Raw genomic sequence first — 72,089 nt, 5'->3', positions numbered from 1 at the left:
CTCATCACTTTACCGGCCAGGAGTTGAGTTGCTATGTGCACCCCCTTATCCTTGATGTTGGAGATGGCGTAGCCCCTCTTCTTTTTCTCTAGCTTATACTTTGCCTTCATGGCTTCTGCGAGAGCCAAATCACTCCCTTTTCTGCTATAGTCGCAGGATCCTTTCCCTTATAGGGGAGCCAAGAAATACAGTGGATGAGGTCTACCATGATGGGAAGAGGCTCCTCTAGCCATATATACCCATCATGCACCAGGCAGAGCAACTGCCTGATGACGAAAATGGTGATGGGCGCACAGTGGAAATGTGGTATCCATAACAAATGCAGCAACCCGGCCTTTTCCACACCGTGCAACCATTTTCGTGGCTCTAATGTGATCACTGCCCCCTCAATATTTTGTTTCATTAAATTACTGGTCTCGAGGTGTGGGAACTTCTCGCTATCAGCGAGGTCCCAGTCTTCAAATTTCAGGGTTGGCACCTAGCCTAGGTGCATGCCCTCAAATACAATGTCATTGGGGAGGAGCGGGGTCTGGAGTGAACTCTTTGTTTCATCCAAGTCCTTCGGTACTTTGGTTTTTCCTTTCCACAGAGGGACATACGCAGGTAGTTTCATTGCAGAGCATATAGGTTGGGTATTCTCCTCCATATCTTCTTCTACTTCTGCTGCAGCGATCAGGATCTACAAGTCTTCTTCCTCCTCATCTATTTCTATTGTTACTGCTTTCCCCTTCTCTTCCATGGAGATTTTGTTGTGCCACGGATTCCTCGGGGACATGTGTACTGGGCCCATTACTTGTTTATCCTTCTTGGGCCTTGGTGTTCGCGATGATTTGGGGATTTCTGGTACCACCCCGGTGCCTTCTGGAACATCCTCCACTATTGGGGTTTGCATAGCCTCGTCAGCAATGTCTTCCTTAATTCCCAACCCATCCTTAGTGGCCGTCATTATATCTAGGTTGTATTCTGTCACTCGCGAACGTAGGGGCTCGATTATCGCTTGACTCTCAATGGGCTGTGCTCTGCTCAAGCGCTCAAATCTTAAATGACCAAGTATTGTTCGCTGGCCAGCCTTTTTAGTTTTATAGCGTCTTTTGAATTCAAATTGATTGTTCCCCCCAATTTCGAGCCATTAATGCTTTCTTGGCGGTAGATTTTCCCAAATCTTGCCCATAACTCGTGTCTTAAATGCTCACTGCCCACTCCATTTGGCCTCAAATCGCACATCCCATCATGAACAGTGACCTCAACGGTCACTTTCCGGCCAACCCGTGTGGCAGCGCAACCCTCCGTGTGCGGTCGCAAACTGTGTGACGTTCTGATTCAGTGTGCATCTCCAATATTGCGCAGCTCCCAGATGGATTCCTTTATAGTCTCGCGCTCCCTTTCAACTTCCTGGAATGCTAAGACTACTCTTCCTACAGCTAGTCAGGTGGGTGTACCACTCGTGTGGTGCTCTATCTCGTCCTCCTGCATGATTCGCGAAGAATCCCTTTCTGCTAGTGTGGTGATCGACCTTGCACACTCTACTATTCGCACGGTACTACCTTGGTCACTACGTTTAGTGATATGCAGTTCAAGCCAAGGCAGTAGACTAACTAGTTCACGGCAATAGTTCTCCAGCTTGCCTTTATGAGCATACGCACCTTGCCTTACCACCCTAGTTTTTTCAATGAGAATTGCTCCCGTTATTTCATCTTCCAGCTGCTTGACCTTTGCGTCAATTGAAGCGCTCTTCTCCCTCAGCCATACCCGGTCTTTTTCAAGTTCGTAAAGTTTAAGGCTTCCCTGTCGGATTTCTTCTTTGAGTCTTATGCGTTCAATTTCTCGTGGCTATGTGATGCCTTCATTCCGGGCTTCGCGGACCATTGTGTCTACAGGTACTGTTATGCACGGATTCAGCTTTGCATGCTCCGTAGTGACTATAGCCCCTGTTTCATGTTTCAGCTTCGGAACTGCTTTCGCGACCAAGGTTGTGCACATGATCCTATAGGCCATCGAACTGCTGGTACGCGCAGGTCCCAGTCAGTGCGTTTCACATGGTGGACCATGTTCAACATGTCGCACACCTTGTCAAAGACTTCCCTGTGTATAATCTTCGGTGCATTTGGTCTTATCATACTTCGTCGATCGTGCCCTTGTCTTGCCCACTCCTGCTTGTTGTCCCTGTTTCCTATCGCGAGGACAGTGTGCGTTTGTGTAGGTGGCGTACCATACACCTGTACCCATTTTGAGAGGTGGGCGCATAGGTTGTTTCATCCATCATACCTAGCTTGCATCTGTGGCTAAGACTTTCCAAACTGTATAACCATCATCCTTCTGCAGTCGCACCAGTTCTCAAAGCTTCTTTGATGCGTACCCCACCATCTTGCGGGCATAGCACGCAGTGCCCATCTCAGAGCATCGAACCGCTGCTGTTTTGGAACTTCGCTTTCAAACTTTTCAAGAATTCATCTACCTCAGTCAACCTGTCATACATAGGCAAATCCCTGACCTCTGTTGTCATGCAGCACAGTGATCATACCATCATGTTGCAATTGAGCGTGGTTACCTCATGTAACTGGTTCTGCCATCGCTCTATTTCCTCATCCAAATCTGATGTGCAGGAACTTTCGTGTTCCCACGAAATCCTACCATCCGCTGTGGGATTCACCCAATCCTGTTCTTGCGTAGTTATCTTATAGATATAGGCCATATCATCATCACTATCATCTTCGGGCACTGAATCTGTGTATCGCGCTCCTTCTGTAGGGTCTAAAGGCACCACTACACACAATGACTTTTTCTCGAATATCATTTTCCGCTTCTTTATATTTATCACTATGTTCATATCAGTGGACCAATCTATTCCTAGTAGTGTGGGATAGGGATTTCTATCCTCGACAATCTCTATCACTTCAAAATCTGCAAGCACACTCGCACCTTCGATGTCTACTGTTATTCCCTGCAATCTTCCCATCAATAGGGTCTTCTGTTGGTTCGCCATTCGCAATTGAATAGGGGACCATTGCAACACGGGCCTACCCATGTGTTTCCATGTTTGTTTTGGCAATACGTTCGCATCCGATCCTAAATTCAAAATCACTTGATCCATTTCATGTTCTCTGATTTTCGCAGTCAATCTCATTTGTCTTCCTATTTTCAATGCATTCTTTCCCAGTTTCCGGACGACGTGCAGTTCTCCTGACCCCACGCACCTAGTGATAAGTTCCTACAGTCCTTTTACAGCCTTGCTATCGTGTAACAGTTTCATGCACGTCTCTAGAAAGGCAATGAGGATCAAAGTATCCATCCCTGGTTCTAGTTGATCCTTACTACCTAAAGTGGAGGCCTCCGCGAAGCTCTTCTTAGGTTCCATGAATGTCTCCTTCACGCATTCTAAATCAAATTCAGGTTCCTTTGTAGGAGTCTTGCGAACCGACACACTGTCTTCTAGCTGCTTACCTTTGTCATCTTCAGTTCTAATACCACTTCGAAGCACTATGTTTACATTCGGGTCCTCTTTGCGTGGCTTAGACCTCATCATTTGTAGGTTCTGAGTCAGGGGAGGCTGGAGTACTCCTTTATCGCGCAACCTCGCTATCAATGTAGGGCAATCCTCTGTTTCATGATCAAATTGGGTACAATATAGACATGATGCTCTCGTCTGATTTGTACAATCGTGGGCATAATGCCCTAGCCCTCCGCAATTGTAACAAATCAGCTATCCGTGACCCCTTCCTGGTCCCATTGCAACTCGACCTCGTCCATGCCCCTAAAATCCACTGCGCACCATTCCTGTATTTTGATTGAGGGCTCGTGTTTTGGTATGAACTCTGTAAGTAGGAGTTTGATCCATCATCAATTCATAACTTCTACAGGTGCATTCATCATGGCCTACTAACCTGCAGAAATTACAGAACAACTGTTGGGACATCTGTTTATACTTTTGTAATAGGTGACAATTATCTTTAGCATGCTTCCCTCATATCTGACAAATCGCACACCATAATGCAGGCACCACGCTTGGTCCTACTTGTGCCTCTGGTCGCAATGGCATTGGCCCTCCTCTCGCTAGGTAGTTCGCGAAGACTGGACAATGGTCCTTATCGTGCCCCTGGCCCTTGCATTTTATGCACCATACTTCTTCGTGCCCCTCTAGCTGAGTTGTCCTATCTTGTTTCAAGCTCTGCATCTCCAGACACAAGTTCTGCAACTGCGCGTGGATCTATTGAACCCCCAGGTTAGGATCCTGTATTAGAGTTTCGTGCAATCTCATCGCCATCTCCAAGGCTTCGGCCTGAGTGGTTAGCTTCTATTGTGATAACGCGTTCCTTAGATGCAGTGTTAGTGATGCTACAAACCATGTGCGGTGTTGTGCGTCCGTCAAGGTCATATTGGCTTCATGGATCTTACCCTTCAGTCTCTGATCCAGTTCCCAGGGCGTCTCGCCCAGAAGCATCACGATTTCCTTAAACCCAATAATCAACTATGTTTCTGATTTTGGCCTGCTAAATTCCTTGTTTAGCGCAGCTTGGATATTCGCGATCCCTGCATTTGGATTTTCATTGGAATGCTTGATGTACCATGTTAATGTGCGATCCTGCAAGGCGCTAACCAGCGTTGCCTTCTTGATATTATCATCCATGACTCCTTGCGCTTCCCATATAGCCTTTACTATGAACCAAAATTGGTCCGGATCTTCATTTCCTACTCCTCTAAATACTGACAACATTATTGCGCTCACCATATTAAATTGTTGTGGTGGCGGAGGTGGTGTGGGTGAAGATGGGGGTGAGGATGGTGAAACTGGTGGCAGTGTAGGTGGGGGTGGTATGCGCGGAATTCGTTGTCTTATCAAACTGATTGCGCTCCTTGGTGAAACTTTCAAGAGCTCCTCCTTGTTCTCCCGCGTAGGTGAAATCAAGGGACTAGTCTCTAATTCTTCGTTACCTTCATTTCTGTAGATCTTCCCACTTCGCGTAGCCCCAAACATTAATTTATTCGCATAACCTGCTTTTCACATAGTAGCATTTTAATCCAAGTGTTTAAAGATTTAATCTACTTACCTTGTGGTCCTTTGAGGAAATATCGTTCTGCCTCGCTATAGCTAACTGAAGTATCTACCACGAATTCAGTGATAAATCCTCCTATGATTCGATCAAGCCAATGGTCCATAGCGCGTGCGATCTTATCTTCTGATGCCTGTAATCTGCGTACCAATTATAGAGTCAACACAATTGGTTTGTTGAGCTTACACCTTCCCTCACTGTCTTCTAGCTTCGCGATCCACTCATACAATTCAGAGGGGAAGGACGCAAAGAAAATTTTGTGGATTTCCATATATAAGTAGCGCTCTAACCGCTATTCCTTTGATACTCACGGATTCCTATTTTCCTGTGCTGCGAACTCGTGAATTCTTCTGTCCAACCACACTTCAATTTCCTTCTTTGTCGGATTCCAATGACACAACATCAGCCATCCCTTGTGCAGATCCCGGTCCCGGCAGCGGAACCATTTGTTGGCTTGATGGGGCCTGACCCAGGTTTGGAGATGATTTAGCCAAACAAATCCCAGTACTACTAGCCCTTTCGGCAACAGCCTGCGGAGCACGAACTGAGGTCTCACCTGAAGTAGTAGGGAGGGTGCTAGAACTAGGCTTCTACACCTTGGGGATGTCTGATGGTATCAAGTGGTCCGTTGTTCAACCCTACGTGCATGTTGCTGCGCGCGCTTACCCATATCCCACAGTCTGAGAAGCTGCCTTCGCGTAGTCTGATTCAGTGTTATCACCCAAGTCCTTCCTCGCAGCCCGATATTAGCTGATTAACTGAACTTATTTATACCCTTTTAATTATACTTAACAATGTTCACAATTCATACAAGTGCGCGTAATAAATAAACAATATAATTGCAAGTAATGTCAAACATATAATAACTCAGAACAGATACACAAGATTTAGATAAAACTTCTCTTTATTATTTTCTTTCTTCTATTACAAAATCAACCTTACCCTGCGCACTCAGCTACAGGGGTCTGGGCACTCAGCTGTGGACTCTACTAGGCCTTTGTGCACTCAGCTGCAGAGCCTCTTCCTACTACTACTACCAAAGACACTTAGACTCTCCCTACTATTGTATTCTATCCCTTCATTCCTTCTCTCCTCTTACAACTTAGAACCTCGCTCTATTTATACAATCCCATGGTTCGCGGACCATGGGTAGGCTAACACTACCTTCAAAACTTAGGGCGGATAGCCCTATGACTCTAACATACAATTCACGCTCTGCGCCCGCAATTTGCCGAGTTTTTACAACAATATTACTCAAAACTTGGGCTTTGAGCCCCAAAACATGTTGTGGGGGGATTCCATGCTCAACACACCCAATGTGAATTAATCTTGAAAAGAACTAAACATTTCATTCCAATACTAAACATATACAACTCAAGCACCATTTCATATGCTCAGTGTTGGAATATGGACAATTGAATCTGGAAAAGATACACATTAGCCAAAATCCTGCAGATATGTTAACAAAAGTTTTAACAAGGGATAAATTGAGATTCTAATCAGTTTCAATTAGTCTTAGAGTATGATTATGAATATGAGAAACAACCAAGTCCAATTGGAGTCATTTTCCAATAAGTGAAGCAACCATGGAGTTTCTATAATCAGTTTCCAAGTGGGAGATTGTTGCGTGTGGAGCTCGATTATCTTCCTGATTATTCAGAGGTTTTTTGTTTTATTTCACCCGCATTGGATCCCTGTTCCTAATGGGGTTACAACGGTGCATGTTTAATGACCATTAGGTGGGAGGATGGCGATGACTTTTTTGAGCCCCACCCCACGCCCCCCAAGCAGGGGTTCAGGGGCAGTGCCCCCAAAGCTAAAAAAGTATGAAAATTTTCTTTGTAAAATATTGTAATTTCGTAGTCCATATGGGTGGTTCATTAGGCGGATGATTTGATGATAAAATTTATATTAATTTATGGTTTTTTTCCCTAGAAGGTAACCCTTGGTCTATATGAGGGAATTGTATTTCAGTTGTATATTCTTATTCTGAGCGAGAAAGAGAGAGGAGACTGAAGTGGACATTACAACAGATCTACTGTAGGTTGTATCTCTTCATTTTATTAGATAATATAAAAGGAAGGACTTTTTTTTTATCCGTGGACATAGCCCAAATTGGGTGAACCACGTATATTTGTGTCTCTCTGGTTTTATGTGTTTCTATATTTGTGTTTCCACAATATTTTGTGCATTTCATTGCTCCGTAAATTAAATTTTGTCAGCTTTTATTGGGATCACACAATGTGTTGTTGGGTATGGATTGATTTTATCTCCTCAAGACTAAAGTGGGTTATTATGAGAAGGCTATTTAATGCTTAGATGCTAATTAAGAAAAAAGAGTCTTACATGGTAAGAAGAAGGAAACATCAGTTAGGATGGTTACATCTATGCAGGAAAAATGTAGTTGCAGAAAAGGATGTGTATTATTTGCAGTGCATATTTCCAATGACAATGGTATGGAAGTTGATGATGTGGATGTCTTGAAGAAGTAATTGGTTTTTCAATAGTTCTAGGATGTATTCCGAATAGATATTTCATTTTTTTACCTCACAGGGAAGTGGACTTTTTTATTGAGTTGGTACTAGGGGCAACACCAACATCAAAGGCACCATACAAGATGAGCACACTAGAGTTAGTGGAATTAAAGTTGCAGTTAAAGGAAATGCTTGACAAGGGATACATTAGGCAAAATGTGTTGCCTTGGGATGCACCAATGTTTTTTGTGAAGAAGAATGATGGTACACTCAGGTTATGCATTGATTACAGACAATTGAACAAGGTAACCATCAATAATAAGTGTTTGTTACCAAGGATGGATGACTTATTTGACAATTTGAAGGGAACAACGATGTTCTCAAAGATTGATCTAAGTTCAAGATATCATTAGGTATGCATCAAAGAAGAGGACATATATAATACTGCTTTCCAGGCTAGGTATGGGCATTATGAGTTTGTTGTAGTTCCTTTTGGTTTGACTAATGCTACAACTACTTTCATGTGCTTGATGAATAGTGTATTGTGACTTTATCTGGATGTTATTATATTCATTGATGATATATTTGTTGGAAATGTGCTCACTACTGAGAGGGGGTGGGGGGGTGAATTAATGGTGACAAGGTCTATATGAATACTTTAAAAAAAAATCAATTTACTCATTCACAATAACACATTACGTTGTTAGTAGATTAGCTCACATAACGAATTAACCATTTGAGTAGATAGTAAATCTATATACCATTATCATCACATAAAATCCATAAAAAAATCAAAACAATAACATGAAAAATGGACACAAGGATCTCTGGTGGAAAACCCCCTCCGGACCAAAAACCATCATTTGTTGTTGTTGTTGCGCTGCTTCAAATTTTATTAATCAAACAAATAATTTTACATCATCATATTTGGATATGTCCAGCAAGGATTTTTCTCATACTAAATCGACCTTGTGAACACCCATCCACTGGAAACCTCAAACCCCAACAAGCCTTGCCCAACACCCATTGGACTATGAGAATGCTACTTCCTCAACTGAAGGAACTGACCACCATAGGAAAGAAACACCAATCCCTTCTTAACCAAACTATCTCGTTCTATTGATCCTATAGGGCCACAACTCATAATATTTCAAACTAGACCCCTACACAAAACAACAACAATTTTCTCTCTCTAATAAAATATCAATACATCAACACCAACTCAATAAAAAAACCTCAATACATCAACATCATATCAACTCTCAAAATTTTTTCTATAGGATAATGAAATTCAAAACTAAAAAACATTGCTACCTAAACAAAACTATCAACAAATAGGCACACTCATGTAGCCACAATTTCTCACTCCAAATGAGAACAAAATCTCCACAGACACTCTCTCCAAAAAACTATCTTCAATCTCTTCACACAACTCTGAAACATTGTCGATGAATGAATTTTGAAGCACACTACAATACTAAAGCTTTGAACTCTCTAATACACTCACTGGTTTGTGCATTTTCTCCTAATGTAAACTCATACTCTCACGGTGCTAGAGAACCCAATAAATGAGTAACTTTCCTTGCCATATTTTAAATTTTGGAGATGTTTAAGTCAATAAATTCTTCAGATGATGAAGCTCACCCAAAGGATTTTCACACACTTTAGATATGATTTGAGACGGGCATATTGACCAAATCAAACCACTTACTCCACTAGACTTTTGATATTTTCAACTTTGATCATCTTCTAGAGGTTCGTGAACCTTTTTTGACCTTTACATCAAAAATCCTGAAAAAAAAAAAAAAAAAAAAAAAAAAAAAAAAAAAAATAGCTGACAAGCGCAAGGAATGTGGGGAAAATCACCTCCAGGTGGCATACACTCTTTTCCTTCACATGAATAGTGTATGTACTCTAGTTTCCTTCACCAAAACAATGTATACATTCTAAAACTGAGATTTCTAAAGAATTTTGCAGCCCCGCTTCAAGAGGATACTTGGTGCACTGAGACAACCTTTCCCATGACTCTGTAACATCATGACACTCATCAAAAGCCTTCAAAAACATGCTTATGACCTAGTACAAGACATCGAAAAGACCTCTATCAACCTTGTAGCTCAACTTCAGATGAGAGCTTGATACATCATGACACCTCTTCTACATACTTCCTGAGACTATGACAACTTTACATCAGCATGATAACCCTCAATAAGTATACAACAGACTCAATATGATACATAGGGACTCATGAGTACATGACTTACAATAGGTGACATAAATGGCAACACAAACATACCAAAAATATTGATATATTCTAAGAATGGGGAAGAGCATTGGAATCACTTAAAAGCAGTATTGAGATTGCTAAGAGAGCATGAGTTGTATTCCAAGCTTAGTAAATGTAGTTTCTTTCAGACATAGGTACAATACTTGGGGCATGTGGTTTCCAAGGAAGGAATATCAGTGGATGCAAAAATGATGAGAGCTATCATTGAATGGGAAACTCCTAGGAATGTGGATGAGGTCAAATCATTCATGGTATTAGCAAGTGTTGTCTAGGTAAATCCTCTCTGCGGATAGAGACGATCCCTCTAGCCCAATGATTGGGTCTAGAAACCAAAGTGAAAATCTACTAGACACTTCCCTAAGTTGCAATTGAAAAGAGAGACGAAGAAGATGGCCTACCTCGTTCTGATGCTATCTCGATCCCCTTTGTTGAAGACCTTGAATCACTCGCGCCACGGGATCATTCTTGCTTCTCTTAGTGTTTATGAACTTGCACAAGAGATCAAGAAACAACAAGGCATGCAAATAAAAATAGAATATTCAAAAGAAACCTACTTAACTAATTAAGAAATGTTAAGCTAAATGATACATGAGCATACACATTTAGGGAAAATGAACCAACAGTTGTATATTAATAGAAAATAAGGGGAAGCATATAACCAAGCCTTGATGTTAATAGGCTCTCCTTGAATGAACATCCAAGTCCAAGCTAAGATCTCCAAGCACTCCTCCAAGCCAAATGAATAGCATATAGGCACAATCTTAACATAAGGGTGAAAATAGGAAAAGACCAACCATTTGGGAATGGGAGAAGATGAATATATAGGTTGAGAAAGGGAGTTAGGACCTCTCCAAAGATAGGATTAGGCCCTCATATCAAGGAGGAATCTCATAGGGATAAGACCAAGAGGCCAAGTTGGGAGAATTCGACCTCATCGATGCCAAACAACCTCCAGCTCGCCGCTCTGGAAGCTTCTAGATCACGTAGCTTCTCATCCTCTTTGGGAAATTTGCCTTTTTGGGATCATCGTGGGTATACAAGTGAACAGAGCGATGCCATCACGGGTCTAGTATAGTGCAACACGTGATCATCGTTGTTTTCAGCCTCATAAGATGGATGTTCCTCAAATTAGGTTTTTAGAGCTATTTCTCTCAGGGAAAGCTCAAGGCATTTTCCAATCAACGTCTTAGGAAGCATCTGAGCTGCATATATGAATGAGTGCACTTCATAATGGTCATGTTTCAGGCACTTCGGGGTATGTCATAGGGAAGTGCAGGAGGTGTGACAAAATATTGTGTAACATATGCCCCCTAAACCATGAAGGCAGAACGAGGAGTGATAGTTGAGATGCTTTACAATATTTTGCAAGGATGAGGACAATCACTGTTATGAGACATGCAAATAAAGGATGCATATAAATATACATATATGAGATCAGGACATGAATCTATGGTATGGACGCAGCCATCCAGATGATAAGAACTATATGAAAGGATCCATGGTATGGACGCAACCATCTAAATGAGAAGGATCATCATAAATGTAAAGTCCCACAGTATGGTCACAACCATCCGTATAGAAGAAACATGTGTACAATCATGAATAACATATAACTCCATGCATCTTGAGTCATTTCAAATAGGACTCAGGGTCTTGCGCTCCATCACGACCCGATCAAATTACAAATTCTACCATGCGAATAAATGTGTTGAAGTCGAACATGCAAGAAAACCACCTGATTACCAGCCAATTATGTGGACCGTTAATAGGTAAGAGAGAAACCACCAATAATGGCAATGTCTCTCAAGGTACGACAGTACAATTAGTGAATGTGATAATGAATATGAAGTCAAACACTCATGGAATCATCCAATCGAAGGCCAATGTTGAAGACCTGTCATCAAATGCGAAGAACTTTCCATTAAGGCATGCAAGTTCTAAGGTACTGAAAGGGATTTTCTAAGTCATCTTCATGGATAATGAGCTGAAGTCAATAGGAAGTGACCCGTCGAAGGAGGACAATGATGAGTCCCCCATCATCGACATGAAATAAGGAATAAAGTGGAATGAAATGAATAAGATCCAAGATTGTAACAATGGGTCAGACAATGTATAAGTAAATAACTACAGATAGGACTTCTCTTGAACATATCGGCAAAATGACTCTAGAGTGGCAGCATTTAACTCAACATAAGACAAAAGGTCATAATGACGAATTGGAATGATCAAACGAGAGCCAAAATGGATCACCCAAACTCGGGAGGAAAAGTGACTGAGTGAGGATATCCCAAACCCGACACAAAAGTAGAAGAGTTTCATGTTCAAGAGTGACATGCTACCTATACAAAGGATGTTTCATCTTCATTTTGTAGGTTTTAACCCCGTACAGAAATTACCTACATACAAATTCCAAGAACAGAAATAAACAAATGCGAGAGCATAACACATAAAACACATATACACAAATATTTTGCCCTAGATCCCAAAACTGGGACTACCAGATTGATTTTTCATTATGTTCCTTTCAATGTTACAATACATATTTATACATGTCGAAGCGTCCAAAACCATGGACCAAAAACGATCGCATCCAAAACCATGTGCAAAAATCATGCACAAAACCATAGGTAGGTCCGCCTAACCTAATATAGGGTCCAAAAACAAAATTTTCGGGGGCGCTACCCGAGACCCCATAAAAGGGGGCTACCTTCACCCCTCAAACCCCCTGTGACCCCCCCCCCCACTACGCAATCGATGCAACGAAGGGGGGGCCTCCTCCCCCCCTCTAACCCCCTGGTTTACTACGTGGGCTAGTCGTGGAAAGAATATAACACAACCCAACATTCTCCCACTTGTTGTTTTCTTTCCACAGGGGGCCACAAGAGAGCTTAGTCATTTATCAAACCCTGAAATGCCCATTTTTTGTCTACACCAAGAGAACTTCTCAGAGCTCACAGATTTTGTCAATGCATCTGTGGTATTCTTCAAAGTGTCCACCTTTACCAGCAACACCTTTTTGTCTTCTATCATATCCCTCACAAAGTGATACTGAACATCAATGTGCTTTGTCTTTTAATGATATGCAGGGTTCTTTGCCAAGAAAATTGCATTTTGGCTGTCATAATCTATCCTTATAGCTCCCTATACTAACCCCATACTTGAACACAATCTTTGCAACCAAACTGCTTCCTTGCTTGCATGAGTGGCTATCATGTATTCTGCCTCTGTAGTTGATAGTGCCACTACAGATTGTTTCTTACTCATCCAACTGACTGCACCTCCAAATAGGTTAAACACATACCCACTTGTAGATCTTCTCTGATACAGATCTCCAGCCCAGTCTACATCAACAAAGTCACGAATATCCAACACTCTGTCCAATCCTAGTCTTCTTTGGTAGCACAAACCATAATCACTAGTGCCACGCAAATATCTAAAAACCCACTTCACTACTGTCCAGTGCTCCTTCCCTAGTTTTGACATAAACCTGCTCAATACTCCCACTACATGTGCAATGTCTGGTCTAGTACAGACCATTGCATACATCAGGCTACCAACTGCACTTGCATATGGAACATGGGACATGTCCTCTTCCTCTTCTTGTGTCTTGGGACACTGTTCAACAGATAACCTCACACCTATAGGAATATGAACCTTCACTGGTTTACTATTCTGCATATTAAACCTCTGCAGTATTGTCTCGACATACTTCCTCTGGTTTAACCAGAGCTTTCTCTTTGCCCGGTATCTTTTAATTTCCACGCCCAAAATATAGTTTACAGCACCAATATCTTTCATGTCGAATATGGAGGACAATTGGGTCTTCAAATCCTGGATAATTTCTTTGTCATTTCCAACCAACAACATATCATCCACATACAAGACTAGATAAATAACACAGTCACCAATTAATTTAAAATACACACAGTGATTTGCTTTGCTTCTGGTGAAGCCAAGTCCCTATATAAATGTATCAAATTTCTGATACCACATCCTTGGTGACTATTTTAACCCATACAGAGATTTCTTTAACTTGCATACCATTTCTTTCTTACCCTTCACCGCAAAACCTTCAGGTTGCTTCATGTAGATCTCCTCTTCCAGATCCCCATGAAGAAATGTTGTCTTCACATTCATCTGTTCTACCTCAAAATCAAAAGCAACAACAACAGATAAAAGTAATCTAATAGAAGCTACCTTGGCAACAAGAGAAAAAATATCACCAAAATCAATTCTCGGCACTTGGGAATAACCTTTTGCTACCAACCGAGCTTTGTATTTCTCCACCTTTCCTTCTGCATTTGTCTTCTTTTTGAACACCCATTTTCTACCAATGGGTTTCCTTCCAGCTGGCAACTCCACCAGATCCCAAGCCTCATTTTTGTGCAAAGATGCCATTTCATCAACCATGGCCTCTTTCCAGAGTTTTCCATCCTTTGAATCTATTGCTTCCTTCACAGTTCTAGGATCATCATCAGTAACAGATAAAACAAAATTTGAACAGAAAGCAGATGGACTATACCTTTCCGGCTGCCTTCTTTCTCGAACTGATCTTCTCACACCCGGAGTTTGTGGCTCTTCATCTTCTGATTCTTCCTCTGCTGTAGAGTCTGATTCTTCCTCCTTAAGCTCAAACTCTATCTTCTCAAGTTCCTTTGGTTGGAATTCATGTTTGATTACATCTTTCACCTCTATGAACACCACATCTCGGCTATACACAACCTTCCTTGTTACTGGGCTCCAAAGCTTATAACCCTTTAAACCACCCTTATACCCAATAAAGATGCACTTTTCAGATTTACTATCCAACTTGGTTCTTTTCTCCTTTGGAAAATGTACATATGCATCACATCCAAATACTTTCAGATGTGAAAGAGAGGGTTTCTTACCAGTCCATACCTCTTGTGGGGTCTTATCCTCCAATGTTGATGAAGGTGACCTGTTGACCAGGTAACATGTTGTCTCCATCGCCTCTACCCAGAATTCTTGTCCTAACCCGACACCACTGAGCATGCTTCTTGCCCTTTCCATCAACATCTTGTTTATTCCATTTTTCTCAGGTGTATATGGAGTAGTCTTCTGTCATGCTATACCACACTTCTTACAGAATTATTCAAATTCCTTACTACAAAACTCTCCACCGTTATCTATCCTCAACACCTTTATCTTATTCTTTGTCTGGTTTTCCACCAAAGCCTTAAATTATTTAAACCTATCAAAGACTTCAAATTTCTTCGTGAGGAAATATATCCATGTATTCCTTGAGAAGTCATCTATAAATGATACATAGTACACAGACTTACCCAGTGATGGAAACTTCACGGGTCCAAACACATCATTGTGCACAAGCTCTAATATCTGTTTCGCCCTCTTACTACCAGAGGGGAAACTCACTTGATTTTGTTTCCCATATACACAATTTTCAAAGAAATCAAAATCCAGAGATATATTACTCATACATTTACCATGAAGTATTCGAAGGCCCTTCTCTCCAATATGTCCAAGCCTTTGATGCCATAGCATGGTCTTCTCTCCAGAGACCACTAGATTTTCTTCTCCACTTTCAGGAACCAAAGAACTATTGCACCCATCAACAACAGTGCTACCTTGCAGCTGGTAAAGAGTTCCAATCCAAACTCCCCGCATCAATACCAGTGCTCCCTGAACCATCTTACAGGTATCCTTCTTGAACAGTATTTTTACACCTGCATCATCCAGCTTGCTTACAGAAATCAGATTTCTGGCCAATGCAGGAATATGCAGAACACCTGGAAGTGTTCTAACCCTTCCACCTTGCAACTTCAACTTTTCTTTTCCGTGACCAAAGATTCTAGCCTTCCTATCATCCCCCAATAAGACATCACCACCATCATATTTCTCATACTCGCAGAACCACTCTCTATGGGGAGTGAAGTGAAAGGATGCACCTGAGTCAATCAACCATGCCTCATGATCTACATGTGTACTTGAAGAAGCTAAGTACACATCCCCACCTTCATCTGAGGTGGTTTTCACCTTTGCAGAAGGAGCATCATCAAATCCCTTTCCTTTGTCAGGAGTTTTAGATTTACAATTCCTTTTGTAGTGCCCTTGCTTTCCACATTTCCAGCACACCACCATTACAGGTTTTCCTAGAGATTTAGATCTCCCTCTAGATTTATATCTCCCACTCAATGACTTATTTGTGTTTATGTTCTGGGACTGTCCTCGTACAGACAAGGCATCACCATTCTAGCTCTCCATATTTTTCCGTCTCATCTCCTCCGTCAGCAAGGATGAGACTATTTCATCAAACTGCAAGGTAGTTGCATTGCTACCTATTGTAATAACCAGACTATCCCACGAATTTGCTAGAGAACACAACAAACTAATGCACTTATCTTCATCTGAAATTTTAATATCAACAGATAATAACTGACTTACCATAATATTAAATGCATTCAGATGCTCTGTCACTAAGTCTCCATCTTTCATCCTCCGGTTATACAGATTTTTCTGTAGGAATAGTTTATTCACTAGAGACTAAGATTGATACAAAGTCCCTAACTTTTCCCACAAAGCCCTCGCTGTAGCTTCCCCTGAAACATTCAATAATACTAAATCTGAGACACACAACTGTATTGTGCTCTTAGCCTTCCGATCCAACTTCTTCCATTCTTCATCAGACACTCCCATTGGTTTAGTACCCGGATCTACCGCAATCCACTGATCTTTATCCACCAACAGATCCTCCATCTTGATTTTCGACAACTCAAAACTCTCACCATTAAATTTCTCGATCTCTATCTTTCCACTGCTCGCCATCTTCTTTCACCACCAGAATTGATCCCGCAGCTCTCCCACTGAACAGGGTATACCATAGGCCCGAGCAAAACCCCTCAGCAACAAAGGCGTCCCCTTCAAGCCAAAAGAGCTCTGATACCAAATGTAGGTTTTAACCCTGTACAAAAATTACCTGCATACGAATTCTAAGAACATAAGATTAACAAATGCGAGAACATAACACATAAAACACATATACACAAAGATTTTCCCTTGGATCCCAAAACCGAGACTACCAGATTGATTTTTCATTATGTTCCTTTCAATGTTACAATACATATTTATAAATGCCGAAGCGTCCAAAACCATGGACCGAAAACCATCGCGTCCAAAACCATGTGCAAAAATCATGCACAAAACCATAGGTAGGTCCGCCCAACCTAATATAGGGTCCAAAAACAAAATTTTCCGGGGCGCTACCCCGGACCCCATAGAAGGGGGCTACCTACACCCCTCAAACTCCCTGTGACACCCCCCACTACACAATCGATGCAACGAGGGGGGAGGCCTCTGCTCCCCGGTTAAGCTTGTGGGCTAGTCATGGAAAGAATATAACACAACCCAACACATTTGTCCTCTCTATTTCTAGCAACTGCTCCAATTATTTTTATCACAAGCTTGAAGGGGCTAAAATATGCTTGTCATGTAATTTCATTCTTCAAATGAATCCATCCCTGTTATAGACATTTTTGTGCCTTACAACATTGAGCATGAAATGTCCATAATCTAAGGGATCCAAAGTCCCTAAACATGTTGTTCCTACCCCTAGAGGAACAAGGCTAACAAACCACAACAATTCACAAAAGTTCTCCACCTGAAACTGCTCAGAAACAAGTCAATTCAGGATCATTTCAGTGGCTACACTAGCTGTCTGCGCTGAATGTCAAAGCCAACACTGGCTACCTGCGTTGAATGTCAACTGGAACAAAGGGTACCTGCGCTGAACGAGAGTGGACAAGTGGTAGGCTCATTTCTCAAGGTGTCAAGACCCAGGAAGCTTCCAAAATGACACTTGCCTCAGGGAATTCGACTGGTGATGAGTAAGAGGTTCCAAATCTCCAAGTGGAAGCAAGAACCTCCAAGTGGTCTCAAGAACTGATAGAGGGAGAGGACACTAGTCAGATCTCAAGCTGACTCATCCTCTCTCCAAACATCTATATATGGATCTCTCCTCCATGAGATCTAGAGGCTGGAATTTTGTTATTGCAAAGAATTGCTGTTGGTTTGAGACTGGAATCATTGGGTGCTTAATGCTTTGAAGGGGCTGAAGATAGGAATTCCATTTGCTGGGAAGGAGATGCTGGATTGGAGCCCTCTGGGTTGTATCTCTTCCTGAACCTTGTTATTCATCAATAAAGCTATCTTGGTTTCTCCTATATGCTGATGTATTTTGATGTATGAATGTATTAGTGTATTTGGTTTACTTCTAATCCTAAACTAGTTATGAATGTGAACATCTGTCTTTGTGTAGTGTTCTTCTCTTGTCTCAAGTAGCTGTTCTCTTGTCGCAAGTAGTTGTTCTCTTGTGATCTTGCAGGAAGTTGTAGCTGGATAAGCAAGAAGGCAAGTAGCTGTGAACAGCCAAAGAGAAGGGAGATTGGATCGAGGGACAAACGGAAGACACTGGTAAGTCTATTGATCTCTCTTCTTTCACATTTCATAAAGGAAGAAACCAGTATAGCTACACTCGTTTGTTGCTAAGGCACTGTCACACCTTAGGTGGATAGGATTGTCCTGCATAGGCATTTTTCCCCACAACAATCCCAGTAAGTTTTATGAGTCTTAGGAAGGAGAAACTTGGTCTCATCATGGTGACAAGTCTTTCATCGTAAAATTTTAACGAGTCCGACGTAAGAATAACTTAGTGCCTTTTTCACATTTGGAGAGTTTGAAAAGAGACGAAAAAGAAAACCCCATCATGTCCCTTTTCATAATTTGTCCCTTGAACCCGAAAAGGTAGAAAAAAATATTTGAGAAAACCTCTTGATCATATCGACCGAGGTGTACCTTTTTCGTAAATAGTCAATCTCAGCCCGAAAAAGGGGTAAACATATACTGAGGTGACGTCAATTCATTTAATTTAACAAGTTCGAAATGACAAGTACTCAACGATATTTTTAGTTTTTGAGAGTCATAAAAGGGCTTAAAGATGACTCCAGGGGGGTTCCTTTTTCATTTATTTTTAACGAGTCCGAAAAAGAGATAAAACAAAAACTCATGAGAATCAGTCAAAAATAATCGTTGTTCACCGAAAGCACCTATAACTGCACAAAGAAACGCACCCATCATTGATATCGAGAAATAATAATAATAAAACATTTTCAAAATATTGACAAAAGTAACTTCAAAACTTATAAATAACCAAAAGTAACATTATTTTTTACCATTTTACCATATTAAGTTCTGAAAGTGCATTTGTGCCCTAATTTGCTCGATTTTCAAGTGACCATTGCGAGAAATTTAGGGTGCCATTTCGTGAACTGTCTGCAACAGGTAAGCTATTTGTCCTTTCTCTTGCATTTCATCATTTTTTCATGCATTTTTAATAGAACTTTATATGCTAAAAAGGATAAATTTCAAATTTTTGAGCGTCAGCGATCATCACGAGTTTAGTCAACGGACCCGCGATAATTGCTTTTGAGCTCAAATACGGCCCCGATGACATATCTATGTTTGTAAAAACAGGCACAATGGTGTCAAGGCAGAGTTTTTTGAAGAAACATTTCTTGATTTCAATCCATGAAAAAGGTTCTAATTGGTGTTAAATGATGTTTTGTAGGAGATCATGGTTATGGAATGGAAAGAAGGAGGCCATGAGGCCGAAGATCACCAAGTAGCCCAGAATCCATAATGCATCAATTCCTTGAGAGATTATGGGTTGTTGAAGTTCTTTAGGACCACAGGACTGAGGGCTCAGATGGAATTGCTGCCCTATTTGATCAGTCTTTAGGACGTGGATCGAGAGATATTTATCATCAAAGGAAAATAACTGGAAATAGAAGAATCAAACATCTATTTTATCACGAGATTGTCCTGAAGAGGAGAAAGAGTCAAACTCTTTGGATATCGCTCAGGTGGTGAGAGTACTAGTGCTCTGATTAAGAGGCATTGCCCAGGTGCGAAGACGAAGAGGAGTGGGAAGGTGAAGATCACCACAATCACCAACAACCTTCCTTTAAGAACTATTCTATTCACCATAGCTTGCATATTTGGGACTCAAGCATGAGAGTTCAAAATCCTAATTCCAATATCGAGTTGAGTGTCTAACCCCCACCATATTCAACTGGTGTTGAGGCCTCTTGGCCAATATGAAAACACAGCTGACCAAAGGGAAGCAAGGAAACCTGAGACAATTTGGGTTCGGCTCGATACTGGTGACTTTCTTCTTAGAGCGGGTGCCCCTATTCTAGTATCAATGGGTAGAGGTACTGGATCCTGCCCCCCAGGACCTGAGGTTAGTGAGGTGGAGTCAACTCATGCCTCGAGGAGGGATGGGTCAATAGATGCACTACCCTCCACAGTCTTTTACTTGGTTGTAGCACTAATTACTCATGGTGGATGATTATGCATATGCTGGCATAGATTTCTGATGGGATCCAGATATACCTCTGCCATCGGGAGAACAGTGGACTGATGCAGGTAAAGACTTGCTTTTGGATTTATTCAAGTCTTATGATTTTTTTTGTAAAAGTGTAAACTAAGACTCAGCTTATGATAAATGTGTAGATGTGGGACCTGAAAGACTACTTGGCATGTCCCCAATAGCACAATAGGCGGCTCATCAGATGGTGGGTGTTGACTATGAGGAAGGGGCGAACCCCTTAACTGAGATGGAGCACAACCTAGAAGTGATTACTTGGGGAATTCCAGAGTATGCTACTACAGACGAGGTGCCACTGCTCAATATATCTATATATATATATATATATATATATATATATATATATATATATATATATATATATATATATATATATGCATATACGTGTTTTATTTTCTACTTATGCGTCCAAAATATGATCAGTTTTATAAATGACGCAAATGTTTATCAGGAACATAATTTGCTAATGCATATGTCAATGTATTCAAATTGTGTGGAATGTGTTGATATGTGATAAAATAAAAATTTATTTCCAGTAATCGAACACATAGATACATTGGCAATATTTGTGGATTTCTCACTGAATAATGATTGTTTAACTGTAACACAACGAATTGAGAATCTAACTTGAGAACCAAATCTCTAATGCCAAAAGCAACTACTTCTGACAATAGTTCAATGATTGCACTCTATTTGGCAATATTGTTAGTTGTTCGTTCGAGGCAAATACCTTGTAAGTCAATCAACTCGCCATCATGGCATAGAGTACCCACGCTGCAGAAGACAAGTTCTGTGTGCTACGACAAGAACCATTGGCAAAACCGACATAATGACTTGACGACATCTACAAACCGAGTGGAACAAAAGGTAATCAGAAAAACACATGTTTGCAAATTCAAACAAACACACCAAAAATAAAAAAACACACACTAATGAATTCACACACTAATGTACGAAGATTCATTACACGAATTTCACGAGTAAAAAATTCAGATGGGGTCCATTATCGGACTCCGGTAATCAATTAACAAATAATAAAACCGGAGTTTCACCGTTGAAATGACGTGTAAGCATCCAATCAGCGAAATAATAGAGTAAAACTCATAGAAGGCTATGCCCCCATGCCCCCTGGTTGAGTGAGTGTTACGAGTCATAAGATGAACACCCCACTGCAATAATGGGAAAATGGTAGAGACTCAATCAAACAATATTGTGAAAGGAGGCATGAAAAACTTAATCTCATGACGAGGAAAAGGTGCCCCCAGTTCAAATATTTTGATGATTTTAGGTTGGATTGAAATGTCAATGGGTAGGGTTGAAGTAAGGTTTCCCATATTACCCTCAGACAGGACTTCGTGCATCAAGACAGGTGTTTGAAGTGGATGCATTGGGCAATGAGAAACAAATGCTTCAAGACATGAAGGCATCTCACCAAGGTTGGGAAGAAATGAATAACGATGATGGAGACTGTTCCAAGGAGTTTTGCCCAAAGAACCTCAACGATACTCTCGTCGGTGAGGAATGTCTCATTCAAAGGATCCAGGGGATCCCAAGAACCATCCCAAGGAGATGGCACATAAGTATCCAGGTTCATACTGAAAATAGCATGACTTTCTAAAGCGACCATTGAAGCCAAGACACTTTCTTGATAATTTTTCTCTAATGCGCATAAAGTCATAGAATCGCCAAATGAATCAATTTGATCTGCGGTAGGAATAATCCAAGGATCCGTAGAAACTGATATCATATTGATCGAAGTAAAATTTGGAGGTGGGACAGTAAAAGTACCCATTAGAGAAGAGTCTTTGAAAAGACCTTTCACCACACTCTCATAAGGAATCTCGGTATTTCCCACATAAGGGACATTTCCATTCGATGAACCGGAAGAGAAAAAAGATAGTTGGTCAATGGTGACAATTTTTCCTTTGTGAGGAGAATGAAGCCCCCGGAACAAAGAATAAACCACACAAAACATAGCGTGGATTCAACTTCACTCGAGAAGAAGGATGTAGATGAGATTCACATCTACAACTTCCACTTCTAGCTCAATGATCTTTCCTTGCAACGTGATCGGCAACATTGTGAGAATACCGTATGGACGGGAGCCTCTACCATCAAAGGCCTCCAAAGTGTTCGGGGACTAGTTAAGAGAAGGAGAGCCAATGGCCTTCCAACACGAAATAGACATGATGCAGGTGGAAGCACCTTCATCAATAACAATCTGATGAATTGTCTTTCCTTTAATGAGAACCTGTATCAGAAAAGCAATCTAATGAGGAAGACAAGGAACGTGGTTTTCAAGATCAAAGGTAATTAAACTTGAATCGACAAGATAAATAGAACCTATGGTAGACAACAATGATTTCCACTACGTTGGACAAGTTTGGAGAACCTCCAAAGCAGACATCACTAAAGGTGCTTGAGCAAAATCCTTGACAATATTATAATGTTGTGCAGCTCTAGCATTCAGATTATAAGATGATTTCCGAAGTACGCCCTTGGGAGGTAGTTTGATTATGGACTCACTGTTAGAGCGCTCAATACGGACCAGACCATAACTGGATGGAGCAGAAGAATAAGGTATATTAGTAACTTCTTTCTCCACCGTCTACTATTGTGGGGTTTGATAGTCCTTTGTTCAAGTAGCAATCGAAATAGGCGATGAACCTTGCATCGTGAAAACTTGGGAACCAGAGGAGGTAGAGGATTGTGATTGGTCTACCAACTACATTTTCTAATATGGAAAAGGTTCTTTCAAAAAATTCAGAGTCCCTTTCAATAAGAGATTAACTTCAAACCATCGAGGACAATCCTTGGTGTAATGATCTTCCTCACAGATGAGGCAAGGATATTTCCGATTTCTCTTAGAAACATCACCAATAGACGATTTAGGTGGATCATGTTTTGGGGTATCGGTTTTATCTTTACCTTTACCTTTTTTCTTACCTTTGGAGGCCTTATCTGCTTCAGTAAACTGAAAAGAATGTACCTCAAAGGTTTTACCAGGATTTGATGAATTTTTCAAAGGATTATTGGAACCAGTGTTCGAAACAGATTTCTTCTTCGAAGAAGCCTTAGTGGAAGTCTGAGACATTGAACCAATTACACCATCAACAGGTGGTACATCGAGAGACTTTGAGGCTTCCAGATCCAAATATGGTCTTGGAGCATCAGGCAACATCTCATATCACATGCTAGATTGTGAATAGACCAAGTCTAGATACTGAGCACGTGCAATAGCTTGTTCTTCAGTAACACATCCACCCATAGCTATATCCTTAGAAATCTTATTAATGAATTATTTTGTAAACCATTCAGTCAACAACTCATCAACAATCTCAAACTTGATGAGGCGATGTTGACGTCTCCATTCATGGATATGATCGGAAATGTGGGTTGCGGTATCTTACTTAAGGGATGTGAGCAAATGAGTGCCAGTTTCATACCGAACCGACAATTTGAAGTGAGTGAGGAAGGCCATAGCTAAAGAGTTAAAGTCATCATAGGTAGCTCGAGGTAGCTCGATATACCATTTTGCGGAAGCACCTGTTAAGGTTCTCTGAAAGAGACGAAGATAGATAAAATCGTCAACATATGAATTTGAAGAGCACCATAGGTGATATGTCATCACATGGACTTGCTGGTCCTCTTTAGACTTTCCTTAAAATTTAGGGCAATCACTTGGAATTTTAGTTGGAACTGGAGGCCACTAAGGCGAATGAAGAATAGGATCACTTGTAAGCCTTGAGACATCAGGCAGTTCCAACATATCCAAGAAGGGCAATTGCGGATTGAATGGCATGTAGGGCCTTTGAGGAGACCCAAACTATGGGTTCCAACCTTGATGGTAAGGATTTTTCCCCCACAGTGGAGGATTTTGTCCATACAGGATTTGATTTTTCCCCCATTCAGGGTTACCTTGACCATAAGGCAGATGTTGTCCAAGGTAGGTTTGATATTGACCTACCATAGGCCGTTGATAAGCATTATACACAGAATATAGATAAGGTTGTTGAACATGTTGACCCTGGACCTGAAGATATTGGCCCCGCTGCTGCAGGGGCTGACCTTGTAATTGCAAGGGCTAACCTTGTTGATACGCATATGAAGCTTGTTGCTGGAGAGGTTGACCTTGTTGCTGCAAAGGTTGACTTTGCTACTGTAAAGGTTGAACTTGTTGCTATAAAGGTTGGCCTTGTGAGTACAAAGGTTGGGTAGGCTACTAAAAAAACTGAGTTTGTTGCTGCAAATACTACTGAGAGTGCTGCAAAGGTTGCCCCTGCTACTGTAACAGTTGCCCTTGCTGCTACAACGTTTTCCCTTGTTACCGCAAAGGTTTCCCTTGTTGTTGCAAGGGTTATCAGATAATTCCTTGGGATATACATTGAGGGTATTGATAATTTCCAAAGTGAATCTGACCATATCCACCAGGGATAGTGGATTGACGAGGCTAGACATAAGCTCCTACTTGTGGAGTGTAATGTGGATTGACCAAGACTTGCAAACCATATGGGACATAAACCTGTTGGAGTGGAATCTGAGCGATATAAGGCTACTGGTACTAGATATTACCCGACCCGGATGGATCAACAGGGTTAGGAATACTGCCATAATATGGTTGATTAACCCCAACTGTTGGGATGGGGTCCCCTGGGGTAGAATGAAATTAATTAGTCCTTTTTTGTATACAATTTTGTAAAAGATTTAAAGTCTTCATGATTTGTGAAAGCGGGGCGCGTAGATGAATAAGAATCGAAGGGGCTTAGCCCCTTATTTGAAGTAACTTTTTGAGTTGGTTTTGAGATTCACCCATGGTCCGCGGACCATGGAATTGTATGAAAAATTCTATAAATAGTTGAGTCTTAGCAAAAGAAAGAACTTAACTAGATGGAACTTAGATAGAGAATTGGGTTCATAGAAGAGTCTTCAGCAGAAGCTAAGGCAGGAATGCTTTGCTTCCTGTGATTAGGTAGAGAGAGGAAGGCTCCATAGCTGATAGAGCGGAGGCCTAGGTAGATTCACAGCTGAGTGCGTAGACCCCTGTAGCTGTGTGTGCAGGGAAGTTTGAGTCTGTAATCAGTAAATTGAAGATCAATAAAGACAGTTTTCCGAAGAATTCCGTAGAATTTATGTTTATCTTTGTTAATGTTATATGTTGCTAATAAATGACATATTTTATGAATTATTGATTAAATGCTACGTGACTATATTGAATTTATCTTAATAATATATGAAATTAATGCTTAGCCACTTCCACGAATATTCTAGTGATTTCTCTTATGTTTTCTAGAGAATTAAGTAGATCTGTGCGAACTCCAATTTAGGATTTCTTTCTAATGCGCGTAAGTAGGTGAATCGATTGTTAAAGGTCCGCAAGGACTGATCGTGGGCCTTCACAAAGGTCTGAAGGCAGCTTTAACTGAGTTGTTGTAACGTACCATAGGATTTTATCAATCTGCACAATGCAGATCCAAGGCATTCGAAAACATCACACTAGTCTCTGGATGCAGAAACTTGGTTCTTGCATTCCCCCCATACTACTTTGGGTGAGACTGCAGCCTACGCTATGCGGGTTGTTGCCAAAAGGGACAATAGTGTAGGGTTTTGTTGGTTGGTGGAACTAACTCTGAACCTGGGTCAGGACCCCCTAAGCCAACAAATGGTTCCGTTGTCGGGACCGAGATCTGCTTGAAAGGGATGTGTGATGTCACATCATTGGAACTTGACCAAGAAAGAAATTGAAAAGTGGTTGGATCAGAAGATTCATGAGTTCACGGTGCAAGAAAATAGGAATCCGCGGCTATCAAAGGAAGACTAGTTGGAAAAATATCTGTATCCCAAGATACACATAATCTTCTTCTGCACCTTCCCCATTAAATTGTACGAGTGGTTAGCCAAGTTGACAGTTAGTCAAGGAAGTTGAAAGCTCAATAATCCTATAATGTGGACTCCAGAAATGGTGCGATGACTAGAAGCTTCTGAAAACAAGATTGCGCAGGTTGTCGATCACTGGCTCAATCAAATTCTAGGAGGATTTGTTATGGAGTCTGCAATTGATGCCTCTGTCAGCTATAGCAAAGCGGAGCGAAGATTATTCAAATAACCGCGAGGTAAGTATTTAAGATCATTGAATACTTGGATTAAAATGTTGTTATGTGAAAAACGGGTGATGCCATTACCTTGATGTTTGGAGCTACACGAAGTGGAAGATTCTTTAGAAATCACGAAGGATCAGGACCAGAGTATAGTCCATTGATTAGACCTCCTTCAAGTGATGATGAAGGGGTGGGGCAGACTATGCTGCACAACAATGTTCAGCTAATCACTCAGGGGATTCCTAGAACAAAAAATCCATCCACTCCACCACCACCTCCACCTCCACCACCACATTTCAACATGGGGAATGCAATGAAAATGTCGATCTTCAAGGGCATAGGAAGTGAAGATCCAGAGCATTTCTGGTTTGTTGCAAATGTTGTATGGACAGCTCAATTGATCACTAATGATAACATAAATAAGGAACAGTTGGTGCCGCTTTGCAGGATCGCGTGCTAACCTGGTACATTAAGTATTGCACTGATAATCCTCTTGCGATGCTAGCAGAGACTAAGACGGCTTTGAACAAAGAGTTTAGTAAGCCTAAATCTGACTCACAGTCAGTGATTGAATTTAAAGAGATCATGATGAAGGTTGAGGAGATGCCTTGGGATTTTGATCAGAGGTTGAAGTGCCATATCAGATAGGCTAACATGCATATCACATATCGTTAGCATCGTGATTGGTTTATCACATCAATTCTACCCCATTTGAGGATCGATTTGACACAATAGAAGATAGATACACAGGAAGAAGCCTTGGAGATTGTGATGAGGCTGCATGCATCACCTATTCAAGATAAAAATCTAGCGGTACAAAACAACCACTCACAGAAGCTACACCTAGAGTTATAGAGTTTGAAGAAAGACAAGGAGATTAAACAAAAAATGTGCGCATAATTATGGTGTTTGAAGTGCAAGGGCCACAGGAATGATGAAGATCATTGTATTGTATACGAGAATTATATTACAAGAGGGGGACCAATTCCCCTAAAACCTAAAGCTCCAGCAGGACCGAGCATGGGGACTATGCTATGGTGTGCCATTTGTCAAGTTATTGGGCAACATGCGATGAATAATTGCCATTTACTTTAGAAGTTCCTTCATACACTCCATCAGTTTTTTTGTAATTTTTGCAAATCTGTGGGCCACGATGAGTTCCATTGTCGAAGCTATGAACTGATGATGGAAAGAACCCCTACATACTGTATGCAAGCAGAAACATGGACTCCGAATCAAGGCGCCAGAGGAGCGTGTGGAGGTTATCAGGATCGAGGACAGAGCCGAGGATGAAGAGGACCTTGTAGAGGGCGCGGTCAAATTATCTTCTACAACTGCGAACAGTCGGGGCACTATGTACGAGACTGCTAGAATCCTACACACCCGTCATGTCAATACTTCAGACATTTTGACCATACTATAGAAGAATACCTGGTACTAATAGCTAAAATACAAGAGAAGAAAATGCAGCCTCAATAGATGATGCATAATTTACAAATGATGAGGTTTGAGCCCTGCGAATAAGAGAAAAACATTAATATTGTGCAAAAAAGTGGAATGACGACTGGTGCTAATAAAGGTAAACAACCTGAAGAAGAGGGATGGGTCCCAAAAGCACTAGAAAAAGAAGCCGACTTTGATCTGGATCGCGTTAAGGAAACTTTTATGGAAGCCAAGAAGAGCTTCGCGAAGGCCTCCACCTCAGGAAGCCAGGGCAAGATGCAAGAACTTAGCACACCTGCAGATGTTGATCTTTCTGTACTCTCTACATTTTTGGAGACTTGCATGAAACTGCCACGCTATAGCAAGGTCATGGAAGGCCTGCAGGAACTAATAAATAAATGTGCCAGCAAGGAAAAATCCCCTGATGAACACCGCATGGTCAGAAAGATTGGCAAGCATAAGGCACGAACAGGGTGAGAGATGAGGCTAATAGTGCAAATAGGTGATTATGAGATGGACCAGGTCATCTTGGATCTGGGGTCCGATGCGAATGTTTTACCGAAACAGACATGGGAAAGGATGGGGAGACTTGCGTTGCAATGGTCTCTGATTTAGCTCAGGATGGTGAACCAACAGAAAATCATCCCCATGGGATGATTATATGGGGTAACGGTGGATATCGAAGGTGCGAGTGCGGTGGCAGACTTTGAAGTTATAGAAATTGTCGATGACAGTAATCCTTAGCCTGCACTCCTGGGAATCGATTGGGCTATTGATATGAATGGGGTCATTAATTTGAAGAAAATAATGATGTCATTTGAAAGCAAGTTGCTTAGGGTTATAGTGTCGCTGGACCCTGTAGAAGGGGCACGCTAAACTGAACCAATTTAGGATTATGAAGAAAGTAACGATGAACTAGATCAAATTTACAAGATAACAGTGCGAGATCAGGATTAGATCAATCCGACGGGAGATGGGTGGATTTCATGGGACCGAGATAGTTCCTACACCTCTGATTCAGATGAGGAGTTAGAGCATTGGAAGAATCACTTACATGAAGTTTTTGCAATATGATGACGAAGTCGCTGAACTGTGTTTCGTCGAAGGTAAGAAAATTACCTTATTATGATGGTTTAACTGACGTAGATCTCTTTTTGGATGAATTTGAGTGTGAATTTCTTGAGGACCACTGCTTCCAAGCATTAGAGTTGGCACTGTGTGCTATGCCCGCATGATGGTGGGGTACCAATAAGGATAGCTTTTCTATATGGAGAGATTACAGAAGAATGATGAAGCTATAGTTCAGGCATGCTAATACTAGAATGACTGAGAAGTATAATGGAAAGGATGATCCACGTGATCACCTAGCAAAATGGACTAAGGCATGGGGCACAGAACTGTAGCCAGAGTGGGTACACATATTTTGTTATACCTTGGATACCATCCCCATGAACTAGTATCTTGAAACAGAGCTCTGCCATGGCACCGTGGAATGGGATATACTGAAGGAAACGTTCTTATTGACTTTCAGTTTTGAAGACGGGTTTGCAAGCATCAATGAAGCACCGCAAGAGATTAAAGAAGTTATCTTTAGAACACCGAAGGAACCTATGGAATGGACCCAAGCAAACTGGAGCACCCAGCTGCGCCATGCATTGGAATGATATAATGTGACCACTGAAGGGGAAGAAGAAGACCCAAGGAACCTCAATATTCCAGAGGCAGAAAAACATCGTGAAGTTGAAGAACCACAAATAGAAAACCCAGACATCTCCACACCTTTGAAAACAAAGCAAGTAAACATTGGCACTGAAGAAGAACCAAAGTTCGCAAAAATCAAAGATTATTGGGACGATGCCACAGTAGATAAATTTGATGAATTACCTCACAAATACCAGGATCTCTTCCCCACCAAGTTTTTAGAATTAAAGGGCATAATTTGTGATTTAGGGCATTATGAAGGTCACATTAAAACTGGATGTGAATCCTATTAAACAGAGGCCTTATCGCCTCAATCCTAAGTATAATGAAAAGATTCGCCAAGAGCTGGATAAGATGCTGGAAGCAGGCATCACAAAACCTGTTGAAGAATCTGATTGGGTAAGTCTGTTCAAGAGAAGAAACAAAAAGGCCAAATAAGGATCTACGTAGATCTACGGAAGCTTAACAATGCATGTGTCCACGATCCATTTCCGACACCGTTTACAGACAAAGTTTTAGACAATGTTGGAGGGCAGGAGGCCTAATCCTATACTGACGATTTTCAAGGTATCATCAAATCAAGATCGTGCCATAGATTAGGAGAAAAATGACCTTCGTAACAGAGTGGGGTTGTTTTCAAAACACTGTGATGCCATTTGGACTAAAGAATGTGCCTACGATATTTTCCTGTGCAGTCATAGCAGCGTTTAAAGAGTTCATTCATAAGTTTCTAGAAGTGTACTTTGATGACTAGACGATGTTTGGATTAGTGAAGTGCCATGTAGCAAGTCTATGCCTAACGCTGGATACATGTCGTAGATACTAGATAGTGCTGAATTTGAAAAAATGCATATTCTATGTTCCTTTTGGGATCTTGCTGGGCCATGTTATGTGCAATCAAGGATTGATGGTGGACCCTACAAATATTAGCCCCTAGGAATGTCAAGCATTTGCACGGAATGTTGGGACATACAAGATACTATAGAAAATTTATCAAAGATTATGCTCAAATTACTGCACCCATGGAGAAACTGCTAAAGAAGGATGCGACATTCTGTTGGGACAAAGAATGTCAGCGCATCTTAGATGTGTTGAAAGAAAATATGGTCATTGTGCCGATCTTGGTATTCCCCGATTGGAAAAAGGAGTTTCATGTACATGTGGATGCTTCTTGCATTGCGTTAGGTGCAGTACTAACACAGGCCAGTGAAGGAGAACTGGACTATCCTATCGCCTTCGCAAGTAGGAAGTTATCGAAGGTTGAGAAAAATTATTCGACGACTTAGCGCGAGGGCTGGCCATGGTCTACGCACTGTAGAAATTCAGGCATTATCTGTTAGGAGGGAAATTCAAGATGTATACAAATCACTCTACCTTAAAATACCTGGTCAACAAGCCTGTGTTGGGGGGGGGGGTGCGGGGGTAATTTTCAAATGGTTGTTATTATTTCAGGAGTACAACTTCAAAGTCATTGTCAAGATGGGGAGGCTGAATGTGGGCCCTGACCATCTGTCACGAATTGAAACAGGCAAAGAACCTAGTAATTTGGAGTAAGGGTTGCCAGATGTGCAACTCTTTACGGTGCATGTAGCGGATGACCATTTTGTAGGCATTATTCACTTCTTCACTATGGGGATGGCGCTGGAAGAATACACAAGTCAGCAGAGGAAGGAATTAGTAGTACGTGCAGCTGCATTTTCAGTCATTGTGGGACATTTGTACAAAATGGTTGCCGATGAAATATTACGAAGGTATATGCCGGACTTTCAGCGTGATAGCATTCTCGCCAAGGCTCATGGGGGAGGTGTGGGAGGACATTATGCAAGAAAAGCAACTGCGCATAATATTTTACATGCAAGCCTATGGTGGCCAACATTTGCACAAATATTCTAAGGCATATTGTAAGGCGTGTGATGCCTATCAGATATCTTTGCAGCCCTTTGAGCTGTGGGAAATTGATTTTATTGGGCCAATTCAGCCCCTGGAAAGAAAATGGGTGCACGTTACATTATCATTGTAACAGAATATCTGACCAGATGGGAAGAAGCATAGCCTGTCAAGGATTGTATAGGGACTATGACTAAAAAATTCTTGTTCAAGTATGTCTTAACAAGGTTTGGATGCCCAAAAGTGTTGATGAGTGATAGGGGTACGCACTTTTTGAACGAAAATATCAATGGGTTGACTGAGGAGTTCCAAGTCTACCATCAAAAGAGTACACCATATCACCTGCAGCCAAATGGAACTATGGAAGCCTTTAACAATATTTTGGAGAACGCGTTGACAAAGATCTGCAACAGGCAGCAGAATGAGTGGGATGTACATGTACCTACAGTGCTATGGGATTATAGGACTACTTGTAAGAAGCTGACAGGACAAATGTCATTCAGATTGGTCTATGGGGTCGAAGCCATGATGTCGATTGAATACATTGTGCCTAGTCTATGCATATCAGCTTTGACGGATATGGCGGATCGCAAGGCTTTGGAAGAACAGTTCGCGCAGCTCGTGGAGCTCGAAGAAGACCTCTTTTTGGCAGGATTCCATCAACAAATACAGAAGGAACACGAAAAAGCATGGCATGATCACCATATCAAGATTCGCACATTCAAGGTAAAAGATCTTGTCTTATTATATGATAGTAAGTTCACTAAATTTCTAGGTAAATTCCATATGCATTGGTTAGGGTCATATATTGTCAAATAAATTACAGATGGCGCGCAGTTTAGCTCGTGAAGCTAAATGGGGAACCCTTCCCTAGAAGAGTGAATGGGAGCATATTGAAGTTGTATACAGGGGATCCTGTGCAATGACTATATGGCAACAAGCTAGTCTTAGTGCTCCAAGCAGTTGCAATGGAGTGCGGGACTATAAACTACATTGCCCGGCTTGGTAGACAACGTAGCGAGCAGGTTGTGTGGAGATTGATGAAGCCACAAAAAATGAAGTTGCGCCATGGGGGGAGGTGCCATGCAACCCCACAAGGAAATGACCATTGGAGTTAATTTTCATAACTTGATGACCAGAAAATGATTACATGGACCGGGGTGGCAACAATTAAGGCAAAAATCTTTGAAGATATGCTGCCAAAACAACATTTGTTATTAGAATTTGGGGGGAACGATCAAATTTGAATTCAAAACCCCCTATAAATTACACGTGCCAGTCCAACATAGAAGAATTTACACTCTAAGAATTGTTGGTAAATTTTTTTGTATGTTTCCTATGAGCCGAGCGTTCTGGGAAGAATTCTTGTCACAGGAAAAATGTTCTCCCATAGCCCGAGAATTATTTATGGAGAGAATGATTTCCAGTAACCCTACTGAAGCCCTGAGTTCGAGAGCAGTTGTGTCTGACGCACAAAGACCAGAAGTGTCTAGTGTAGAGGCTACACCAGCAGTGCCAACTATGCCAAGGTCACCTAGGCCAAAGCAGACTATGGCTAAAGGAAATATCTTTCTATGAAGGAAAAGAAACCAACTAGAAAGGAAAAATCAAAGAAGTCGGTGCTAGTGCGTGTGTCAATGAGGAAGCATACCGAAACACAGGCAAAGAAGAAAAAGGATAAGCAACCAAAAAAAGTAGTGGACCTGGAGGAGGAAGAATTACAGGGAATGGAAGATATTGATGCCGAAGGAGTGGATCCTATGACGAGGTTGCCTGAGTCTATCCCTCCGTGGAAGTGAAAAGCTAAGGTCACAAAGGACCTTGATGCGGAAATTTACAGTGTCAATACCTTTGTTGCCTAAGCAAGTGGTGTTCGAGGGTCCTAGGCTGGCACGCATTCCATTAATTAAAATGGAAGATTGGAACCTCGTGGACCACACCAAGTTTCTGCACTTAGCCACTCACAAATACATGAAGAAAATCTACTTTGAATACACAGGGGTTACAACTTTGGAGCCCATGAAGTGGGTGTGTGGTGTTGAGCAGTGAGGGTTGCTCAATCTGTTGTTGGTGCCACATTATCACCGCATCCACATTAATATGATATGTGTGCACCAGCTCCTTGCATTATTGCATGATGGGTGCCTATGGCTATGAGAGCCTATCACTATCACAGAAATGTTGATCCATAGGATCACTAAGCTACCTTACAAAGGCGCGAACCCTGCAAAAGAATTTGGACAAAAAACGAGAGAGAAAGAATTGGCCAATAAAATGAAGAAGGAGTTTGGTCTAATTAAAAATTCACGAGGATATTCCATCACATCCATATCAAACCCGAAAGTCTAGTTGGCTACCCAGATCCTAGCAAGTAAAGTCATGATAAAATGTCGCATGGATGAAGTTCCAGCGCCAGTCATATCACTCGCATCTGTGTCAAGAGCTCCTTGCAAACTACCGCGAGGCCCAAGAGGAAAGCAGGCCATTTCATTATGCCTGGCTGTTATTATCAATTGCGTTGGTTTCTTGGAGGTTGCCAGAGGATAGCCAGTTTCCTTTGCACAAAGAAGATTGCCCGAGGCTGCGCAGTTTGCCTCATTATGGGCCTCAAAAGATCTAGACCAGGTTAAGGAGACAAAGATATTTTGGGTGTTGATGGAGATGGACTTGCACATGGAAATTAGCCAATGGCCAAGGTTTCCCTCCACCTTGTATGTGCAGCTCTCGACTTATGCAGAATTTAAAGATAATTTCCACAGAGTCTTGGTCAAAGCGCACAAAGACTTTGAGCAGAAATGGCATGAGTTGCCTTATATGGTGACAGACACAGATATTCAGGAAGTTGTGAGACTTTGGCCACGACAATGGTGCACGACTACGAAGTTGGGTGCAAGAACGAGCACAAGTGCAGAAAGCTCTGCTGCGTAGAAGCGAAAGGATGCTTCCAAGGAAGCTACGCGCACATTTGCTATGCAAAAGAAGAAGGAGGTTGCTACGGCAGCTGTAGAGAAGGCCTATATGGAGAAGGAGCGCACTACCAAGGCCCAGGCAGAGCACAAGCAGAAGGATATAGAGGACAACGAACAGTATGCTTCCCACCACACTGATGAGCAAGAACTATCCGAGAACTGAGGAGGTGGTGGTGAAGAGTAAACACCTTATTTCATCCTGAAGAAGTGCACATAGGCGCAGCAGAGCGGGCAGCGAAAGAAACAGAAGTCTGACAAGTAGATGCATGTGGATCCCATGGTGCTAACAAAGGGAAATATTGATGATATCAACAACAAAATTCAAGACACCACGATGAAAGTGTTGCAGCAATTCGAGCATCAATACATGCAGATGCTTGGGGGCATCCAGAAGGATATGCGCAAGCTGCAGATCCAAGCAAATAAAATTCAGGCAGATGTCAAGAAGGCGAGTAGTGTGAAAGCCGACCTAACACAAGGAAGGAGTACAGTCACAGAGATGGATTGGCCACAAGACATCAGAGTCTTTCCTTTACTTGAAGGGTCAGTCCACGTGGAGTTAGATGAGCATTGCGTGATGCTTTACAAAGTGAAAGACATAGGACTGAACCTTGCCGCTCTACCACTGGAGTCCCTTCATGCACTACATCAGGGAGTCACTGATGAGCTACAAACCAGAGAACAATGTGCACTCACTGCCGTCAGTGAGTTCAAAATCAACAATCAGCAACTGTTCGTTGAAAAGACTCAGGCAAGAGGAGTTGCGCACACAACGTCAGAATCTAGTCACAACCATTGAGCAGGCCTACAAATCTATACCTGAGTTGGGTATACCTGATGATGCAGAGGCTTCCACCAAGGTAAGAAAATTGGCTACTGCAGTGTGCACTTCGAAGGAGAAGGTCGACAAGGTGACTTTCAACCTTAGGATGCAAATAGATGAGTTGCAATTGAATTTGCATCTGACCACACTACCAAAAGTGTGAGAATAGAGGAATGCGGTGATTAAAGAATCCATGGCCCAGCTAGATGTTGTCGTTCAATGTTGTAAGAATCTCTTCACACAGGCACTGGGCCTATGGGATACATTGCGGGAGGATCCTACGATGCAATAGTTAAGCATGGAGCGTAGGGAAGCGTAACAATAGTATGATGAAATTAGCATGACAGCGTGGACGTTGGTGCCAGTCCAACGTTTCGTGTGCTTATAGGAGGGTAAGGCAAAGTTGTTGCACATTCAAGAATTGCAGAAGAAGAAGTATGTGCTTAGCGCACGGCTTGGGCCCTATACAGAGGAAGACATCCAGTTCTCACAGACCATTCTAGAGAAGTTGAAGGCTATGCAGCAGACATAGAGGACTACGCATCAGGCAGTAGAGGGACCAACCACAGAGAAAATGGTCCAGAAGGTGCAGCAAGTAGTGGAACATAGTACAATAGAGCTACAAGCATTGGCCAAGGCATTCAATGAACTCCACCAGAAAGTAGAACAACCAGCTGAGTGACTTGAGGGCGAGTCACGATCTTTGTGTTGGGGACCTATTGGGATGGGGTCCCCTGGGGAAGAATGGAATTAATTAGTCCTTTTTTGTATACAATTTTGTAAAATATGTAAAGTCTCTGTGATTTGTGGAAGCGGAGCACATGGATGAATAAGAGTCAAAGGGGCTTAGCCCCTTTTTTCAAGTAAATTTTTGAGTCAGTTTTGACATTACCCATGGTCTGTGAACCATGGCATTATATGAAAAATTCTATAAATATTTGAGTCTCAATGAAAGAAAGAACTAAACTAGATGGAAATTAGATAAAGAATTTGGTTCATAAAAGAGTCTTGGGCAGAAGCTAAGGCAGGAAGGCTCTGTTTCTTATGCTTAGGTAAAGAGAGGAAGGCTCTACAGCTGAGTACGCGGAGGCCTAGGTAGAGTCCGCAGCTGAATGTGCGGAACCCTGGAGTTGTGTGTGTAGGGAAGCTTAAGTCTGTAATCAGTAAATTGAAGATCAATAAAGATAGTTTTCTGAAGAATTCCTGAGCATTTCTATTTATCTCTATTAATGTTATATGTTGCTGATAAATGACATATTTGATGAATTACTGATTAAATGCTATGCGAATATATTGAATGTATCTTAATAATATATGAAATGAATTCTTAGCCATTTCCGTAAATATTCTGGTGATTTATCTTATGTTTTCTAGTGAATTATGTAGATCTATGCGAACTCCAATTTAGGATTGCTTTTTGATGCGTGTAAGTAGGTGAATTGACTGTTAAAGGTCTACAAGGACTGAACATGGGCCTTCGCCAAGGTCTGAAGGAAACTTTAATTGAGTTGCAATAATGTGCCCAAGGAGTTTATTTATCTATGCAAAGGCAGATCCAAGGCACTTGAAGACATCACACTAGTCTCTGGATGCAAAAACTTGGTACTTGCATCCCCCATATTGTTTCGGGTGAGACTGCAGCCTACGCTACGCGAGTTGTTTCCGAAAGGGACAGTAGTGTAGGGTTTTTTTTGTTGGCGCAACTAACTCTGAACCTAGGTCAGGACCGCATAAGACAACACCAACCATGTGAGTTTGTAATCCACTCACATTGGTTTCACCTGACATAAGAGGAATATTTGGATTTTCCCCCCCAAGCAATGGTACACTCTATCCACTTGACGGAGGGGTGGAAGAACTAACTGAAACTTGACCTGAAACAATCGGTTGTACCAAAAAGGTTGGTTGAAACGACAACACAGGTCGTGATGGAATTATAGGTTGAACGGGAACTAGCGTAACAATAGTTTGTACTGAAGTTTGAGAGGTCACGTTCCGAATGAACAGAATAGAATTAGGCATGGCATTGGAAGACCAAATGGGATTCTGATACAAAGATTAAGTGCTAGGAGTTCCTGAAATTAACTAAGCTAGGGTTGTATAACCAGGTGGGAGCATGGGTCCATTGGTCTCAGGAAGTGTGTGAGATGGGACTGTTCATGTAAAAGTAAAATGTTTTGCAGGAAATTCATACCCTTGTTTATCATCGACATGAGGAGTATGAGTAGTGGAAACTTCTGAATGATCCGGAGAAGAGGTTGGGATTTCACCCTCTGACTCCATAGATTGAAACAACTGGTGTCGAGGAATCAGAGATGTGTGAGGAGATAACTCCAAAGGAATACTAGGGCGATCGTAAGGACTGTAAGGATGCTAAGTAGATATCACAACAAAATCAAATAATGGGTTTGACAGATGAAGAACAAGCCTCTGCGGACTCTCAGGGGTCTACAGATTCTCAAGGGTTTGTATAAGATTGTCTGGGGTCTCAGGAACAAATTCTTGAGGTGACCATGAATCTGATGGAGGTGGATGAGAAGAAAAGGGTTGGATAATTGGAATAACCCCAAGTTCAAAACCTTGATCTTCAAGTGACTGAGGAAGCTTCGAATGAACTCCTTGGGATGACCCTTTAGAATCAGACAATGAAGGGGAACTGTGAGATGAACTCAATATTTCAGCCACGATGACTTCCTCTCAAGAGCAGAAAAGGAAAGGAGATTCATTGAGGGCTTATTAACAATATTGAAATTAACATAGAATTACTCAATATTGGTCCAAGAAGCAACTGCTTGAGTTCAATAGGTTTATCGTAGGTAGTTATTTTTAGAACTTGAAACAAAACTTTTCCTTTTCATCTTTTAGGAGTTGAGAAAAGGAGGAAAAGGTGACTCTAGTCACTTTTGATGGTTTAGCGAGCCTGAAAGGACAAGTGCTCTATGATATTTTCAAATTTAAGGAGTCAAAAAATATCGAAATGACCACTCGGGTAACTCTAGGAAAAAAAGAGTACCAAGTAACTGTGAACTACAATATACACCTCAGCAAATAAATTTACCAAGGACTTGAAGTATGTGCAGGCAATCTCCCCGAAGGTTATGTTTGGTGTATCCCATTTACAGGGTGGCAGACTCGGGTTCCTAGGATAAAGGTTTACAACCTATGAGGGTCTCCCTTTATATAATCGATGGTATGGGGAGCACAAGTCCATGCTAGCACTGTCCAATGCAAGAGCGAACGACAGCTGCTAAGTTTTATAGATGCAGGAACACGTCTCTATCTTAGACCACTAAGTATGAACGTTAATGTTTCAAATGCTCCTTAGATTAATTGATATATTTTGAAGTTAATATTGGAATTATGTTTTGATTTCAAGGCCTTAACGATGTCACCTGTTCCTAAAATGAAGTTACATGATGAAATTGAAATCCTTTCATTCGATGAAGGTTACTTATTTAGGGAAGAGAAACACCCAAATCATGCATAACAAGAAACAATGCATCAATGACAATTTTCCGATGCTAAATGCCAAACTTGAAATCTAATCTTTCATATGATAAGTAAATGCAATGCCAAAACAAAATCCTAAAGTGATCTACTCCGAGATATAATGATGATTTCTTTCTCACTTTAATGCAATCAATGTAATCTAGTGCAAAAGAGCAAAAGAGAATGCAAACAACTCAATAATCATGAAAATCTTTTTCACATTAATGATTTTGAATGAAACAAATTCTTTGAAAACTACTTAAAAAATAAACACTTTCACTTTCGCTTTTCGAAAGACGAAATTCAAAGAAAATATTTCCTTTCATTTCGAACGAAACAAACAATTTTGTGATCTATTGCTTGCCAAAGGGGACTAAAGTGACTTTCAAAGCATCTACTCAAGTCAACACTAATGAAAACAACTTGTTACCCAAGAACCAAAAATGATTTACAAAAGACGTCCAAACACAAAAAGACTCTTTGAACAAAGGTAATCAATCTACGAAGAGAAGACCAATGAGTGAGTGAAGGATGACCTAGAGGTCTTAGAAACCATAGAAGGAAAATCAAGCTCCAAACAAACTTAAGCCAAATCAAGAGGCAATTGTAATCAGATAAACATGTCAAGAAAGACAAGAACACTAAAATCACACTGGTAAGCCACGGATAGAAGGGAAAAAACCGAAAACAAGAAGACAAACCCTAATTTTCTTTAACCTATGATATCATCGCACCTGCTAAAAGAAAAGTAGCAATCATCGCTACTGTGATCAACATATTCGCGATGTCATCATCACTGTAAGAGACAAAACCACGATGGTTAAGAAAGATAAAGAAAAACAACAAAAATCTTCAATAGCAGGAAAAATAAAAAACCTTCAAGTTATTACCAGAAAGTGAAAATAGTTACAGACAAGCAAACAAGTCTGGGATTGGATAGTTGGTCAAACTCATCACAAAAAAAGGTGAAGGGTTGGATGGAAAGGATCATAGGCTCCCTTGTGGAGTCGCCATTTTGTTTTCTAGGTAAATCATCTCTATGGACAGAGACGATCCCTCTAGCCCAATGAGTGGGTCTAGCAACCGAAGTGACAATCTACTAGACACTTCCCTAAGTTGCAATTGAAAAGAGAGACGAATAATATGGCCTACCTCATTCTAATTCTATCTCGGTCCCCTTTGTTAAAGATTTGAGTCACTCGCACCACGAGATCGTTCTTGCTAGTCTCAACATTTATGCACTTGCACAAGAGATCAAGAAACAACAAGGCATGCAAATACAAATACAATATTCAAAAGAAACCTACTCAACTAATCAAGGAATGTTAAGCTATATGATACATGAGAATACACATTTAGGGAAAATGAACCAACAATTGTATATTAATATAAAATAAGGGGAAGCATACAACTAAACCATGATGTTGATAGGCTCTCCTTGAATGAATATCCAAGTCCAAGCTAAGCTCTCCAAGCACTCCTTCTCCAAGCCAAATCAATAGCATATAGGCACAATCTTAGCATAAGGGTGCAAATAGGCAAAGACCAACCATTTTGGAATGGGAGAAGATGAATATATAGGTTGGGAAATGGAGTTAGGACCTCTCTAAAGATAGGATTAGGCCCTCGTCTCAAGGAGGAAGCTCATAGGGATAAGACCAAGAGGCCAAGTTGGGAGAATTTGACTTCATCTATGCCAAACAACCTCCATCTCGCCACTCTGGAAGCTTCTAGATCACGAAGCTTCTCATCCTATTTGGAAAAGTTGCCTTTTTGGGATCATCACAGGTATACAAGTGAATAGAGTGATGCTATCAGGGTTCTAGTACAGTGCAATAGGTGATCATTGTTTTTCTTAGCCTCATAAGAGCAATGAATCTCAAATTAGGGTTTTAGAGCTATTTTTCTCAGGGAAAGATTAAGGCATCTTCCAAACAATGTGTTAGGAAGGATTTGAGCTACATATATGAATGAGTACACTACATAATGGTCATGTTTCAGGCACTTCAGGGTATGTCACAGGGAAGTGCAGGAGGTGTGACAAAATACTGTGTAACATCAGGCTATTACAGGATGTTCATCAAGAACTTCTCACAGATTTCCTAACCTATTACTTCCTTGCAATGAAAAAGGTAAGAAATTTGAATGGACAGAAGAATCTGTAGCTAGTTTTGAGCAGTTGAAGCAATTTCTTACAAATTCTCTAGTTCAAAAGATCATAGATCCAGGCAAAGAGTTTTTGGTGTGTACATATGCTTGCAAGAAAGCACTTGGTGGGGTTCTAATGCAAAAATGATAGGTAGTGTGCTATGAATCAAGGAAATTTAATGAGAACAAGTAGAACTATGTTACGCATGATATTGAGTTGGAAGTGATCCTCCATGCATTAAAGATGTGGAGACACTATCCTCTTGGAAGTAGGTTTTTATTAATGAGTGATCATAGTGGGATGAGGTACCTATTTAACTAACTGAGTCTAAATGCAAAGAAAGCTAGATGGTTGGCCACGAACAATGGGTTTGACTTCAACATCAAGTACATTAGGGGAAAAGGGAACAGGGTTGCAAGTGCTCTTAGCATAAGAGTATAGGTAAATCACATAGCGGCTATGAGTTCGTATGGGACAGACTTACAATATTAGATCTTGCAGGCATGACAATAGGATGACAGGTATAGGGAGCTTAGGCATAGGTTACAACAATAGGGTACCGGTGAGGAAGATGTGGATTATCATATCACAGCAAATGGTTTGGTCAAATTTAGGGACATGATCTATGTACCAAAAAAAAAGTGAGCTCAAGAATCTTATCTTGAGGGAATTTCATGCTAATTCATACTCAGGTCACTCAGGATATCAAAAGACATTAACAACGGTGAAGAAGTTCTACTATTGGTCGAATATGAAGAAGGAAGTGGTAGAGTTTATGGCTAGATGTTTGGATTATCAATAGGTAAAAGAAGAGTGTAAGCATCTAGGTGGATTACTATAGCCGATTTTGGTTCCAGAGTGGAAATGGGAGTTCATTTCCATGGATTTTATTAAGTTTTGTTGAGGACCTCTAGACATCATGACTCTATTATGGTTATGGTTGACATGTTGACAAAGGTAGCTCACTTCATTCCAATGAAGTATATGAATTCAGCTAGTGAGGTAACACAATTATTAATCAAAGATATAGTGATTTTTCATGGTGTGCCGAAGAAGATTTTATCAGACAAGGATGCTAAGTTCACTTCTAGGCTCTAGAAATAATTGTTTGTAGGTTTGGGGAAAAGGTTGGATTTCAACATGACTTATCACCCACGGACAGATGGACAAACAGAGAGGGTCAATAGGATTTTGGAGGACATGGTGAGGATGTACGTCATGTATTAGAAATGAAAGTAGGAAGAGTATCTTCCATTGGTGGAGTTTGCATATAACAATGGGTACCAGGAATATTTGCAAATGATTCCATTTGAGGCGCTTTATGGGTGGAGTTGTAATACTCCTATCATTTGGAGATATCTAGTGAACAAGGTATTGATTAGACCAGACATGTTGGTAGAGATGGAACAAGAAATGCAGGTAATCAAGAAGAAAAAAAGGTAGCACAAGACAGGTAGAACAATCATGCAAATCAGCACAGGGTGTTTAAGGCGTTTTAGGTTGGGGAGTAGGTGTACTTGCGCATCAAGCCCAAGAAGAGGTCCTTAAGGATTGGATCATGTGCCAAGTTGGCACCTTAGTATTGCGGGCATTTCAAGATTATTGAGAGTTATGGACTAGTAGCCTATCAACTTGCACTGCGTTCGATAGTGAAATTCCATGATGTTTTCCATGTGTCATTGTTTAAGAAGTATGTTAAATATGTTAATAATGTTATTGACTAGTTTGTATTTTAGGTGGAGCCAGAAGGAGAATTCTAGTTGGAACCTAAGTGCATTTTGCAGCAAAATATGCTCATGATTCGGAATCAAGCAATCGAGCAAGTTAAAGTGAAGTGGAAGCACTTTGGGCCCGAAGAAGATACATGGGAGATGGCTTATCAGATGCAGGCTATGTATCTTTCTCTATTCGCTGGTTGAGCGGATGCCTTTTGGTATATGTTTGATTTTGAGTTTGGTTATGTCTATATACACATATGAATGTTGGAAATTTCATATCGAGCTATATTATAAAGCTCCAAAAGCAGTATGGTGTTCATGATATGTTGGTTATGTTTTATCAGATGGATATGATGTAAATGTTGTATCGATCTATGCTATAAATCTCCATGGGTAGCATGTGTTAGCTGGTTTATAAGTTTCATTGAACACCAAGGATGGTTTTTCCCCAAAGGGGGGGGGGGTTTGTAACAACCCTAGTTAAAAATCCATGTAATAAAGTTATTAAAGAAAAATAAGACCAAGGTCATGGGACACATATTCCAAGCTGAATGTTGGGCAAACACATAGTGATGGGGATCACTTGTAATTAATAAATGGCTATGGAAATTGGCAAAGGCAAAGGAAAAGGAAAAAAGGCATTAATTGGCATTTTATTTATGAAAATAATGGAAAATAAGAGAAAAGGGAGGTGAAAGGTCACAGATTGCATATGAGGAGGAAATTGAAGGAAAAATAGAGGGAAATGAAGAAAATAGAGACCTCAATGATAAAAAGGCTTTTGAGGATCAGTTCACAGCTTTTGTCAGTCTTAACTTAGAGCTCTCTTCTCTCTCTCTCATACTCTTGGACTCATAGATTTTTCATGGAGCACTCTTGGAGCATTGTGGCATATCTTGGATTTGGAGAAAGAAGGCAAAGGAAGAGTAAGAAAGCGCAAGAGGGCGGCAGGATCAGCAACTACAATGATTTTCTTTATAGGTACTGAGTGGCATGTATGATTTCCTTGTTAGTTTTGGCATGGATGGCATATGCATTTGGTTGTTTGGTTATGATATGTCATTGGCATGGAGGATTGCTTGGATTGACAATGGTTTTTCCTAATCCTGCCATTTCTTAATTAACCATGGTGTTGTGGTTTTTGCCTTTTTGTTTTTTGGTTGGTTCTCATGTTCCTTATGGTTGTGGGTTGAGTTATTGGTTCTTGGAGCCTTGGTTAGACAAACACTTTAGAAGCCCTGGAACAACTTGAGTTGAGTGACTAGTCTTGGAAGCCTTGGTTGGAAAAATTCTTTAGAGCCCTTGGTGGGTTGAGTTACTAGTCTTGGAACCTTGGTTGGACAAACACTCTTGTGGCAGTTTTGGGTTGAGTTACTAATTCGGGGGATAAGTTGGAAGAAACACTCTGGAGCCCTAGACAACTTGGGTAAATACTGATCTGGTGATGGTTAGTGATGTCCAACCATGAGATGGAATCTTTGGTTGAGGGTTGAGTTGGTTTGGCCTCCGGAAGCCTTGGTTTGGTTTTGATTGGTTTATTCCATGAGATCACACATTCATGCTTCGAATGTGGCACGAGGGGATTGGCTGAAAGAGATATTTCATTTAGCCTAATCTATAGTAGGGCGATACGTGGAAGTCCCTGACTTGGTTGGATTTGCAAATGTTAATATGAGCTCCTTTCCTCTTGTAATTCATGAGTAAATTTACTTGTTATCATGTGGATTTTATGGTTGTTCTATGTTCATTGTTATGATTATGGTTATTGCTAGTTATAAGCATTATTTTATGACAAACTTGAGTTATGGTTCCCATCGTGTTTTGATTGTTAAATGAAATGTTAATGAATGTATGACCTAATAGATGATAATTCAGTTATTGTGAGATGGCATTAGACCTTCTTGATGATTCTCATATAAGTATGAGACCCCTATGTTCAAATGTGTAATTATGGCCTGCACATTACATGTTCATGATGTGTTTGACATAATGTTTATCATGATTGGGATGGGTCAAGTTAAGTCCTTATTCAAGTTTTGCATTAGAGGGCCTTTTCTCTTTTTTATTTATCATTTCTGAGAGTTTTCTTAATTTTTCGACAGAGGCATGGGTCTTAGCCCTACAAACTTGGATCATATATCGAGGTCACTGACATAGAACTAAGTAAATTAGTCTACAGTTGCTAGGATGCAGGCTTATGGGAGCGACTAAAGGGTCTTAGCTGTTGGATTGCCTTGTCATGAGAGTGACTGAGAGCCCAGGTCAGTGAAAAAGAAAGTTAACTTAGGGGTTGGGCACCAAGAGAGGTTGGTTAGATCCTAGGGGTCATGTAGCTCTTGAGGATGACCAGTTTGGTTTCAGCTCATCGATTCCACTTCCTTAACAGTACCTAGGAGGTTGATTCATATCATAGTAACTCTTCATCCCATATTTACCTCAGTGTATTGGTAATCTTAGGTAAGTGTGGGAGGAGGGTGTTACAGTAGGAATGAAGATCACGTGGTCTGTATGATATGAGGTCTTGCTTGCTTACACTACTAAGAACCATGTTATTGGTGTCTAGACCCTATAATATCCATAAGATTTCTTCCACACATGGTAACACTGGATATCTGCAAGTAATGTTGTGGAATCTAGATCTCTTCACATTGATGTCACATTTCCTTGTCTTCAAGGTCCTCTGGGAACTATTTCTTGTTGAAAGCATATTTGATGGTCAACCATGATATAGTGGTGGACTTATCTATAAAGCACACGATGTCTTCCAAGATAGGTGGCCCCGATTTGGAATTCTCTCTAGGATCAGTACTACTTTTAATATCCCCCTTGGTGCTTGTCTTTTAACAAGAGGCATTATCTCTATGGAGGATGTGAGACTGATAGTCTTATGGTTAGCAACACCTACAAACAAAGATGCACTCATGGTGATACAAAGTTAACTCCTTAGATAATCAGCTAGTCTATCAAGTTATCAAGTACACAAGGCAGTCATTGGGAGGAAATATTGTACAAGGCTTGATAAAAAGAAGTAATGCCAAGGAAAGAGTGACCTGACTAGTCACTAGAATTGTGCACTACGAAATAATGGAGAGGAGAGACATAGCATGCTTGATCAATAGAGGAAATATTGGAGACTTGATTCTTATGACTGCATAATGTGCAATTTCTAAGAGAGAGAGGAATCCTTGACTATGTAGTTTGTATCCACAGTGGGCAGGGAGTAACTACATGTTGGCTGGAAGTGCGCAGTGCGTAGATGAGGCCATGGATTGTGGAGTCATAGTCACAATGAGAAAGGGAGAAACCACTATTGACTGGGATTGCATAATGCATAGTTGAAGGGAGGAAGATCTAGGAAGGAATGCATGTCAGATCAATGGAGAAAAAGACTTGAGAAATACACAATTACAGTGATAAACAGGTAGATCAATTCAAAATTCAGCTAACTATAGATCAACAATAATCAACTAGGACTACAAGAAGATAACATGCATAAATATATTGTTTTGCAATGATTATTGGATTATGAAAGGACTTAAAATGTGAAGCGACACTAGAAAATAGACATGCAAAAGAGGAATTCCATATACAATAGCTAAATATAGCAAAAGAAACACTTGTTATACAAAAAGCTGGCTAAAACAACACTTACGAAAGAAAAATGACAAAAGTGACAATAAAAGCAGGAAAAATTGACACTTATTAAACTTACCTGAACTAGTGGCACACATGCATGCAAAATATCCTCATGCTTAGGGAAGGCACAAAGCTCCAAATATGAGAGTGAGAATGAACTATGGGCTTGCTTTTTATATAAGTGAGCACTCATAGATCTAGGGTTAGGGTTTGTGACTGAATGTCGAAAATCTAGGAGCTAGAGTTAGTTAGTTGCCACTTGTGATTAAGTCAACTTTGGAAATTATGCCACTCTATTGACAAGTTGTGCACAATAGCTATCCATAGGGAGTGTGCAGTGCCTATCGATAAAGAATGTGTAGTGCATGTCTTCTGGAACTGCATAGTTCAATGTTACAAGGGACTGTGTAGTGAACTGGCACAAGAGACTATGTAGCTTCCTGTCACAAGAGACTGTGCAGTTTCCTGTCAAAGAGGATTGTGCAGTTTCTAATGTGAAGGATTATGTAATCAATTCCATCGAGGAGTGTGTAGTTTTTGCTAGAAAGCAGTGACTTCAAATTGAAGTGCACAACTGAGGGCTACAAGCTAGACATGTAAATCAAGAAGTTGCAATAGTTGAAATCACTAGAAGATGGCTTGAAACTTAGAAAAATAAGACCAAGTATGACTTAAGAAACTGAAGATGACAATTCACAAAACCAAAAGGAGGCTCCAACATTATAATACAGGAATTTTTTTGGAGGGGGCCTATAGTAGCTACAACAAGCCTTCAATAAGATTCTATAGAATTCATTGATGAAGGTATGCAATGTAAACAGGGTCAACTGGGACCTAAGGATTCCAATAGTGCTATGGACCTACCAGACTATGTCAAAGAAGCTTATAGGTCAAACATATTTTTGGTTGGCATATGTGTAGGAAGTGATAAGGCCCTTGGAATTCATGGTCCCCAATCTTTGCATCACTTCTATAATGGGGTTGACAGATTCTAGCACAGTAGAGAAAATAATGACATATTTACTATAGCTAGAAGAAGATAGATTCATGGTAGGGTTCCACCAAAATGTGCAGAAGGCCAGAGAGAAGGAGTGGCATGACCGTCAAACTAAGTAGAAGCAATTTCAGAGTGATGATCTCGTGTTGATGTATGAAAGTAAATTTTTGAAACACCCTGGAAATTTTCATATGCATTAGTTGAGACCATATATTATCAATTACGGCATAGATGCAAGGGCTATTAAATTGGAGAAATTGAACGAGGAGCCATTTGATGAACTTGTCAATGGGAACCAACTAAAATTGTATAGAGACAATTGCCCCACTTTCCAAAGTTGATCTACTTGTAAAAAAAAAAAGTTTTTTTTTTTAACTTTCGTTATGTCCGTAGGAGCTATGAAGGAGAGAATGTTGTGCCCATAGGAAACAAAATGAAAAAATTAGCAAAGTATAACTTTCCCATCATAGTGAAGGAGTGCATCGAGCACTAAGAAAATTGTGTAGTGAGGAGAACAGGTATTTGAATGAAGCATGTATTACCAAAGATGACCTTCAATGTGGGATACCACTGATAGCCAATGAACAAAATGGGAACTGAAAAAGTGTAGAAAAAAATTGCCACCAAAAGTGTGTTCCACCCACATGGATTAGACAACTTGGGATTTTATGGAAAGAGAATTAAGGTTAATAAATGTTAAATCTATTCTAGATTGGAAACTATGTCAAAACGGCTTCTAACATGATCTCGAATGTGTCTAGAACCACACAATGAATCTCCCACCCAAAAAGCCACAATGTGTGAGATTAACAAAGTTATTACATGATAAGTTCAAAATTATCAAAATTTATTGCAACTAAAATGGCATGCAAGTCCCTAATATTTCTTCCATTTCCATTTTCATTGCCTTATATTTACAAGAGTAGAGCCAATGTTTGAAGCACAAAATGGAGAGAATTTCAAAGACTAGAGTGTATTTGTAGTGGAAATTTTTTAGTTTCTAGATACCTATGCCATGGCCTCATCATTAGTTCCAAAGAAAGTGAGGACAAAGAACACTATTTGTGCACCACCTACCCGGCTAGTTACCAAACCCAAAACTCAAATTTTCAAAATATCTGAAGTATAAGTTATTATAGGCTCCAATTCCGCTAGGGATTATCAAGGATGGGGACATGCTTGGTATGGAAGACAAGTTGAAATAAAACGACCATGTGTTACATGTCATTTTGTCACATTAGGAAAATGACCATCAGTTTGGATCTTTTGATATCCATTAAAGTGTTCCAAAGCATCCCCTGCAAGGCTAGAACCTAAACAATCCCAAAGAGAATAAAGTTCTTAGATTACAAGACCCAAAAACCTATTTTTCATTGTCTGGGTAGGTCCCTAGTCAGTTTTTGCGCATACAAAGAAGAGACCATTTGAGTCAGTGCAAAAGTGTGCTTTGTCTTGCACTGTGGCCTACGCACATGACTCAATACAAGTAAAAAATAAAAAAGTAAAGTCTAAAAGCTTTGTTAGTCAAACCTTTCCCAACTAACAGATTCGAGTTGATTCTTACTTAAGCCTAATACCTCCCATCATATCGATTTTTCCCTCTCTTTGTGGATTCCCTATCCCATTTTCTGTGGATCTCATCCCTTAGGAAGAGGATACCAAACTCCCTCCTCTTGGCTTATAAATCAAACATAGGCCAAAGGATTGGGGAGGACCACTAAATGTAGGTCTATGTTGCAAAAATAGGGCTAGAAGGCTTTTCATCCAAAGAGAAGGTTGGATATGGTGGGAAGAGGCCTGTAACATCAAGGAAATGAGGTTGTAAGTTTGTTATCCTTTTTTATTCAATAAAATTCAATTGTTATTTCCTAATCACATCTATTATGATATTGTTTGTGATATTCCTTGATCACTCACGTAGTTTATGATTGGTTATCGATTCAATTTATGATATATTTTGAGTTAAAAACTTCATTTATCCTTGTGTATATATGCTAGATGGTTTAATCCTTTGCATGTTTTTGTGTATGTAGATCTCCTTTGGGATATTATTGAGAAGTTGTGGAAAGCACTGGAACACTCTCTAAAGCATCGAGGAGAAGCAAACTATGGAAGGCATTGAAAGGACTTCAACAGGAACTTCGTTAAACCAGTAAGTGATTCCTCGCATATTACTTGTTTCAATAAATCATAAGCTAAGGAAAGGTAGCAGCTCTTTTCTTGTTTGTTACTATATTTTGTTTGAGATCTAGGGAGATCCATCTTGTCTGCAAGAAGGATTAGTCCGCCTAACAAACTGGCAACCATATTGGGGAACGTCTCATTCTCCATCATCTCCTTATGTTGACTTTTGATCCTTTGGTCATAGCCCTCTCTGAGTGTCTGAAAAATATTGAAAGTCTAGATTTTATGATTTGTTTGGTTTATTTTTATTTTTTCTTAAATTTTCCTGAGGTGCACACTTTATCTTTAGTTATAGAGAGTAATTTTTCACACTTAGCTTTTAGAAACAGTGCATATACGTACTGAATCACATTGATTTCCTATGCACATGTAGAAATGTTTATAAATAATAAGCGTTCTCATTGATGAGTCCATGAACTTTTCGTTGTTGTGTTTAGTTAGACCTATTTACCTTCTAGAAATGTCCTCTTTATTTCAATTTGATGTCTTGCGTTGTCTTTTTGAATAATTATTTACTTTTGCAAATTAGGGTTCAAGGTTTGATCTCGTGAATTGATAATTAATCAAAAGAAGGATCAGTCATTGTTGAGATAGTTTGAGTCTGTCCTTTTTTATATCAAAATATCATATTAAGTACTTTGTTTTCATAATTTCAAAGAATAATTAGTATTATGAAATTTTAGGGTTTTTCAAGGCTACACTTGTGATTGGGAGTCTTTTGTTTTGTCAAAGTGAATAATGATTATTTCTCTCTATAATAAAATCCAATCTTCTGCTTATAGTGATTTGTAACTCATTACATCAAATTGAAATTATGGCTTGTGTTTGTTGAAGGAAGAATTCATTATTTGTTTTTGGGTATGTACGAAGTTGTTAAAATCAAAATTTTATTTTTTGTAACTTAGATTTTGAGGAATTTGGGTTGCATTTCTCGAAGAAGAGCCAAGAATCATTTATTTTTCATTCTCTCTTATTTGTGTCTTGAAAATGATTCATTGATTGTTTTATTTTTGAAAAATTAATGAAACCTCTTCCCTTATTTTAGCTACGATTCATCGAAATGAAAAGATTACAATATCATGTTCGATTGCATTAAAGTTTAGAGTCAGGTTATAATGCTATCAGTTTCACATCCATTTCCCTTTGAGTGAGTAAAAACTTAAAAAAACAACACTAATAAGATCAATCTAGAATTTTTTATTATTTTAGGGCTCTTTTCCACCTACATTAGATTAGGTTGTAGGGCTTTGGAATAGGGAAGTGAGTTAACTTTCCAAAGTTGCAAACAAACAATAGAATCTTGCGATATGGAGTAAATCCATTTACTGCAATTTGGCTCTGGGAAGCTTCCCTTACAAAGGAGTTAAGCATGAGATCATATCAGACCTAGTGGAGTGATCGACCCCACTTCATTGGTTACGGTAGAGTGATTTACATGTATTAAAAATGGTGTCAAAAGGTACTTGGGAGTCACTTGGAAGTAAAACTCAGATTAACCATGTTGAGGAACTTTTAAGGGGATTGAGCTTTGTTACTCTACGCTTGCGTGTATGTTTGATCTATGACTATCTCCCTAGGTTAAATTGTTTTAAGTGGTAACCTTAGAGACAATAATCTTAGGGCTATTATCCAAGGTGACAATGGAGAGGAATTCTTTGCTGTACTTGGAACAGACATTGGCTAGATTCACTTGAACCTTTTTGGAGGATATTATTCACTCGAGATGGCACAAGTGAAGTTATAACTTGCACCAGATCGTGTACATTAAGTAGCTTGTCAGTGTAATTGGTTCCATGCTCTCTATCTTTATTCACTTTTCACATTGGTTTTTGCAACGTTGGATTTCATCACCAACTAGTAATTTCATTATGAAAAGTTTGTTTTCATGGTTTTACTCCTTAAATTTACTAGCGCATGTTATTTGTTTGTTTTTACTTTTTACAGACCTTAGGTGTGGATTGTGATTTTGAATTGTTAATATTGATAATAAATTTATCTAAGTTCAATATAAAGGAAACTATGTCGGAAGTTACCGATAAAGAAACCCCTTTTAACATGAATCCTGGTCATTTTACTGAATTTTCAAATGTTGGTCCTCTTTATATGGCTATGTTGTTGCTTCTTGGAATCATGATAGGTTTACCAGTGTGATTGTTTTCAACTTCTTTGATCCCAAATACCCAAATTGTTCCACCTCAACTAATTTTTTCACCTCAACTGAGTTCACCATCTCAACATCACCAACCTCATGTTGACCCTTTACCTTCTTCACCCATAATTTCGTCTTCCCTTTCTTTTTCTTCGCTTGGTTAGATCCTTGATGCTAGTAACTAGGTGACTAAGAAGAAGAAGAAAGGGAAGAAGAAGAAGAAGTAAGATAAGAAAGATGTAAGCCAACAAACCATGGTTGTATGTATTGGTAATGTTGAGGAAACTTCCAACATGCAACGCAAGCCCATATACCCTTGCAAGCTTTGTAAGAGTGACCAATTCCTTATCAATTGTCTTGGTATTCCTAAGATCTTGGAAGTATAGTCATAAAACTATTATCAACTTATTTTCTATCTATCGACCAGTGATTGTGAGGTTCCCTGGAAAAAGGGTAAAGTTAGGTTTCCTTGTAGGTTATGCCAAGGGGTTCATCATAGCCACCTTTGTCCTCATATGGATGAAGCCTCAAAATTGTTGGAAAAACTTATTGTTTCACAGCAACAACTTCCAACTGGTTATTGTAAATTTTCTCCCAACCTACTGTCAATGAACAAAGTGATTAATCTAATTCCAAGTATAGTCAATCATACTCTTCAATTGGAGAGTGAAACACATATCACTCAAGTTGATGAGCCATTGGTTGATCAAGTGATCGACTCGATTCCATTTTCAATCGATCCCACTTTCCCTTTAGAGATTGAAATTAATGCTGCTCAAGTTCTTCTTGTTACTTCAGATTCTTCTATAAATAGGGTCATTTCACCTATTTCCATTGATTCCCCCCCCCAAGTAATGAGGTTATTTCTTTTGATTGGAGTATATTGACAGAGACTCGTCTTTCTTCTTCCACCCCTTTCAAAATCATTTTGAAAGCGTATGATAAGAATGTGTGTCACAAAAATGTAGATGAAGGTGCTTCTGCCAATATTTTATCCTCATCCGCTTGGCAAGATTTGGGTTCCCCTCAGCTTGTACCTGTTACACAAAATATTTTTGCTTTTAATAGAACCATCAAAGAACCTTTAGGGACTCTTCCTAAGTTACCTATTACTATAGAAGGTAAAACTATATGTATTAATATTATGGTAGTCCAAGGCCCCTTGAATTTCATTTTTATCACTTTTTCGAACTCCTTAAACTTACGAAAAAGTGAAATATTGGAGTTACCTTTAAGCTCTTTTCTAACTCCTAACATATGAAAACATTGCCAAGTATATTTGACTACTTGAACTCGTAAAAGTAAATGCACAGTCATCTATTCAGTATAAGTTTACCCCTTTTACAGATTAAACTAGACTATTTATGAAAAAGGTATACATTGACTAATCATGGTCAAGACATTTCTCTCTTGCATTATTTTTGTTAAAAATAGCAACAAGAAATTCCAATTTAATTTGTCCTTGAATTAAATTGTGAATTAAAATTGTAATTCTTTTCTCATAGCAACTTGTAATAGTTAACTAAGTTAAGTTGACTTATTTAGCTTAGGAAATTTGAGTTGGAAGTATATCTGGAGTCAGGTAGAGTGATCCCTAAATTTTAGGGGCCCAGGTTGAGTTCTTTTGAGTTGTAATTAGATAACTTAGTCTAATTGAGTTATAGTCAGTTAAACTAGTTCTAACTGTTGGAGGAACTCATAGAGGTCTAGTAGTGGATTAATGCACCAGTGGGTTAACTAAAGATTCACTCACAAATAATCCATGCATGTCAGTTCAAAGGAAGACCTAGTTGAGATTAGAGTGCAAGGGTAGTGTACTATCAGTTGTATAATTTTCCGAGTTGTACAGATTGTGCATGCAATCAGTTGAGGACCTAAGTTTAGATTGTGTAGTTATGGAAGAAAGATTTCCCAATTAAATATGGGTTGATTCTCTCAGGAATTGCGCAAGGAAATAGGGGCTTAACGGGCAACAAAATTGGCTAAGTGTTGGCCAGAGCGGGCTTGTGAGGCAGAGAGTTAGATCATACTTGTACAGGGATTGTTCTAGTGTGAAGAAGAAAGGTATTTTATTCTCAGATATTTTGGTTAATGCAATATAGATAGTCAGTGTTTTGATCAGTTACTTTCCCTAGAGAAATATTGTGTTATGTGTGATTGATATTCTTCTTCTTTTTGGTCATTGTTTTCACCGATCATTATTGGTTTCCATTGTAAAGAGTAGAGTAGATTATTGTCTTGTGTTTTAGTATATCACATGAGTTGTTGGATCTACAAAAAAATATACATGGTATCAAATCTTAAGATAGTATAGAAGAGGAGATTTCAAGTTTGTTGTGCAGGTGAAAATCAAATTTGCAATTCATACTTCAGAACAACAATATGTCTTTCTACGAGTTGTGACTTGAGTATGTCCTAGAAGGAAATTTGAATTACATAGCATGGAAGGAAAAGATGGAAGCAGTGATGGAACACAATGGCCTCAAGGAATTCATTGATCAAGACATTCCTAAGCCTCCAACATCGGATGCTCAAGATCTAGCTGAATGGAGAAAATGTGTGGCAAAGGCAAGGTGGATTATCCTTAATGGAGTTCGAGACCACATTGTCTTGAATCTCCATAGCAAGGAAACTCCATACTCAATGTGGAAGGCATTAAAGGACATGTTCCAGAACAAAAGTGACCATAAGAAGTTGGAATTGAAGGAAAAAATCAAAAAGATCAAGATGGAGAAGAGCGACCCAATTCTGAAATACTTGACCAAGTTCACGCATTGTCATGATGAGCTTGGAAGTGTTGGGATTATTGTTTCTGAATATGATATGGTGAGCCTAGCTCTTCTAGGACTTCCCAAGAGTTGGCACACTTATCAGGACTCTATCAATGGGAGGGAGAAGCTTCCAGATTGGGAAAAAATGTGGTCAAATTTTGTATAGGAAGAGATTCGGAGGAACACCGGAGACAGATCATCATCAAAGACTGATAATGAGGAAAATTGTGCCTTAGCGAGTAAGGAAAAAAAGGGAAGTGGAAGGCATCCCATTCCAAATTGGATTCTTGTCATGGAGGTAAGAAGAACGACATGTCGAAAGTCAAGTGCTTTCATTGTCACGAGCTGAGACATTTTGCTACAAATTGTCTGCTCAAGAAGTTTAAGAAGAAGTCCTCAAGATGAGCAGCAAGTGAGCTCTTGTCTCACAATTCAAATTGGACTTTACCCTCATCGTAGGCATGGTGTCATCAATGATGGGTAGTGTATGGTACCTAGACAGTGGAGCTTCTTTACACATGACTGGTAACAAGGATCTCTTCAGTGACTTGGAGGAGAAGGATCTCCAGATGGATAACAATATGGGTGATGATGGGATGTATAGTGCTACCTTTTTGGGTACAATTACCTTTCAGAGGGAGTCGGGTGCTCCCCTCACTTTGTGAGATGTTATGTATGTTCCTGGTTTGAAGAATAACTTGGTATATGTCTCCATGTTGGAGGATAGAGGCTATGATGTGATCTTTAGTAAGGTAAAGGCGTTCCTTCGTCACATAGCCACAGGACAGGTAAAGAGGAGAGGGATTCAGGTGAAGAATCTCTATAAGTTGGAGGTATAAGATTGTGTTACCTTGAACACAAAAGCAGAGAAGGTGCAGAGCTGAGACATCAGTGAGTTGTGGCACAGGCGGTTGGGTCACTTGCATCATGACACCTTGAAAATTATGCAACAAATTTCTACTAGTCTTCCCAAAGGTACACTAGAGCAAGTTGATACATGCAAAGGGTGTACTTTGGGAAAATTCACCAAAGATTCCTCTCACAACAAAGATAGTCGAGCACAGGTGATCCTTGATCGAGTCCATTCAAATGTGTGTGGACCATTCTCGATAACATCTATGGCCAAGCACAAGCATTATGTTATATTTGTTGACGATTTTTCTCGTAAATGTTGGATCTTATTCATGCAGAAGAAAGATCATACTTTTGCAATTTTTTTTAATTTAAAGCATTGGTCAAGAAATATATTGGCAGGAAGGTTAAATCTCTCAGGAGTGATAATGGTGGAGAGTATGTGTCAAATGAGTTTAAATTTTTTTTGTGCAGCAGAAGGCATTAAACAAGAGTTGATAATACCCCATAACCCACAACAGAATTGGGTGGCCAAAAGGAATAATAGAAGCATTGTAGCAGTAGCACGAGTGATGTTGTATGATCAGGGCCTACCACTACACTTGTGGGCCGAGGCAAGAAACATGGTTGTTTATTTGCATCACAGAAGCCTGTTGAGAAATGGAAACAAGAAATTCTAGTTTAATTTGTCCTTGAATTAAACTATGAATTAAAATAGAATTATTTCTCATAGCAATTTGAAAATAATTAATTAACTTAATTAATTTAGGAAATTCGAATTGGAAGTCTTTTAGAAGACATATATATGTTCTCCCTAACTTATAGGAGTTAAGGATGAGTTATGAATGAGTTGTAATTAGTTAAGTCAGTTTATTGAGTTAAGTCCAGTTAAATTAGTTCCAATTAGTTTCAGGAACTAATAGTGAGTAAATAGTCAGTTGGGACACTAGTGACCTAATTAGTGCTACTTTAAGATTCCACCATCAGAAACTCATGCATGTTGATTATGAGAAAGACCCAATTGAGACTAGAGTGCAGGGACAATGTACTATTTGTTTTAGATTTTTCTGAGTTGCACTGATAGTGCATGCATTCAGGAACTGATCCTTAAGGGATTGCACTATTTTTAGAGGCTTTATTTCCCTTTAAATACATGCTATCCTTCATAGGAATTACACATTGGAATAGAGACTTGGAGAGCTTCTGACTTGGCTAAGCTTTGGCCTTGAGCTTTCTTATGAGTTGGAGACTGAATTTGTTGAGTGTTGGGATTGTTCTAGAGAGAAAAAGCATTGTAATTTCATCTTGATTTTCCATATTAATACAAAACAGATAGTGAGGTTTTGAGTTGTGGCTTTCCCCAGATATTTATTGTGTTATTTTCCTTTGATTCTCTTCCTCTATTGATTATTGTTTGCTCAATGTTTATGGGCTTTTGTTGTAAAGAGTAGAAGTAGATTATTGTCTCTTGCTTTATAAAATTGCTTTAGCTTGTGAATCTACAGGTTTTCTACATGGTATCGGAGCAAGATTGTTTTTTGGGCCGAGAGTTTGCAGAGAAGTTCTGAGAATTTCTATGCAAAATTTTAAAAAGCAAATTGCAGATCTGGGTTCCTTGGGAAAAGATACCCAAATTCAAAAAAACAATCGACCGAATTGGAGTTCGGATGAGGGAGATATTGTTGATTTCGAAGTATTGAGTTTCTGGGTTACCGGTGAAAGTCAAATTGCATACATACTTCAAGATCGGAAGATGGTGTTCCATGGGTTGAGGCTTGAGTATGCCTTGGAACAAAACTCGAATTTTATATCCTAGAGGGACAGGATGGAGGCTATGCTAGAAGATAATGGCTTGAAGGAATTCATTGATCAAGAAGTCCCCAAGCTAGCAGCTACAAATGCACAGAACTTGGCCGAATGGAAGAAGTGTGTGGCAAGGTGGATAATCCTTGAGCGAGTTCGAGACCAAATTGTCTCGAATCTCCATGGCAAGGAAACTCTACATGCTATGTGGAAAACATTGACAGACTTGTATCAGAATAGCAATGATCAAAGGAAGTTGGCACTGAAGGATAAAATTTGTAAAATCAAGGTAGAGAAAGGCGAGACGATTCCAAAGTACTTGACCAAGTTCACACAATGTCGGGATGAACTTGGAAGTGTTGGAATCACAGTTTCCGAGGAGGATATGGTGAGCCTTTCTCTTCTTGGACTCCCAAAGAGTCGGCATAGTTATCAGGACTCTGTCAATGGTTAGGAGAAGCTACCAGATTGGGAACGACTATGGTCGGATTTGATGTAAGATAAGATCAGGAGGAACACTAGTGACGGCTCTTCATCAAAGACTGATGATGAATAGAACTGTGCCTTAGTGATTAAGGCAAGGAAGGGGAAAGGTAAAATTTCTCGTTCCAAATCTGATTCGTATCATGGAGGTAAGAAGAAGGACATGACGAAAGTTAAATGTTTTCATTGTCACAAGATGGGTCACTTTGCTACAAATTGTCCATTGAAGAAGTCAAAGGAGAAGTCCTTAGGAGGAGCGACGGGTGAGGATTTTGACTCCCAATTAGAATTAGTCTTTTCCCTCATTGCATGCATGGTTTCTTCAATGATTGGAAGTGTCTGGTACTTAGACAGTGGAGCTTCTTTCCACATGACTGACGACAAAGAGTTATTCAGTGAACTGAAGATCTCAAGATGCATGTCAAGATGGGTAATGAAGGTAAGTATAGTGTTACTGGTGTGGGCACTATTAGTTTTCAGAGGGAGCATGCGGCTCCACTCACCTTGAATAATGTTATGCATGTACCCAGACTGACGAAGAACTTGGTATCATTGCCATGCTTGAGGATAGAGGCTATGATGTGATCTTTTCGAAAGGAAAGGCATTCCTTCTACACATAGCCACAGGTCAAGTAAAGAAGATAGGGATTCGAGTTCAGACTCTCTATAAGATAGAGGTAAAGGATTGTTCTGCTTTGAGTTCAAAAGTGGAAAATATGTTGAACCGAGACATCGGTGAGTTGTGGCATAGGCGATTGGGCCACTTGCATCATGGGGCTTTGAAGATATTGCAAAAATCTCTACCGTTCTTCCCAAAGGTACCATTGAGCAACTTGATACATGCAAGGATTGTACTTTGGGAAAATACACCAAGTCTTCCTTTGGAGACAAAGACAGTCGAGCAGAGTCTATTCTGGAGAGAGTCCATTTAGATGTGTGTGGACCATTATCGACAGTATCCACCTCCAAACATAGGTATTATGTTATATTTGTAGATGACTATTCTCGTAAGTGTTGAATATTTTTCATGCAGAGAAAGGATTAGAAATTCACAAAGTTTTGTGAATTCAAAGAATTGGTTGAGAAAGAGTCAGGAAAGAAGGTTAAAGCTCTACAGAGTGATAATGGTGGAGAATATGTCTCCAATGAGTTTAATCAATTATGTGCAGTGGAAGGGATTAAACGAGAGTTGATGACACCTCATAACCCTCAATAGAATGGGGTTACCGAGAGGAAGAACAAAAGCATAGTAGGGGAAACATGGGTGATGTTGCATGATCAGGGCCTACCACTACACTTGTGGGATGAGGCATGCAAGACAACGATTTATGTTCAAAACTGTAGTCCACATCGGATACTTGAGAGTAAAACACCAGAGGAAGCTTATTCCGATAAGAGGCCAGATGTTGGTCACTTTGGGATTTTTGGGTTATCAGTTTATTTCCATGTGACCAAAGATGCACGAAAGAAGCTTGAGCCAAAAACATAGTTGGGGATCCTTGTGGGGTACACTGATACTCCCCACAACTATTGGGTGTACATGAAAACCATTCGGATGACAATGGTTCGCAGGGATGTCAAGTTTGATGAGGAGAAGGCCATGTGAGTATCCCTTGAGATGGAGCTTGAGCTACATGTGGATGAGGATATTTTAGCTCATAAGGTTAAGGAGCCTCAGATTAATTTGGAGCAGCCACATGCAGAGGTTCCGGGAGTGGAGACATCCACTCAAGCAGAGTCTTCTAGAGAGGGAAAAAAACACACTAGATAGGTTGACATATTTTTGGATGATGCACAGGAGAATGTGGGAGCACCCTCTTCTTAGAGCAGATAGAGGAGGTCACCAAATAGGTACACTGGATACATGGCACTTATGGGTGCATGTGTTGTGACAGAGTCGTCTTCCTTTCAGGAAGCAATGCAGCAGCAAGTTTGGGCTGATGCGATGGTGGAGGAGTATGACTCCATAGTTTGAAACAGTGTTTGGGATGTGGTCCAAAGACTGGAGGACAAGTCATTTGTGATCTCTCATTGGATTTACAAGGTAAAGAAAGCTATAGATGGTAATGCTGAGAAGCATAAGGCCAAATTTGTGGCCCGTGGATTTTCACAGGTAGAGGCGATTGACTATGATGAGACCTTTGCTCCTGTTGCAAGGTAGTCATTTATCATATCTATTTTGGCACTATCTACAGAGATGGGTTGCAGTATCCATTAGATGGATGTGAAGATTGCCTTCCTCAATGGAATGAATGAGGAAGAGGTGTACATAGAGCAGCCCGAAGGTTTTGAAACCTTGGACCGTGAGTCACATGTGTGCCGACTCAAAAGAGCGTTGTATGGGTTGAAGCAAGCACCATGTGGTTGATACACCAGGATAGATAGCTACTTCATTGGGTTGGGCTTCACAAAGAGTGAAGCAGATGCAAACCTGTATCACATAGTGGTGGAAGGTAAGTTGTTGATCATTGTAATTTATGTATATGATCTCATACTAATAGGTGATGAGAAGCTCATCAAATCTTGCAAGGAGGACCTTGCAAGAGAGTTTAGATGAAGGACATGGGGCTCATGCATTACTTTCTTGGAATGGAGGTATGGCAGGGAGATGGGGAGTTATTTGTTTCTCAAGGCAAGTATCCCAACGAGATACTTAGGAGATTTCGCATGGAGAGCAATAAACTCATGGAGACTCCTCTAGCTGCTAACTGGAGGAAGGAGGATGATACTTCAGGAGAAGTAGTGAAAGCTACTATTTACAGGTAGCTTGTGGGTTCACTCATGTATTTGGTGAACATGCGACCAAATATGTGTTATGCCATTAACCAACTTATTCAAGCAATGGTTAGGCCTACCAAGCTATATTGGAAGGCAGAAAATCATGTATTGAGATACCTCAGAGGCACTACTCAATTTGGGTTGTGGTATAGATGGACAGACGGAGTGAAGCTTCAAGGCTTCACCGATGCAGATTGGGCGGGGAGTCCATATGATAGGAAGAACACATCAGGAGGGATGTAGTTTCTTGGTACAATAGGAAACAGAGATCAGTTGCACTGAGTTCGGCAGAGGCAGAGTACATGGCTGCAAGTCAAGTAGCATGTGAGGCTATTTGGATGAGGAAGATCTTGGTTGGTTTGTTTGGTCAGCAGATGGATCCGACAGTGATTTATTGTGATAATCAGAGTTCTATCAAACTCTCTGAAAATCTAGTTTTTCATGATCGGTCCAAGCATATAGATATCTAGTATCATCATCTCAGAGATTGTGTATTGAGGTGGATCATGTTATTAGATTGCATTCCCACGGAGGAGAAAGATGTGACATCTTGACAAAGGCATTTCCAAGATGTAAACTGGAGTTTCACAAAGACAGGATCGAGGTAGTGGATAATCCCTTTCTTGTTGAGAGGGAGTGTTGAGAAATGGAAACAAGAAATACCAGTTTAATTTGTCCTTGAATTAAACTGTGAATTAAAATAGAATTCTTTCTCATAGCAATTTGAAAATAATTAATTAACTTAATTAATTTAGGAAATTCAAATTGGAAGTCTTTTAGAATACATTTATATGTTCTCCCTAACTTATAGGAGTTAAGAATGAGTTATGAATGAGATGTAATTAGTTAACTCAGTTTGTTGAGTTAAGTCCTGTTAAATTAGTTCCAATCAGTTTTAGGAACTAATAGTGAGTAAATAGTCAGTTGGGACACTAGTGACCTAATTAGTGCTACTCTAGTTAACTGAAGATTCCACCATCAAAAACTCATGCATGTTGATTCTGAGAAAGACCTAGTTGAGACTAGAGAGTAGGGACAATGTACTATTTGTTTTAGATTTTTCTGAGTTGCACTGATAGTGCAAGCATTCATGAACTGATCCTTGAGGGATTGCGCTATTTTTAAAGGCTTTATTTCCATTTAAATACAAGCTATCCTTCATAGGGATTACACATTGGAATAGAGACTTGGAGAGCTTGTGAATTGGCTAAGATTTTGCCTTGAGATTTCCTACGAGTTGGAGATTGAATTTGCTGAGTGTTGGGATTATTCTAGAGAGAACAAGCATTGTAATTTCATCTTGATTTTCCGAATTAATACAAAACATATTGTGGGGTTTTGTGTTGTGGCTTTCTCCGGATATTTATTGTGTTAAGTGCCTTTGATTCTCTTCCTCTATTGATTATTGTTTTCTCTATGTTTATGGGATTTTGTTGTAAAGAGTAGAAGTAGATTCTTCTCTTGCTTTAGCAAATTGCATTAGCTTGTGAATCTACAGGTTTTTCTACAAAGCCCTCGTCGGATTCTTGGGATGAGTACACCAGAGAAGGCTTTCTCAGGGAAGAGACTAGATGTGGGTCACTTCAGGATTTTTGGCTCATCGGTATATTTCCATGTGACCAAAGATGCATGAAAGAATCTTGAGCCAATGACAGAGTTGGGGATATTTGTGGGGTACCCTGATACACCTCACAACTATCGGGTGTAGCTGTCGACCAATAGGATGACAATGGTTTGCAGGGATGTAAAATTTGATGAAGAGAAGGCCATGAGATGTTACCTTAAGAGGGAGCTTCAACTACATGCATTTGAGGAGTTTTTAGCTCCTAAGGAGGAACCTCAGATTGATGTGGAGCAACCACATGTAGAGGATCTTGGAGTGGAGACATCCACTCAAGTAGAGTCTTCTAGAGATGGGAGAAAGCGAACCAAGGAGGCTAACAGGTTATTGCAGGATGTGAGAGAGAATGTGGGAGTAACCACATCATACTGCATGCAGAGGAAGTCACATGAGAGGTACACTGGATACATGGCTCTTGTGAGCAGATGTGTTGACACAGATCCATCTTCTTTTGAGGAGGCAGTGCAAAAACTGGTTTGGATTGATGCCATGGTTGAGGAGTATGACGCCATTGTTCATAACAGTGTTTGAGATGTGGTCCGAAGACCAACACATAAGTCAGTGGTGAGTTCCCGATGGCTTTACAAGGTAAAGTAAGCAGCAAATGTTAGTGTGGAGAAACATAAGGCCAGTTTTGTGGCCCGCATTTTCTCAGGTAGAGGGGATTGATTACAATGAGATCTTTTCTCCTATTGCAAGGTACTCATCTGATCCAGGTGGATGTTGGTGGCCACCCACCTATCCCATTTGGGCCCCTACAACTGTCTCTTTCAGTCTTTTCAGTTTCCTAAATTATAGCACAGTTTACTATTTTTAGCAGTTTTTCAGGTCCTGAACTTCCAAAGCCATTTTGAGGCCCTAAACAACGTTTTTTGGGAAGTCTGGGGGCAACATGGGTCCATGGACCGATGTTTCCCTTCCCAAAGTGGTAGTACTCGGATAGATCTTTCTAACGAGCTATTGTACGCGTCAAACGGAGATTGTATGCCAAAGTTACGACCCCGGGAAGTTGATGTACCAATTTACCCAAACGGGGCCCACAATTTGGTGTTTCATCTTCTAGGGTTAGGTTTTGGGATATGAAGGATTTTCCATTGTTTCTCAAAAATAAATAGACCTTAGAGCCTCATTGTAACACATTTCAGAGGCATGTAGTCACCACATCTCTTCTCAGAGATAAGCTACCATCGCCCTAGCTGGTTTATTTCCATTTTTGGTTGTAAGCATATTCCAGTATTTTCCATTAATGAAATGAAGTATTATTTCCACTGCATCTTTGTGTATATGGTTATCTCTGTATTTTTTGCGTTCCTGTTTAAGTCCGGATCGGTGGTATTAGAGAGATTTGCTTTTTCTCTATTTTTCTTTGCATGTCCCCAACAAGGTCGGGATATAAGGAGTTAGGGCTTGAACTGGTCGAACCTTTGCAAGACCAGCCTCGCAAATCCTGATGGCCTCCCATGGCGGATGAGAAGAAAGACGAGGGGGCAGGAGATCCTATCAAAATCTTGCTCGAAGAAGCCCTCGAGCGACAAAGGAACGTGATGATGGACAACTTTGCGCAGATCCTTTAGCGACTATCGAGAGGCGACGCATCAACTTCCAACGGCTACTCTGGAAATGCCACACCATTTAAGGTACAAGTTAATTTTGAAATCCCCATCTTCGAGGGTCAAATAGACACAGATGCCATAGATAAATGGTTAAATCTGTTAGAAGGATATTTTTCTATTCATGAATTTTCAAGTCGGGAAAAGATTGTTTTCGCTCTTCTCAAGTAGCCCCCCACGTCAAGGACTGGTGGGAAACCTACTATGAGCAGAAGGATGAAAGTACAGGCTCACTATTTTCAGCCACACCCACTTGGAATGACTTCCGGGATGCCATCAAGGAGCAGTACTACCCTGTCAAAAGCTATGAGGACAAATACATCAAATGGACCACACTGCAGCAGGGACGAGACCAAGATGTGCCAGAGTTCACAAACATTTTTCATACCCTTCGCACACAGTTGGGTATCAAAGATTATGAGCTGCATTTGGCACTCAAATACCGTGGCTGCCTACACAGATACATCCAGGAAGAAATGGAGATCCTGAACATCTCCTCGCTCGGCACGGCATACCAATACGCTGTCAAAATCGAGCAAAAGTTCAAACAGAAGAAGCAAGACTTTGGATCTGCATATCCAAAGCCCAAAGGACAAAGCCAAGGTGGGGTGACCCAAGACAACCCATTGAAGCCGCAAGAAAAGAACAACACCACGAAGCCGAAGAAGGACATAGGAAAGTGGTGTGAGTTCCACAAGAGTCCCACTCATAACACAAGTGACTGTCGGACCAAGTAGTCACTAGTGGTCGAGTTGAAGGCTTCCGAATCAGATGCATGTTCTGACCCTGAGCCAGAACCCGACAAGGGGAATGGCAAAGGGAAGTAGATCATTGATGCGGAGCCTAGCGCCACTGTTGCCACCGCCAAGATCTAGAAGAATAAGCCTGAAGACCCAGAGGAGGGGGAGCACCTTTTCCACTCACAAATGTAGGTGAAGGGTTCACCGCTGCAATTCATTGTTGATAGTGGGAGCCAGAAGAACCTCGTTTCAGCAAAGGTCGTGAAGCGGTTGGGCCTACCGACTACACCACACCCGCAGCCATATAGTATCGGGTGGCTTCACGAAGGACAAGATCTCAAAGTTCGCCAGCAGTGTCGCCTTCCCTACAGCATCAAGCCCTTCACAGACGAGGTATTGTGTGATGTTACACCTCTGAATGTTTGTGATGTACTATTAGGCCAGCCATACTTGTGGAGGCGACATGTTGTGTATGAGTCAAGGCCTCGCGCTGTCATTATTTCTTTGGATAATTCATTATATAGGATACCGGAGGTAGCCCACCTACCGCCACCTCTTTGATCACTGCCAAGAAAGGCATCAAGCTCATCTCACAAACTAGGAAGTTCATTTTCTGTCTGGTTCGCTCCCAAAGTAAGGGGAATATTGTTGCTACATCCATGACCCCCGCAAAGGGTTCCTCCATGCAGCAGCAGCAGTAGCAAAGGGATACGGTCATGACAGAACACAGGAACAACTTCTCCTCACCCACAAGGGTACCACACAAGTTTCAGGTGGGTGACAAAGTTTGGTTACATCTGCAGAGAGAACGCCTTACCAGAACCCATCAGAAACTCAAACCGCTCCGACATGGTCCTTACACTAGTACCAAGGCTACGGGAAACAATGCTTTAAAGCACAACATTCCTCCATTCCTTCGCTTGCACCGAGAGTTCAATGTGGACTGTCGTCAACCATGCTTCCCACCATTTCTGGACACATCAGAGATTGCAGAATAGCTCACTAGAGACCCAAATCAGCAAAAGCCTCCTCATCTCAGGGAGGAACTCAATGCAATGGGGACCATTGCTTCCTAGGGGGGGAGGAATGATCCAGGTGGATGTTGGTGGCCACCCACCTATCCCATTTGGACCCCTACAACTGTCTCTTTCAGTCTTTTTAGTTTCCTAAATTGTAGCACAATTTACTATTTTTAGCAGTTTTTCGGGTCCTGAACTTCCAGAGCCGTTTTGAGGCCCTAAACGACGGTTTTTGGGAAATATCCATGGACCAATGTTGCCCTTCCCAAAGTGGTAGTGCTCGGATAGATCTTTCTAACGAGCTATTGTACGCGTCAAACGGAGATTGTATGCCAAAGTTACAACCCCGGGAAGTTGATGTACCAATTTACCCAAACGGGGCCCACAATTTGGCGTTTCATCTTCTAGGGTTAGGTTTTGGGATATGAAGGGTTTTCCATTGTTTCTCAATAATAAATAGGCCTTCGAGCCTCATTGTAACATAGTTCAGAGGCATGTAGCCACCACATCTCTTCTCAGAGATAAGCTACCATCGCCCTAGCTGGTTTAGTTCCATTTCTGGTTGTAAGCATACTTCAGTATTTTCCATTAATGAAATGAAGTATTATTTCCACTGCATCTTTGTGTATATGGTTATCTCTGCATTTTTTTGCGTTCCTGTTTAAGTCCGGATCATCATCAATCAGATCCATATTGGAACTATCAACACAGATGGGTTGGAAGATACATCAGATGGATGTAAAGACCACCGTCCTTAATGGCATGATTGAGGAAGAGGTGTATATTGAGCAGCCTGAATTTTTTGAGACCATTGACCGAGACTCGCATGTGTGCCGACTTAAGTGAGAATTATATGGGATGAAGCAAGCAGCCTATGCTTGGTACACCATGATCGATGGTTACTTCATTGGGTTGGGCTTCACAAAATGTGAAGTAGATGTGAACCTGTACCATATTGTGGTGGAAGGCAAATTGTTAATTATTGTTTTATATGTTGACAATTTGATTCTGACAAGTTATGATAACCTGATCAATTCTTGCAAAGAGGATCTTGCAAGAGAGTTCGAAATGAAGGACTTGGGGTTCATGCACTAATTTCTAGGCATGGAAGTATGGATACTGAAAAGGTTCCACATGGAGAGAAGTAAACCCATGGAGACTCCTCTAGTAGGTAACTGGAGGAAGGAGGATGCTACTTCACGTGAAGTAATGGAAGCTACTATTTACAGGAAACTTGTGAGTTCAGTCATGTATTTGGTGAACAAATGACCAGATATGTGATATGCAGTTAGCCAGCTTAGTCAAGCGATGGTTAGGCCGACCAAGCTGTATTGGAAGGCGACCTAGCATGTCTTGAGATACCTCAGAGACACTACTCAGTATGTATTTTGGTATATATGGACAGAGGGAGTGAAGCTTCAAGGATTCACTAATGCAGATTGGGCAGGGAGTCTGTCTGACAAGAAGAGCACATCAGGAGGGATCTTCTGTATTGCTTCAACAATTGTTTCTTGGTACAACATTAAATAGAGATCAGTTGCACTTAGTTCATCAAAGGCAGAGTACATGGCTGCTAGTCAAGCATCTTGTGGGGCCATCTGGATGAGGAAGATTATGGTTTTTTTGTTTGGTCAGCAGATGGATCCAACTATGATCTACAATGACAATTAGAGTTGTATCAAACTCTCTGAAAATCCACTTTTTCATGATCGGTCCAAGAATATTGATATTTGGTACCTTCATCTTCGAGATTGTGTGCATAGGTGGATTATGTTGTTGGATTACATTCCCACAAAGGAGCAAGATGTAGACATTTTGACAAAGGCATTGTCAAGATGTGAATTCGAGTTGCACAGAGAAAGGATCAAGCTAGTTGTTAATCCCTTTCTTATTGAGAGGGAGTGTTAAAAATAGCAATAAGAAATTCTAATTTAATTTGTCCTTGAATTAAATTGTGAATTAAAATTGTAATTATTTTCTCATAGCAACTTGAAATAGTTAACTAAATTAAGTTGACTTAGTTAGCTTAGGAAATTCGAATTGGAAGTCTATCTGGAGTCATGTAGAGTGATCCCTAAATTTTAGGGGCCCAAGTTGAGTTCTTTTGAGTTGTAATTAGATAAATCAGTCTAGCTGAGTTATAGTTAGTTAAACTAGTTCTAACTGTTTGAGGAACTAGTAGAGGTATAGTAGTGGATTAGTGCACTAGTGCATCAACCAGTACCACACTAGTTAACTGAAGGTTCACGTACAAATAATTCATGCATGTCAATTAAGAGGAAGACCTAGTTGATATTAGAGTGTAGAGACAGTGTACTATCAGTTGTATAATTTTTCAAGTTGTACAAATGGTGCATGCAATCAGTTGAGGACCTAAGCTTGGATTGCATAGTTATGGAGGAAGGATTTCCCAATTAAATATGGGATAATTCTCTTAGGAATTGTGCAAGGAAGTAGGGGCTTGGCAGGCAGCAGAATTGGCTAAGCGTTGGCTAGAGCGGGCTTGTGAGGAAAGGAGTTAGATCATACTTGTGTAGGGATTGTTCTAGTGTGAACAAGCATTGTATTTTCTTCTCATATCTTCTAGTAAATGAAATATAGATAGTTGGGGTTTTGAGCAGTTTCTTTCCCCAAAGAAATATTGTGTTATGTGCGCTCGATATTCTTCCTCTTTTTGATTATTGTTTTCATCGATAATTATTAATTTATGTTGTAAACAATAGAGTAGATTCTTGTCTTGTGTTTTAGTATATCACGTAAGTTGTTGAATCTACAAAAAAATCTACAATTTTACCATTTTCCGCGCTTGAGAGACTAAATTTATGAAAAATGACACTATGGAGTTTACTTATGTTTTTCTCCCGACTCCCTAAAAATGAAAAATATCAAGCTTTACTTTCTCTGGGATCATTAAAATTTTACGTTGAAAGAACTGAATGAGTTTTATTTTTGTGTCTTTTCAAACTCTTTAAACATGAAAACAACATCGAGTTACCCCTTCACTGGACTTATGAAACTTAAAATGTTCATGACTCGTCAATAAGGGCGAAACTGAACTACTCCTTCCTAGGGTTCATTAAAAATAATCTGAATGACTCATCTGAAGGATGAGCTTACAAGACAAGCATATGTTATCCTCCTCAAGCTTGCCAAAAAATAAAGAGGTACTTTCCAGTAATGGTGGGGGGAAATTGGAAGGAACGCTTGTTTTTATATTGTAAAAGGCAGTATGTCACTCTTGAACATGCCACTCTGTCACTTTTGTGTTCGAATTGGGAAATCTATTTATCTCTTAGTTGACCATACCTCATTGAAAGTATTCATTTGGTTTTAGGTATTATTTTTTAGTCAAATACTTCCAAGTCAAAATTTCATGTCACTGATATGTTCAAGAGAAATCCAACCTTAGTCAAAATTTCCTTGCAAATTGTAGCCTTGAATCACATTGGCCATCCCTGAGTCAGTCCTGGATTACTCCAAATTATTGTTCTTCAAAACTTGACATTAGTTTTGTTTTGTGGGCCCTCCTGCGACAGGTCACTTCCTATCGACTTCAGTGCATTATCTAGGAAGTTGATCTAGAAACCTTCTTCAGTACCTTGAAGCCTTCATGCCTTAATGGAAGGTTTCTCGCCTTCGATGAAAGGTTCTCATCATTAGGATTCGATCAAATGATTCTATGAGTGTTCGACTTCAATACATATTTTCACACTTCATATATTGTATTGGAAGTACCTTGAGAACCATTGTCATTATTGGTGGTTTCTCTTGCACTTGTTAATGGTTCACATCATTGACCGGTAATGAAGTGGTTTCTACCATGTCCGACTATGAAACATTCACTCACATGGTTAGATTCGTATTACGGATTGAGAGATGGAGATCAAGACCCTGGATCTAGTTTCATCCATGTAGGTTGTGTGGAGTTATTACGTATTCATGATTGTAAAAATAGATCCATTAATCGTTGTGACCATATTGTGTCGTTTGTTGACATGGATCTTCGAATGTATTTTCGTACTGATTGAGACATTTATGCTCTGGGTATGGGAATTCCTACCTCAGCGATGATTATATATTGCATTGTAACATTTGATTGATTGTTTCGGATATCCATCTACGATCTCTAACCTTAACCTTGGCATGATAAAGCACTTTAGTCCTCAAACATCTTTTCTGACTTTGCACTTTAGGGGGTAATATGTTGTTATAAAATTATATATTATACAACAATGGAACACATAAAATATTGCAAAAACACAAACACAGAAAACACATAAAACAAGAGAGACATAGATATATGTGGTTCACCCAATTTGAGCTACGTCCATGGAGAAATAGTCAGTCCTTCCTTTTATATTATCCAACAAAATGAAAAGATACGACCTACAATAGATCCGTTGTAATTTCCTCTTCGCTCTCACACAATCTCCTCTCTCTTTCTCACTCAGAATACACATATACACAGCCTCAATACAATTCCCTCATATATAGTGAGGGGGTTTCCTTCTAGGGGAAAAAAAACATAAATTAAACATAAATTCTACCATTAGATCATCTGCCTAATGATCAGCTCAGATTGACTACGAAATTACAATATTTTACAAGGAAATTTTAAATTTATTTTTAGCGACCCCCTTGACAGTGATTAAATAGGTGGTGTTGCCGCCCAGTCAGGAAATGGGGTCCAATGCGGAGATACCTTTGAATAAATAAATAATCAGGCTCCACACCCAACATTTGTTTCATGACATTTTGTCACATTAGGCAAATGACCATCAGTCTAGATCTTTCGTTGTCCATCAAAGTGTTCCAAAGCATCCCCTTGCGAGGCTAGAACCTAAAAAATCCCAAATATAATGAAATTCTTGGATTATAAGGCCCAAAAATTTATTTTTGATTGCCTACATAGTTCCCTAGTCAGTTTCTATGTATACGCAGAAGAGACCATTAGAGTCAGCGCAAAAGTGCACTTTTGTCTTGCACTGTGGCATGCGCATATGACTCAATGCAAGTAAAAAATAAAAAGTAAAGTCTAGAAGCTTTGTTAATTGAATCTTTCCCAACTAAAAGCTTTGAGTTGGTGCTTACTCAAGCCTAATCCCTCCCATCATGGATCTACTTCCCTCTATTTGTGGATCTCCTATCCCACCATTTTTGGATCTCATCCCTTACGAAGAGGATCCCAAACTCCCTCCTCTTGGCTTATAAATCAAATACAAGCCAGAGGATTGAGGAGGACCACTGAAGGTAGGCTTATGCTGCAGAAAGAGAGCTAAAAGGATTTTCATCCAAAGAGAAGGTTGTATATTTTGGGACGAGGCATGCAACATCAAGGCAATGAGGTTGTAAGTTTGTTGTTCTTTTTATTCAATAAAAAGAAATTGTTCTTTCCTAATCATTTCTATTCTGATATTGTTTGTGAGATTTCTTGATCACTCACATAGTTTATGATTGGTTATTGATTCAATTTATGATATATGATGACTTAGAAACTTCATTTATCCTTGTTTATATATACTAGATGCTTTGATCCTTTGTGTGTTTCTGTCTATGCACATCTCCTTTGGGATATCATGGAGAAGTTGTGGAAATAACTGGAATGGTATCTAAAGAAATGAGGAGAAGCCAAATATCAAAGGTATTGAAAGGATTTAATCAGGAACTTCGTTGAACTGGTAAGTGATTGCTTGCATATTAATTGTTTCAACCAATCATAAGCTAATGAAAGGTAACCGTTATTCTTGTTTGTTACAAGATTTTGTTTGAGATCTAGGGAGATCCATCTTATCCACAAGAAGGATTAGTCCACCTAACACCATGATTTCATAGACCACAACAAGTTTCCCCAATTTGTTGAGGACAAGTACCTAACCATCATGTTGCAACCATAAATTCCACAGGTTTGTGAACCACAACAATGGGTCATGGGGCTAGAAAAAACAAATATTTTAAATTTGTTAGATATCCCCCATTTTATTCATAATAATGAAGTGAGCATTTGTGTTAAATTTATCTTGAGTTGTGTATACGATGGATTTATGTGGCTTGATGATCCCAAAGAAATTGATTCATGACTCATATAGGATTATCGAGTTGTTTATGGCAGGAGAGGATAAAAAAACTCTCTTCAACAAAAAGAATGGAAAATTTGTTGCTAAAGAGGTGATGAAGAAATATGACATAGTTGGAAGAAAATATGGGATCTTAATCTTTTTTATAAGTGATGATCAGGTACAATTTTCCACCTAATTGGTGGCATGCAAGTTTCTTAGGAAGTGTCGAAAGGAGAAATTCCTTCTAGGAGCGGTGGATGCTACAACAAAATGTGTCGGAGGTGTGTACATTCAATGTACAACCTTCCTTATTAATCAATTTATCCAGAACTGCATGCAGGCGCAAGATAGGAATGTGGAGTACCTCTATACATTTGTATTGATCTTGATTGCATTAAAAAACTTTCAATTTACACAAGATACTAACATTCCCCTACCAGTCAAGCCGAAATTCGACACATCAAGATTTGGATAGCTTTGACATACTTATGATAAGAAGATTTAGATGAATACAAATCCTAAATGTTATATTTGGAAGGAAGTTATCAATAACTCTATTATGAAGGTACAAAGCATTCTAGTATAGGTTGTTGAAGCCTACAAGGAAGTGGTGAAGTTTCATTCCACTTCCCACCACATGTATATACATGCACGAATAAATCCTAGCAAAGGATGGTTAAGTGTTGATATAAGATCGACAAGCATGCAATGTCACAGATAGTGATGGTTGGCCAATAGAATGGCACATACCATCCACTGATGAGTAGACAAAAGTACAAAAAATTGATAGTGGCACAGGGGAAGAGGGTCAATATACCCAACATGGAGGTTAGATTGCTCCACTGTAAGAGGAATGCCTAGAATCTTGTTGAGGGCCCTGAAAT

The sequence above is a fragment of the Pinus tabuliformis genome, chromosome 6 (assembly GCF_031772625.1).
Source record: "Pinus tabuliformis cultivar Carrire ecotype Pingquan chromosome 6, CPIR1, whole genome shotgun sequence".
NCBI classification, from domain to species: domain Eukaryota; kingdom Viridiplantae; phylum Streptophyta; class Pinopsida; order Pinales; family Pinaceae; genus Pinus; species Pinus tabuliformis.
This window is presented reverse-complemented; position numbering follows the sequence as displayed.